The sequence below is a fragment of the Ruditapes philippinarum genome, unplaced genomic scaffold, assembly GCF_026571515.1.
Source record: "Ruditapes philippinarum isolate M1 unplaced genomic scaffold, ASM2657151v2 ctg98_1_1_1_1, whole genome shotgun sequence".
Taxonomy (NCBI): domain Eukaryota; kingdom Metazoa; phylum Mollusca; class Bivalvia; order Venerida; family Veneridae; genus Ruditapes; species Ruditapes philippinarum.
In genome coordinates this window covers 75,305-147,393 of record NW_026857110.1, presented here as the reverse complement: position 1 = coordinate 147,393, position 72,089 = coordinate 75,305, and the positions used below count along the sequence as shown (strand labels likewise).

General features: G+C 32.0%; 3 protein-coding genes across 6 annotated transcripts; all 3 read right to left on the bottom strand.

Annotated features, from left to right (window-relative positions):
- Positions 1–15,370: 15,370 nt before the first annotated feature.
- On the bottom strand, positions 15,371–17,407 carry LOC132748796 (uncharacterized). The gene is made up of 3 exons (XM_060738431.1): positions 16,989–17,407; positions 16,609–16,723; positions 15,371–16,386 (listed from the first exon to the last, which is right to left on the bottom strand). Exons 1-3 carry the CDS (start codon positions 17,271–17,273, stop codon positions 15,371–15,373), a joined length of 1,416 nt encoding a protein of 471 aa, XP_060594414.1. The 5' UTR covers positions 17,274–17,407.
- Positions 17,408–26,790: 9,383 nt separating this feature from the next.
- Positions 26,791–31,523, bottom strand: LOC132748801 (uncharacterized). Of its 2 annotated transcripts, none has more exons than XM_060738439.1 (2): positions 31,413–31,523; positions 26,791–29,890 (listed from the first exon to the last, which is right to left on the bottom strand). In XM_060738439.1, the coding sequence occupies exon 2, from the start codon at positions 29,836–29,838 to the stop codon at positions 27,607–27,609; it is 2,232 nt and encodes a 743-aa protein (XP_060594422.1). In that variant the 5' UTR covers positions 29,839–29,890; positions 31,413–31,523; the 3' UTR covers positions 26,791–27,606. The 2 variants fall into 2 exon arrangements, with proteins under 2 accessions (XP_060594422.1, XP_060594420.1); XM_060738437.1 differs by lacking the exon at positions 31,413–31,523 and adding an exon at positions 31,276–31,406.
- Positions 31,524–32,598: 1,075 nt separating this feature from the next.
- Positions 32,599–69,490, bottom strand: LOC132748800 (metal cation symporter ZIP14-like). 3 transcript variants are annotated; one of them, XM_060738435.1, is made up of 8 exons: positions 69,075–69,490; positions 39,336–39,510; positions 38,645–38,814; positions 37,661–37,789; positions 35,902–36,090; positions 34,548–34,740; positions 34,032–34,219; positions 32,599–33,591 (listed from the first exon to the last, which is right to left on the bottom strand). In XM_060738435.1, the coding sequence occupies exons 1-8, from the start codon at positions 69,342–69,344 to the stop codon at positions 33,424–33,426; spliced, it is 1,482 nt and encodes a 493-aa protein (XP_060594418.1). In that variant the 5' UTR covers positions 69,345–69,490; the 3' UTR covers positions 32,599–33,423. The 3 variants fall into 3 exon arrangements, with proteins under 3 accessions (XP_060594418.1, XP_060594419.1, XP_060594417.1); XM_060738436.1 differs by lacking the exon at positions 69,075–69,490 and adding an exon at positions 58,133–58,502; XM_060738434.1 differs by lacking the exon at positions 69,075–69,490 and adding an exon at positions 48,981–49,429 and having other exon boundaries at positions 32,603–33,591.
- Between the last annotated feature and the right edge of the window lie 2,599 nt (positions 69,491–72,089).

The window sequence follows — 72,089 nt, the reverse complement described above, 5'->3', positions numbered from 1 at the left end:
CACCCCCTATCCCTCCATAAAAAAATAAATATAAAAATAAAATAAAAATACAATATAAAAAAGAAAAACATTACAACAACAAATCAAAAACAAAACAAAACAAAAAAACATATTCAAAATAACATTAAAGTCTATAGTTTATCGCAATATTGTCCTGTACAATCACGTGGTACATGTATTAGAAGGAAACAAAACACGGATGAAAGAATTCCGTAGAATAATTAAAGATAGTATTTTCCTTTGGCTTTTATTTTCAGCGCAATAATGTTAAAATATAAACATTGTTAACTATTATTTCGATTTCTTCCATCTATATATAATGTTTTTAAAAAGGGATTTTGAAATACTTGTAATACTTGTAAGACGGTAGTTCTTCTGTTATCTTCTGGAGGCCAGCTGCATTAAAGTCCTTTCCAAAAGCCTACTCACAGTCACTATAGGTAAGTTCCAAGCTGTAAAGACTTATTTTCCTCTTAGATAAAACTGAAATACAATGCAGACGACGCTTTAATAGCGCACGACATTTTTTTCTCTTAGCATACCGAGGATAAGTGTTTTTATTTACACGGGGAGATCACTGGACTTTGTATAGTAATAAATACAAGAAATGGCGACTTCTGAGCCTCTGCAATACACTTCGTATTTATAATTCGAGAAAATTACCGTACATATGATAGGCCAGGTCTAGTTTGGTTCTCACCAAATTTATATAAAAAAGGTCTTACCGAGCCTCAGAAGTCGCCATTACTCGCTTGTATTACTATACAAAGTCATGTGATCCCCCTTGGTTTAGAGATTTCAAAATGAGTTATGATATCTGATAACAGTAACTTTTTGGCAACAAAGTTAAATGAACATCATATAATTGATTAACGGACATATGTAATATAAATATAAATTTTCTTTTCATTAGTAATACATGTCGATTTTCGTCCTGCTACTTTTCGACATGGTATCGCACCTTATGGGTAATGGATACATATAGCTTTACAGTGAAATTAAGTGCTTGTAAGTTATAGATATATATTATGAATCTTTTAAACCTATTTATTTATTTATAAAACTTGAAGCGTCTGTAATCGAAATTTTAAATCAGTTGCAATAAAGTAATAAAAATAATATACATATTGTATTCAAACCGAATGTTTGTTATCAATGATTTATAAATGAAATGTAAGTTTTGCAAAACAATATATATGAGACAGTTCGAGTTAAAATGGAAATTTGAATTTTATACATGTATCAATGAAAACCTTCAAAAAATGTACAAATAACGTTGATGGATGTTCAACCAGGGATTGGCTTACTGCAGCTCCGTGTCAACCCCCCTTCCTTTTACGACAATTTCTCAGACTACGCAGTAAATGAAGGTATTGTTTGCGAAATAGCCAAGAGGTGCTTGAAAAGATTTCCAACGGATGCATCATCAAGCATAACACAGAGAACTTGTTCAGCTTTGCCATCCTCAACGACGTCTATATCAACATCTGAACGTGTTTCGACGCAGCTTATTGCTACTACGCCATATTCCGCAAGTAACCCCTATTTTCTGGTCGTGCTGTTTATCGTCGTCGTCGTTGTTGTTGTTGTTGTTGCACTGATCGCCGCCTGGTGAGTAACATTTCCATGCTCGACAATGTTTTTAAATTAAAGATATTGTCCAACAATATTGACCTGGCACTTCATTAATATTCGGAAAGGTCATATGAATAAACATTGACCATTACCTATCGAAAATATCGATATATTTGCGAGATCGCTTGTCAGTGAGGCGTGGTGTATTGGTATAGATGTCGGACTACTGATCTGAAGGTCTCTGGTTCGATATGTAACCAACACCACGTTATGATTTTTTTTCTTAATTTACTTCATGTACTTGCAAGAATTAATTTGAAATCGTATAACTACACCTGGTTTTAGAATACCTTTTAAGTTGCGTTTTTATGCACAATTATATCTTTTATTTAATTATAGTATCTTTTAACGGTTCTTTTTGTGTTATTATTATGCAATCGTGTATGCTTAAGCGCATACACGCTAGAAAGGCAGTTATTAAAATTACTACATAAATACTACACACAATAAAAAGGTTTTCAATAGTTTAAAGAGAATTGCAATTTCGAAATTAAAATAAAAAAATAAATCGCTGAAGTAGGATTTGAACCAATCAGTCTACGTCTACATTCTTCAAGTGAGAACTCTTTACCAACTGCGCTAAGAGGGACTTATAATTTACACCATTTTAACAATTAGATATTTACATTCATGTCGACTTACAAGTAGATCGTATCGTTTACGGAATATACCGACTACAGGGTCAAATGCAAGAGTGCCAGGTCAATGTTGTTGGACAATATCAAGTCATTAGTATTATCGTCATTATTATTATTATTATTATTATGATTATTACTATTTTATTATAATAATTATTATTTTTTTATTTTTATTATTTTTATTATTATTATTATTATTATTATTATTAAGGTTTCATTTTTCCAAAAAATAAAGAAATGGTGAATTCAAATTCCGACCGGAATTATTGGCAAACACACTTCATCATGTGATGTGATCATTTATATAGAACTTTCCAATGCATGGGTCCAGTCGAAGGGATGGGGACAAGTTCTCTGTGATTTCCGTATTATATATAAAATATAATATGATACCATCGAAGGTTTGGTTATCAACTTACGATTTTCTCCCTATTATGCATAAGAAATAATATTATATAAAGTGTTGTTGATTTTTTGTTGGTTTTGTTTTTGTAAAAATCATGTAAAACATTTACTGATGACTCCTTGAAAAATGGCCGTTTTCATTGAAAAGCCTCCTGTTACAAGTTCAAACTGCTATGAAACTATGAAAAATGCTTCGATACTAATCAAACTTGGCACAAATGTTAACTGGACCATTGCTTTTGTAACGACATGCTCAGTCTTAAATTTCCTGTTACCATGGCAACGAGGGGACCTCTCAAAATGGCCAAAAATCACTATTTTGCCTTGATTTTTTCCATCAAAATTTATTTCCAAGTGCTGCAACTTCTCAAGGGATTGAGATAGAGTCAAAGACTTTTCAGCGTTGGTTACACGTTACGTTATGATCGACCTGGGGTCATGTTTAGCCACTCACACGTCCAAAATTTTCTTGGCGATGGGGGGACTCCCGCCCCCTTTCAAACCGCCCAAACAGAATGGGGCACATCCCCCTTCTGGCAACCCCCTGATGTATCTTTTGCATGGGGGGCAGCAACGAAAAGTGCTCACTCTTTTAGCAACATTTCTCAAACGAAAACATGTGCTTGAGGCCCAAATAGGACATTTTTCACTATTTGAGGCCTAAAAGAGGGGAGGGGGTCGACAGTGCGTTGTTTCGCGTATATATGGGGTAAGGGGTTAAATGAGAGCCATCGACACCTCCGTTTTAGAGCCTCGACTAAAACAAAACTTTAAAAGGTAAAACAGCTTCTAAAAATTATTCGTATTTAAAGGATTTACATTTTCTTTTTTAATCTTGATATTTTGTAAAAGTGATAGCAACGACATTTTAGTTCATTTCATATCGGAACTGCATCCAAACTGATGAGAAAAATGTTCTCTGTGGCACACCATTCTTCTATTTTTGAAAACAAGCAAGTTCTTTAAAAACAAATATTATTAGGAACTGCGTTTACCTTTTTTCAGCTCTATTTTGTTCGAGGGACTTACAATGGAAGTGCCGAGGGCTTTTATTTAAATGGATAACCAAAATATGAAATAGCCACTATTTAGTATAGGTGAATATGGATAACCTGTTGACAAACTTTTGTGATGTGACCCTTTTGGTAAATACACTTTAGCCGCGCCTATTTCCTATAGCCAACCCTTTTGATGCTATGAATATCGTGTTGGTTTCAATATTTTTCTATTTTACTTCAGTGTATATGTCAGTGTCAGATGTAGCAATAAAAAACAAAAAGTAATATATGTTTAGAAACGACTTACTTAAATGAACGTTTACCTTCTCGTATCCATTTTTATTCAACAAATTTACATGTTGAATATACGGTCTATAAAATTCTAAAATGTATATTTAAATGTGAACGACAACTAGAATTTCATGGTGAAATTATGATATTAAAATATAATATATATTTCATGGTCGAAAGACGCTACCAACTGTGTTAGCAAACGACAATTTAAAGCTTAGTTGACGTTAAAGGGTGTTCTTTTTTATCTATTTATAAGAAACCTTTTTCCCCATAACGAGCTTTCTTCCACCCATACAGTCCGGAATGAATGCGGACATTCATCCTATAATGTCACATGTGCCAATCAAATCGGCGGTAAGGGAGCATTTATATCACCGTAGTACGTCAGCATTTCCTTTAAAGACATTGCCCTATGTAAACGTATGCTATCTCGACTGAAGGTTTTGTTTATTTTTGGTTCATTTAAGATTGGAGTATTGAAGCAGCAAAACGAGACAAGTGAAGGCTATGAACGCATAAATTCCATTGGCGGAGTTAATGATGGTGAAGTCTAAAAAGTTAGTAGACATAGTGAATATGCTCAAGACTATGATGATGAAGATTAATTTTATCAAATGATATGAAAGTTATAATATTTTACTCGTGGCTACCGCCACTCATGAACTATTCATATTCATAGAACTTGAGAAAATCAATCCTGTTGTGAAAGAAAAAACTTGAATATCTTCTCTATGTTTATACTGTGATATTGTTTTCTTTTATCTGATTTTTGTCCATTTAGACAGAATATTACTCGTGGATTCGACTACCTAATACAAAATATCAAGCAGTCTGGAACTCATGCATTGTATTGCAATTTTAGAATAATACTATACCGTAGTTTCCATTTCATATGCTTTGCTTAATTGGTTTCTGTAAACATCAATTAACACTGCGGTATACGTACCCCGGATATTGCTCGATGTTATGAGGACTTTCATCCCTTTTGATTTGAACGGGGAACAAAGGTAAGTTCAGCGACGTTATTTTCCAAACTAATGGCTATTTCATTTACTTCAACGGGTTTTATATATCTAGAGGTATTTTTGTAGCTCTAAAAGACATCAAACTATTACAGATATTTGTAAAATTGATTACACTACCCGTAAATGATCGGCTGCTCACTAGAAAATACTGACCGCGATACTGTAGAATCGTTAGAAATTATTATATTACCAAGATATAAAAAATTTGAATCGAGCATTTATTGCATTCATAATTCAAGTATGCATAGTCCGAATTTCATGCCAAAGTGTGAAAGAACAAAAAGATACAGGCCAAAAGAGATACAAGAAAGTGTACCGAGTATTGATGTTGAGTGTACAGAGTATTGAAAAATAGCCCAACTTTAGTGTACAGTATATTGCAAAACGGAATGAGCAAATTAGAATGGAAAATCGTTATTTTTTATCTATTTTTACGTCTGTTTATTGATGCTATTTAATTTTGCTGAAAATGTACTGTTTATGATATTTATTCAAATATTTCAGATTCAACAATGCATATTCAGTGCTATTTCTGTTCTTTTTCTACGAACGAATACAGAGATTTAATTTCCCATTTGATAGAAAATCATACTATGGATGAAATAAAGTTTAAGCGTGTTAATGAATATGGCGTTCAAGTGTGTGCTTATAGTCGGGAACAGGGTCGTGAGCAGGGTAGAACTATCAAAATTGACGATAAAATCTTTAAATACATGTCTCAAGTAACTGTGATCAGGGAGACCCATACCTCTAAAAAGAAGAAAAAAAACATATTTAGATGACATTGATTTTAGGTTGTGCCTTAAGAAACATGTCGACACACTAAGTAAAATAATTGCCCGACGGCTTATGCCGTCCAAGTATGCCGGTATCGTCTTAACCTTTTTCTGCATGAGCATATTGCGAAAAATGGTTGTTTTCAATGAAAAATCTCCTGTTACAAGTTCAAACTGTTATAAAACTGTAAAAAAGGCTTCAATACTGATCAAACTTTGCACAAATGTTGACTGGACCATAGCCTGTGGAACAGCATTTTCCATTTACCATGACAACAGAAGGACGTCTCAAAATTTCCAAAAATCACTATTTTGCGTTGTATTTTTACATGAAAACTGTTTTAAGGTGCTGCAACTTTTTAATGGATTGTGATCGAGTTAAAGACTTTTCAGTGTTGGTTTCACATTACCGTAAGAACGACCTGAGGCCATTTTAGCCCCTCACAAGTCAAAAGTTATCTTGGCGATGAGGCGGACTACCGCCCGAATTCAAACCCCCAAACAGAAGGGGGTACATCCCCTTCTGGCACCCCCTTGAAGTATCTTTTTGATTGGGGTGGGGCCCAAAAAGTGCTCACTTTTTTAACAATATTTCTCAAACGAAAAAATAGTGTTTGGGGCCTAAATGGCTCATTTTCTCCAACAGGCGGGGTGTAAAGCCGTCAAAATACCCCTGTATGAGATAAAAGGTTAAGGAACATAACCTTTTTATTGCATTTGCTGCCTTTTATCATAATGTTATCAAAATCCATTAACTGGATTTTTGAGATGTACCCGCTGTGCAGTCATATCTCATTGCTAATGACGTAACAAATTTCATGTGCAGACGGTTTGCCTTGCTAGAATGCAGGTGAAACATGACCGAAAGTAACCTTTGCATGGATTTTTGTCATAGTAGGAAGTGGGTTGATATCAGATATTTGTACACATGCTCAATACCTCTAATATTGACAATCTTGAGGCAGTATTAAAGCACTTTTAATGCAATTTTTGTTACTATTTATAGTAAGATATGCAATTATTATTAATAAATTCTGAAAAAGTTGATCCGTCGATAGCAACGAGAACTTTGTAAACACGGAAAATTGCTGCCTTCGTTCGACTGAGTTTTTTCATGAGCAGGAATATAAATCTCACTGCCTATGGATTATTCGCAGATGTTTCCAGTAAAGTACCTCCGAACTATGCGTATTCTGCACATATATTGTACAAAAGTATACATAATGAGCACTGTTTAAGATGAATGTGATAAATACCCTGTGTCTACTTCTCGCATTTACTCGATATTAATAACCAGTACTCGTTACAAGCAATACTCGCGAAACAGACGAGCAACTCCAACGCAGTACTCGGTACATTGCCATGTGCATTTATTCTCAAAATACGCTATCATATGAGATTCTATTGTTGATTGACCATTTACAATATAAACATTATCATCATTATCACATTTCACTCGATTCAAGTTTTTTTTTAAAGGAAGTATATGCACAAAACATCCAATTTGACTGATCCGAGCTCATTTATCACGTGAGCAAAGAGACAAATTTTACCTCCTAATTACATTTCAAAGCTATTTCTCAACATTTATTGGTTTCCAGTAACTAGTTAAATTATCGAAGTATTTGTTTTTTCTGTAAAATTTGTATCAAAGCAATTCAAAATGACTAAATATCGTTACTGAACTAACCTTTGTTCCCCGTTCAAAGTCGCGAATGGGGATGAAAGTCCTCATAATATCGAGCAATATCCGGGGCACGGTATACAGCAGTGATTAAACATTCATACAATTAACTTACTTGTATGGAACAGGTAATTATCCACTGGTTTAAATTAATCAAATTTTGATGATTTTATTGTGTTTCATTATCTGATTGTTAACACCATACTCAATTCACATTGCATAATCTAACTTAGAATAAAACTAAAGGGAAACAACTTTGTTCAAATGAATAAAGAAAACGTTGAAGTTTAAAGTTTAAAATTTAATGTATTTCCCTTTGAGCTTTGTTAACAGTATGCTGTTTACTGAGATCGATTCAACACTTCTTTGACATGTCCTCACGTTAAACTACTTTTACTTCATGTGTTTCTAAGTTAAAAACAATGAATTAATAAATTCAATTGACTGAAAATGAATTTTATTATTTGGTTTATACAGAATTTTTTTTAGTTCGATTGTGTAGGAAGCTATAAGCTTATAGACACACTTTCGAATCCGTTCCTGGAACCAACCAGTACTGAGCAATGAGTGTAAAGTTTCTTGCTCAAGGAAACAACGACTTGCCCCTGACGGGGTTTGAACCCATGCGTCTATTACACGGGGGAGGAAGTGTTACACGAAGGATGGAGTTCTTATGATAACTTGTTTGGAGTTCTTATGATAACTGTTACGGAGTTCCTGGAAAACGTTACGGATTTCTGTGGAAAACTTTTCTATATACTTGTAGAACTCACGTAAAAAATGCTCATTTTTACCTTTAAATGGGGAGTTTGGGGTGCTAAATTAAACTTTGATAATTAAGCTTGCCCTACATATTGTATAATGTTTCAGAAAAACCTTTTATTCCATTTTTCATCGCCTTTTTAAAAAAAATCTGGTAGTTTTGAGTAAAATTTCCAAATTACTTGCTCATTCGTACATATTGACCTTTTCATTTGTGATCTTCTTCGTTGCTATACATAAATACATAATTGTAATGCATAGTTGCAAACATAAAGCCCAGGCTAATAAATTTATACCCGATTTTTCAAATGTCACGGAGTTCTTGTGATAACTCAAAATATGTCCTGGAGTTCTTATGATAACTTTTGTTACTGCCAGTGTGTTTCTTGTGCTTAATTACGGCACGTTTAAGCGTATTTTATTAGTCAATAAGTGTGTAAATCATTATGAAGCTTAGTACGCGCATCATTTGCACACACATTTGGTTATATAACGTTGGTTTTGAGCGTATTTCAGTTCAAGAGATATTTTTCTTACCCCCGTTTCTTGTGGGTTTTTTTGTTTGTTAGGTTTTTTTGTGTTTTTTTTTTTTCATTTTATTGGAATGACTGAAAACATACTTGATGTAGAGCATTTACTTACAGGATAAAAATATGCTTTGAATTTAATATTTAAGCATGATTCCTTCATGTATACATTATTCCTGGCAGTTTTAGAAAACATTAAGTCTGCCGAAACAAATTGCATGTTAATGGTTTGCAGCAAAATAGGAAGTAGTATGCACTACCTTTAACTAAATTCAAAGAGGTTGGTTTCATCTTTAGGTATTCAATGGATATCTTAATTTCTAAAAGGTATCAATTTTGTCATAGAAACGTATAAAGTTCTATGAAAATGATATGACAATAGAAAGTAAGTCTTTAAAAAAAAAATATGTGAGTCACCATAAGGTTCATGCCGTTTCTTTCTCTATTAAATCCAATGTAGCATCACGTGACGTACAGAAATCTCCATATGGCGGAAATTATTGCATACATTTTTCTTATCAAAGTCCTTCGGGCATTCCCCCTATAATTTATAATCCTAGTTGTGGAAACTTTTGCTGTAATTGATAACCAAAATAAATTGTCGAACTTCTTTCGCTAGAACCCGTAGGGCACGTGTAAATCTGTTGAAGAGATCGATAGTGATCGCTTGATTTTTTATGTATAAAAAGATCATACATTTCGGGTGCATGGGTGTGAAGGGTATACCAGATATACACTTGTTGTTTATGGTATAAAATGATACAAATTACTTAGCCGCTTCTTGAGGAAAGCCCAACTATATATTGTCTGCTTAAGAAAGGCGGTTGCTTAAAACATGTAACTGAGAAAAAAGTGTAAGTTTTTATCAATTTTTGCTCGGAGGTTTAAGCCATGTTACTGCTGAATACAGGTGACCGCTGGTTCAGGTTTTCCTGAAGATAGCCTATAATTCACCTGTTTATCCTTTGTAGACTGCACACCAAAGCAGTTTCATGTTCAATCTATTCTTAAAAGATTTGGGGTTTTCTGACAGCCAAATCCTGAAAAAAATGACAGTTACCTAAAATTTACGTGACAAAATTATTTACACACCAAGCTATATACATGTACCGCATATTAACTTTACTATGTCATCATAATAACGATATGCATGTCTATTATGCGACTTATATATTTCTCCGTAGTTGATGTAAATTCAGCGTGAAACTTATGACATAAAACTATAGTTGACGAACAATATACACAGAAACATTTAGTGCATTCGTTCGGTTTTATAATGTAAATATGAATTCGCACAAATTTGATTAGAAAAATATCTTTTGAACTAAAACACGCTCAAAACCACCATTATCTTACCTATTTTTGTGTTAAGGCTGAGAGTATAAAGTTTCATGATGATTTAAACACTTAATAAATAATAAAATACGCGTAAACGTACCGTAATTAAGCTCAAGAAACACACTGGCAGTAACAAAAGTTATCATAAGAACTCCAGGACATATTTTGAGTTATCACAAGAACTCCGTGACTTTTGAAAAGTCGGGTATAAATTTATTAGCCTGGGCTTTATGTTTGCAACTCTCCATTTTCATTAGGTAATTAAGTAAAGAAATGAAATAGATCACAAATGAAAGGTCAATGGTACGAATGAGCAAGTAATTTGGAAATTTTACTCAAAACAACCAGACTTTTTTTAAAAAAGGCGATGAAAAATGGACTAAAATGTTTTTCTGAAACATAATATAATATGTAGGGCAAGCTTAATTATCATAGTTTAATTTAGCACCTCAAACTCCCTATCTAAAGATAAAAATGACCATTTTTCACGTCAGTTCTCCAAGTATATAGAAAAGTTTTCCACAGAAATCCGTAACGTTTTCCAGGAACTCCGTGACAGTTATCATAAGAACTCCAAACAAGTTATCATAAGAACTCCATCCTTCGTGTAACACTTCCTCCCCCGTGTATTATTTAATGGAATTTTACCGACTTAACTGGATGATTGAATAAATAGTATCTTGATAATGTTCCTTTTAGGAGATCTTTATTATATAAATAGCTCTGTGATGTTAACAGGTATATAAACTATTTGTTTATTTATTTATATATTTATTAATTATTTTGTTATTTAATTGGAAAAAAAAATTGACCAAAAAATCAAAAAAAAATCAGGTCGAAATGTTATTAATAAGAAGGTCAAGTCATATCACGGAGATGTTGCCCAGACAGCAAACTATCAAGCCATTTCTTGCGATAACAAATTAGTCTCTAGTGTTCCATGTTCGTAAAAAAATTTCTACTGATGATCAGAGAATCTGGCTCCGTTTGCACCTCAACAGATTCGAATCATAAATGTCAAATGCAAATTTAGATGCAGATTTTTCTTTGTCTCACTAAAATGGATTGTACGAAATCAAATTAGCAAAATTGTTGCGCGTATATCCGTGTATCGATTACTGAACAAAAATTCTCAAATTTAAATTCCCTACCATAAACATAAGTAAACACTTAACTCTTGTTTCAAAATAAAATTTTATAGGACGGGATTTTTTTCAATCAGATTTAATATTACTTATTTTATTTATATCTTATTCTTTATACAAATGGTTATCTTTTCTTCTCTATTTTCTTTCTTATTCGGGATAAAAAATATTCCAACAGGTGTGGCTGACAGGCATCATTGAAAGTTTAAGCAACTGTTTTCTGTACTTTAAAAGATATGTGTCATTTGCTTACATGAACCTTTCCTATCACTTGATATGAATTCATTTACCCATTATTAAGCCAACATAACGATTTTGACAACAGTACACGGCCGTAGCTCAATGCTTATCCGCAAGAATATGTCTCCATGTCGCAACAGTTTGCTTTGTATGTTTAAATAGGCAAATAAACGTTTCTTTGGTACCCCTCCGTGTATAATTCTACGCACGAATGGGCATCTTAGTAGAACCATCGACATTCCGTTATTTTTAATGAGAAGGCATAACTATATATTACCTCCTCTTTATATGAACTACTACAATTGATTTAGAAAAAGCTATTAAAATGTGAAAAAAGTTTTTTTTAAAGATCCTGTAACACATTTTTTCTCATGGTTTTATTTCAAAAATATGATGCTCAAATTAAGATTTGTCAGTATTGTAAGTTCCAATACGCATTTTTTATAAAGATGTTATCGAAGTTAACATTTCATGCAAATAAAGGGAGGTAATTAGAAATTTATTATCTATAAATTCTAAGTCAAATTTTCCAATAAGAAATGAATGCATATAATTTATTGATTAAATATAATGTGCACACATATTTGCAGTACACATTTTACATATTGTTCGATGTTTGAAAATTGTTTTATTTGCATAATTATATAGTAAAACATATATTTTTTTGCAAGTGTGGTATACACACAGTAACAATATCAATCAAACAAGAGCCACCGCCGGGCGGGGGCAACGCTCGACTTTTTACTTTTTCTAAACGCAAACATAGAAAGGTTTGAACATATATTGACGTTTCCTTTTTATAAATTTAGTTGGTCTGTCTTGTCACATTAGTTTTGTTTATATATTTTGTATATATATATGAATAGAAACATTAAGCATATTTCAAAAAATAGCAACAGTACGCAATTTCTTAAAATAGCAACATGACGCAATTTCTAAAAATAGAAAAAATGTCGCAATTTCTAAAAATAAAAAGAAATGACATAATTTCTAAAAATAAAAAAATGACGCAATTTCTAAAAATAGCAACAATGATGCAATTTCTAAAAATAGAAAAAAATGATGCAATTTCTAAAAATAGAAAAAAAATGACGCAATTTTTAAAAATAGAAAAAATGACGCAATTTTTAAAAATAGAAAAAAAATGACGCAATTTCTAAAAAAAGAAAAAATGACGCAATTTCTAAAAATAGCAAAAAAAAATGACGCAATTTCTAAAAATAGCAAAAAAAAATGACGCAATTTCTAAAAATAGAAAAAAACTGACACAATTTCTAAAATAGAAAAAAAAGACACAATTTCTAAAAATAGAAAAAAATGACGCAATTGCTAAAAATAGAAACAATGACGCAATTTCTAAAAATAGAAAAAAATGACGCAATTTCTAAAATTAGAAAAAAAATGACGCAATTTCTAAAAATAGCAACAATGACGCAATTTCTTAGAATAGAACAAAAATGACGCAATTTCTAAAAATAGACAAAAATGACGCAATTTCTAAAAAATAGAAATAATGACGCAATTTCTTAAAATAGAACAAAAATGACGCAATTTCTAAAAAATAGCAAAAAATGACGCAATTTCTAAAAATAGCAACAATGACGCAATTTCTAAAAATAAAAAAAATGACGCAATTTCTAAAAAAATAGCAAAAAAATGACGCAATTTCTAAAAATAGAAAAACATGACGCTATTTCTAAAAATAGAAAAAAGGACGCAATTTATATATATATATATATATATATATATATATATATATATATATATATGTATATATGTATGTGTGTGTATATATATTTGATATATATATATTTGATATATATACATGTATACATATACATGTATATATATATATATATATATATATATATATATATTTGATATATATATATATATATATATATATATTTTATATATCTATATATGTATATATATATATACATGCATATATATATATTTATATATATATATATATACCTGCATATATGTATATATATACACACACACATTTATATATATATATATATATATATATATATATATATATATATATATATATATATATATATATATATATATATATATATATATATATAGATATATAAAATATATATATATATATAAAATACATATACTATACATACACACACCACCAATAAATGCACAATCTGAGAAAATTCAGTAATATAACCTTCAAGGTCAAGGTCATTAAAGAGCCCAAGCAAATTTGGGTTTGATAAACAACAAGGTCTGGTCCTTAAGAATGTTCTGTTATAATATGAAGTTTATCCCTTCAAAAATAGCAAAGTTACAGTCAGTTACTGCCAAAACAATGAAAATTTCAATAATTTGACCTTCAAAGGCAATGTCATTAATGAGTGAAGGTCAAGGTCTTTCGGAATATTTTTAACAGTTATCTTTGAAGATTATTATGTTCAAGTTTGAAGACAATCCATTCAAAAATAACAAAGTTACAGCCAATAATAACCAAAAAAATGAAAATTTCAATAATTTGACCTTCAAAGTCAAGGTCATTGATGAGTGAATGTCAAGGTCTGACTGGTTATTTTTAAGGGATATCCTTGAAGATTATTATGTTCAAGTTTGAAGACAATCCATTCAAAAATAACAAAGTAACAGCCAATAACAGCATGAACAAGCAAAAATTGGACTTTTAACCTGGAAGGTCAAGGTCATTTATGGATGAAGGTCAAGGTTAGTGTGGTCTTCTGAAAGGTCTTGTCCCAAGGGTTGTTGTGGCCAAGTATGAAGACAATACACCAAGAAATAAAAAAGTTATGATCCAGGTACAAGTTTTCGGACGGCAACGGCAACGGCAACGGGTACGGCAACGGCAACGCCGACCTGACTATAACAATACCTCTACTTTTTTTTCAAAAAAAAAAAGTCGAGCTAAAAACATACAGGATCTTTAATGTCTCCCCTACGTGTTTTATTTTAAGATTTTATTTAACTGAGTACATCAAAGATTGTTAAAAAAAGTTCTAATGCAGTTTGCATGTAGAAGTTAGTTACTTACACCTCAAAAACCTTTTTATGAGTTATTTATGTTTTAAAAGCTTTAAATAGTCATTCATTGTAACCCTGTATGGATAATATCAAGATTCAGATACTATTCTACTATTTAATATGTCTATTTAATACATGTTGTTAAGACACAGGAGCTCAAGTGAGAAGAGAATGCGCAGGTATCAGAGAGGCATGATCATACATGTATATATGACATAGAATAAATGAAATTAAAAAAAGAGAAGTTATACAATTAATTTTACGAATAAATATGTAACGAATAAGCTGATCTTGATATCATAACATTCATCAAGTCTATTATCTTTTTCATCTTTGTAGTTGTTTATTTGTTTATTACCTACATAGAAAGAGGTATTGTATGTTTCTTTCTTTCTATTTTGAGACATTTGTTTTATGCTGGTTCAAAATAAATTTTGCTGTCGTATCGATGAACGAAATGAGCCAATGTAACTCCTATTTAATTCTTTAAAATTATCAGTTGTCAAGTCACATTGTTGTTATATACATAGAAAAGGAAAATAATGGATATATTTAGAGATATCGGTAAAATTTTGAATCTTGATCAAAAGAACTTCATCCTGATACACCAATCTTTGTGGACTCTAGGCGCTGAATTTTGATTTTCAACTAAAATTTATGCGCACAAATGACCACCAAGTGTAAACATGCTGAAAATGTTAAGAATATCAACAATCACAATATATACAGTAAAACTAAAATCAGACAATGATAACTTAGATGTGGCATATATCAACATGCAATTTTAAAATACCATGTAAATTGTTACAAATAAATCATTATTCTATATAGAATCTACTCATGCTGTTCCTCTGACGTAGTTAAATTTCTCGATTATTGTGTAGAAAATGTTTTAATTGGGGGATAAAGCATCTCTAGCAAATGTTGATGCTGAGCCTCTTTTAAAATTTCTTTCATCAGAGATTTTTCGACTTTTTTGGTTGCCATGGCTTTCAAAAGTTCCCTGTTTGCTTGAATTTTCCCTCTATTATAAAATGTTGCATGGATGGCATCCATTTGTTCATCGGTCACAACGCCTTTTGCGAACAGATGGTCACAAAAAGACAATGTATCAATGTTTCTAACCAATTCTGGAAACCGATCTTGTATGTTCAATTCATCTACTAAGTCATTGGTCATTATAGAGTTAATAGTTTCTATGTCACGAGCAAGGTCCATTTTGCCTGGCTGTATGTTAAACTTTTCACCGTTTTCGTTTTTACAATGTTCTTTAGTTGCTTCTTTTCGTTCAGATTGAGAACGGAAAACACGACGTCTGTGTCCATCGTTATTTCCATTATTTTTGTCCGGTGATTGTTTGGAAAGGTCCTTGTCTTTTTTTCTTAGATCATTACATACACTGTCTACCTGATCATTTCCGCAGACATCATCAATATTTTCAGCAGTTGTTTTCTGTACTTCACCAACCTCAACGCCATACAACTCCAATGTAACCCAAAGCCCGTTTGTAATATCAAAGCGTAAAGTTTGTGCAGTTCGTTCCCCTGATGGAGTTGTGTACTCGAGAGTTCTGCGATCTGATGAGTAAACGATCAGCGTACCATCGCAATCTTGTTTTCCCAGTGTTGCAATTAAAATTGGAGAACAATTTTGGGTACGTAGTGGATTCTTGTTACTTACGAGTAACTTTAATTCGCGTTTGCAAATTTTGCGTCCACCTTCTGTTACCGGCGAACATTTGAGCAAAACTTTGTCGATTGGTCTTATCTGTTCAGATAGGAAACACTTTGACGCCGGATTTTTGCATATTGAGACACATCTTGATTTGTCTTTACTTATTCTTACATTTTCCCCTTTGTCCGTGGAACAGAACTTAGATAAGGATCCATCTACAAATAAATAAACACATTTATGATCTAAATGAAAAAAATATTGAAGAGTGTGTCTCTGAGCTTATAGCTTCCTAAATAGTCTTTTTTTAAATATTTTCAACGATTTAAAAATCTTTTATAAAATTTGGAAATTCAAGTACATATATGTAAAACAAATTGTCAACGTTTTAAATATATATTTTTATAAATTTTACTTTCAACATTTTTAGAGTACCTTACTTTGTGACATAAGTTCAACACACAGGTCACCATATTGGATGCAAGCGACAATCCAAATTTTCTTCTGCTTTTTCGTTGCTATCTGTTCTTTTCTCTGGTCATAATCAAAATAAACCTGAAAATAAATTAAATCTCTATGTGTATCCTAAATTGTTTACAAAGATTTATGAAAATATCTTAAGAGTTATGGGTTGTTAACAATAACTTTACCAGTAACTTGATATCGTAAATTTATACTCGTTAATAATTAAGACTAGTTAGATTTTGTGTTATAAGCGTCCTAAACATAAGTTGGATAGCTTAATTATGTATCTTAAATTCAACATCTATTAAATCACGAGTCCTTTAGATCGAAACGATATGAAAACAGTTTCTCTTACCTGATTGCCGGCTTGATGAATGTTTACAACGCATGTTTTTCGATGAACCCGTATTTCGTGTGAGTAGCTGAAGTCTTTATCTTTATCTTTACTACCCATTATTAAACCAACATCACAGCGGCCGCTACCTTCTACTTTTAATTTCATAACATCACCAGGTCGCAGTTTAGATTCAGTCAATGCAAATCCATTGGAAATAACGGGTTTCCATGTGGCAACAGTTTGGTCATTTGATAATTCAATATTATCCTCACAGATGCCACTGAATTTTATTGTTTTAGACATTTTAATCTGTTTACCAAATCTTCAAACTCTTGTAGCTCGTATAATAAATGCTTTGTCTAGTCTAGTGAGTAAATAATTGTTCCTGTATCAGATAGAGGGTATTTATGAAACCGAAAGTCCTTAATTTACTTGTTAGCAATTGTAATCATGGAATAAACAAAAGGCATGATTTGTTCTTATTGTATTCAAATGTTATATCTAGTTTAAAACTTCCCTTTTCGGAGTTTGTGTAACAGGTCACTTTGTTCATTGTGTACAATTTCGAGCTTGAAATAAATGAATACAAACGATAATTACCCATTCCGATTCAATGAACAATTGAAGTATGAAAAGTTATCTGATCAAATTAAGAAAGAAGGGTACACAAAGTCTTTATTAATGGTTAGCGTACATATACTGTTAATTTTAATTTGAAATAACTATAAAAATTGCGTCAGAATAACTCTCTTTTTTAATATCATTTATTTTGATTTGAATATGATAGGGAAAAAATGACATCTAATGTTTCGCAAATAATAAGAGGATATTTTTTCGTTTGCGTGAAATATGGAATATATTTTCACGAAACATGATAAAATGCCACATATTTTCACGAGCCGGTACGGCGAGTGAAAATATGTGGCATTTTATCATGTTGAGTGAAAATATATACCATATTTCACAAAAAACGAAAAAATAACCTTTTTATTTAATTTCATTATCAAAGAAAATGGTAACGAATCCCCTTGCTGGCTACCAACCGCAATTGTACAGCGCGCAGTAATTTATGCGTAAGCACGCGCTGTTTGGCGCTACATTGTGACGTCATGTAAACAACTCTTTAAACATCTGTACAGCGTTAATTACGGAATTAAAGATATTGGTGTTCGGATTAATTTTCTTAGTTAGACCATTTTCTATCATTCTAGATAGTTTTCATAACAATATTCAAGAAAAAGATGTTTTGTATTTATCAGATTTTTCAAACAAAACGGCGAAAGAAGTCCCTTAAAATAAATATGAGTTTTGACTCCGCCCACTTTCATATTTATATTTCATATTTATTTTTAAAAAATATGAAATATATTTGACTGATATAGCACCATATTTCATGGGTAAAATTAAATAAAGTCCAATATACAACGATCTTGAAAATAGTATTTTATTTTTTCATGTGTAAAAAAATGATAAACAAGATCAACAAGGAAAGGCGGCGTTCAATGAACGCAACCTCCATACGACCCAATAAAAAGCCCTTTTTAGTTCAGATTTCAACTTTATTTATAATTACAATGTATTTTACAATTTTCAAAGCATGCTGTACAATTTTGTATTTTGAATATTAAGTGTTATCAACAATAAATTTTGATCGATTTGATATGCAATCTTCGTTCAATTATATAATCTATAATCATTCTGCACTGTTTTCATTTTAGATTTCCCTTTATGATAAGGGTAGAAATATCGCATCGAACGTATTATATGTGTTTGCATCGATTATATAGCTAAGTACTTGTATACTGAAAACATTTAAACAGCTTAAGGGAAGGAGGCACGGCCGGCTGTAAATATTTTAAAGATAAAATCCTAATTAGCGTCTTATTGACTTTGTTGCTGAACTACATGTACTTACTCAAGCAGGAAGTATATCAAGAAACGCTTATAAATGATTGAAAAAACGCCGCTCTGAAAAAAAAATCAAATTTACTTCATTTGTTTTCATCGGTCTCTACAATTAAGACTATAAGTAATTTTTGTAGATTGCAATTGTTTAAATGTATGTTAAATGAAATAATCTATACATTTGACAACAATTTACTAATTAGAAAAATTTTCTTTAAGATAAACAATTCTATGGACGCGTTGCTTTTAACATATGAATGACTGTTTAAGTTATCAAATGTAACAGAAACATTTATCAAACCGATTGGTATATTGTTTTTCTGTGGGTTCTCGTTGCGGATATCAAATTTGATAAAAAAAATACCGCTTTTCAAACAGTTTACGAAGCAGTTTGCTATAAATATCTATTACGTTTTTAACCTAATTAGAGACAATGAAATTCTATTGTGTCATGAAATTTAATATGTCTCTGAAAATTATGAATAAGATCATAAGATAAACTTAACGATTTTCTTTTTTGGAGGGGGAGTAGTTAAATGTCCCACGAACACAGTATATATTACTGTATTTTAGGCGATTTTTTAGTTAAACTGGTGTAGGAATAAATCAAGAGTCCTTCCATGTTTAATTCCAGGCACAATCGGGCATCTGAGAAGCTAGCTAGTTAACCGACTTAAGATGTTTGTCGTCCTTAATCACTAGATTATTTCCTTTAATGAGATGACTAATAACTATAATTAGCTATAATGACCAAACAGTGTCTTAATGTTCTCTTTTGCGTTTTCCGATGTTTTGTTTTAAATCATTACATTTAAGTTTGCGACCTCAAAATTTGACATGTAGAACTAGGTTTATTTACACTACACAACATGCCTTTTCATGCGTGGAATTTATTTATATATTTATGCACCTATTCATGTAATAGTATGAGACGTAACCAAAGCACACTCACATGTTAACATTTTATGAGTTATTGTTCTTGACTGTAAAACTAATTACTAGCTCTTTTGAAGTCATTTTCACTTTATTTTGTTATATTTTTATTGATCTGTTTCGTGTCTAGAAGTTTAGACTATAATGCAAATGTATTTTTTGTTCAAATAAAGTAGATAAAGTATGTTTTACATAGCATGAATGTAGGCAATATAGGAAGAAATCCTTTGCACAGCATTTTGATGGACTATACATATTTTATATATAATCACATCTTTAACTATGTAGTTTCAATAATCTTAATTCTTATTTTTGAAGCAAATATAAATATTTTCGGTTTAACTGTGAAAACATAATTAAATGGTTCCTATTAGATACAGTGTTTTATAAATGACAAATTTCAGTGGATCAATGTGTTTAAATCTTAACAAAAGTGTGACGGAAACGTACCTTAATACGTAACTTGATTGCCTCCTCATTTTATAAGTTTGCATTCAAAAAATATAACAATCTATTCATATATATAAAAAAATATAAGGAGTAGGTATTTAATTCATTTTACTATCAAACCTATAATTTTAGGGTATCCTAAATGTGTTTATATTTCTTATTGTATATTTATTACGCCCAATAGTCTTCAGACAGCAGACGTTTATAAGATTTTGCTAGAATCAGTATCAAAAAACATTTTAATTTTTATTACATTGGAAAGATAATAATGATATTTCAACGTGAGTGTGCGCAGTGCTAAAAATTCCTATGAAAGGATGCTTTATTTAATATTCTTAAAGAAGAAATTGATAAGAAACCTTTAAGGAATTATTAAAGGATTGTATTTTTGGAAAAAAATATACGATAAGAGATTGTTGAAATATCTAGGTAGGGGAATAACAGATAAGTTTAAGTTTAGACTGATATGAGGTTGAGAACATATTTAAGAAAATAAATTGTTTCTTAGATTATACATATATTTGAATGATTTTGACAATAGACTTAATTGTCGTTTTGCATTGAATTAGCTTTTATAAGTAAGTATCAACTCACAAGGTCAAGGAACCCATGAAAATTATATCCTATGTAAATGAAGAGTTTAAATCAATACGGATTAGTATCCCCAGAAAAAAAATCATATATTTACAGTTAAGAATACTAAGATTTTTTTGTAGCACACAGGTAAATAACTATTCGCTCGGTACACAATTCAAATTGATCAGGGTGTTTCATTGCAAGTTATAGTGGATGTTTTATTATAAGAAAAAATGGATCAAAGAGGAGTTTTGTGACAAGTAAAAACGAATCAGTGTTTATCAAAAGCAGCATGGATCAAAGTTTTTTATCAAAAGCAAAATGAAATGGTTAAAATCTACATTGATTTTAAGTGTTGATTAAAAGCCACATTGATCAAAGTGTTTATTAAAAGAATCGTCGATCTAAGTGTTCTATGACAAATTATAATGTATAAAAGTGCTTCATTAAAAGCAAAGTGGATCTACGTGTATCATTTTAAGTAACTAGTAAGTAATGTTGGTCATAGCCTTCATACATTTTGGTCACTTCTCGGTGGTCGGTCCACTTAACGGTTGTCCTGAATGCAAATTACAGACTAATAATCTCACATGATTTCTGAATCATCCGAGGATCGGACGAGCGGCAACCTAGATTACAGACCTTATGCATTCTTCAGCTTATTGTCGGACTCCTTAAAAATGATAATAAAAGTTACATTGGAGTAAAGTGTTCTATGAGACAATGAATCACAGTGTTCGGTTTAAAATCAGTTGAAAGGTGTTTTATTAAAAACAGTCATGGATTAAAGTGTTTTTATAACAGACTTTATTTTTTCGTGATATAAGAAATCATTAATTTATATATGACAATTTACGTTAAACAACATTGTTTTAAATATATATTTGTTTTGGCATTGATTTCAAAAGTATAACACTGTTATCATTTAAATAACCTCAAGATAAGAAACTCTAGGGAGACTTCAAGGTATTCGGTATTCTTTTAATAAGATGATTGTTTTGCCGTATGATAAAAATTGTAACTACCTCTAATGTGTACATAAAACATCTTGTGAAAAATATAATAATGAATTCGTGATCACAGTGTTGTTGTTTTTAATATTTTGGGATCAGATTTTGTATTGAAGACTGGATACCGCTTACATCAGGGTATAACGGGCTCGAGAGATGTTACATTTATTCAGTATCTGTCATTAACAAACTCGAACAAATAAACTATGCAGTTTCAGTGTATTTTGTTGCTTACATAGCGTTTGTCGGATCTTCACTATGTAGCATCGCATTTTTCTGATAAAAGATAAACAAGTGCTTCATGTAATTGCATACAGATCATCCTTAGTTTTTGATATAATATATGACTTTTTTGTTTATTATTTAATATTTATTTTGTTACTTTTTGTTATATTTGGATATCTTCCTGATTTTGGCACAAGAATAAGATACGGAGGGTTATTTTAAGTTACGGTTTAACAAAATAGTTTGATCCCGTTTAAAAACGACTCAAAAAATGTCGTCGAAAACTGACCAGTCGTTATTTTTTATCACAATATGATTAGAACATATCTTAAGAATCAGTAACTCTAACATGTTTCATAAAACAATTTTAAAAGGTTGTGTCCGGGTTCTTAAGGACAACTTTGCAATACTCTACATATTGAAGAGGAAACTGTTGACCGAAGTTTAGTACAATGATTTTTGATCCGACGTACCAATCCAAATGTGAGACTGTAAGCTTAATTTTTCATTTCGAATGATTAAAGTGACAATATCCTCATTTTTGGAATATCGAGTTGAGCTTAATTGACTATTTGTATATTTTAAAAAGACAGTAATAATGATAATTGATCAGCAATTGATATTGAAAAATGTTTAGGATTGTTATGTTTTACAAGTTCAGTGATAGGTTTTTGAATTGGTATGAAAGTTATTTTAGCTGATTTTGATATGTATATAGGCTTTATTATAAATGTTGTTCGCATCTTGTTCCTGAAAAGCTCAGTAGGTAGAGCGCAGGATTGATAACCTCGAAGTTGTTTATATATGATGAATGTTTGTACTTCGAGGTGTGTGCTAATGTGTGCTAATTTTTGTGCTATTGTGTTATGTTGTTATACTGATTGTGTGCTATTATACTTATGATATCGTGAAGTTTACTCAGAGTGTTCGACAATTGAATTTCGAACTGTGAGTTAAACTTTAGGACATTGATTTAATTTCAGTGGTGGACAATTGAATTTCGGACTGTGAGTTAAAATTTAATTTCATAAATTTTGTATTAATTGAAATAATTGTATTTCCTTAATTAAAAATTGTAAAATTTGTTGCTGCGTTATCTGCTCTATTCTGTTTCGAAACAGAATTGGGGGCTCTTCCGGGGAATGAATTTTGTTTTAAGCCATGAATTTTGTATTTCATTTAAGAAATAATATCGGCCTGAGAGGTGTATATCGGCTATTTAACACCGGTTTGGAGTTTTGATGCGTAGGAATTGACCACGAAGGCCGTAGGCCTGAGTGGTTAATTTTGTCGCATCAAAACGACAAAACCGGTGTAAAATAGCCGATATACACCTCTCAGGCCGATATTATTTCGATTCTAACACGATGAAATAAGGAAAATCACTAATGTTATTTTGCAAGCGGAAATAACTTCCGGTGCCGATTTTCGTATAACGCTGTTCGATTTTCGCACCCTACTGTTGCGAAGATATGGAAATTATTAAACAAAAGAAATAATAAGAAGAAAAAAAGTTATTTTATCAATTTTCAACACTAAAAACTTACGTCGTACTGTGTTTACATCAGTGCCTCATTTATCATTTTTGTCTGTATGAAATAACGTCAGCTTGTTTATGAATGAGTTGTTTACTTAGGATGACGTCATTACGCTGCTTATGGATTGGCGCCGTTTTGTCAAAATATTTATTAACTGATATGGATCTAATATGTGGCGTAAGTGTATGTGAGATATTATTTCGGTATTGTATGAAAAGAAAACATTATACGAACTGAAAATATAAATAAAAATGCTTTTTATTGTTGCTTTAAAATGCTTTGTAAACTATACAATCGAGGGTGAAAACATAACAGCGCATAAGAAATAGTCCCTAACCGGTGTTTATTGGCAGTTTAACACCAGTTTTTTTCCTTCTTTGTCTATAGTGACAAAATCACGTGAGTGTTAGAATATTGATTAAAAGTTAAGTGTAGGCGACGTTAAGCTGTCAACCAAATATTGCTTAAAATTTTTTTTGGCAAACAAAACAACAAATTTAGATGTCTTTTGATAAAGAACAGTTTGTTAAAGAACCCTCCCAGGCTAAGAAGTCTGATTTGCTCAATCTTGCAAAACATTTTAATGTTGAAGAAATTAAGTCTTCTATGAGAAAACAAGAAGTTTCAAATAGATTGATTAAATTGTTGGTAAAAGAAGAGATTGTTTCAGAAGATTTTCTTTCTTTAATAAGTTAAAAAAAATCAGAGTGTGAGTTACAATTACAGATAGAAAAATTCAATTTGAGCAAGTAATTAAATTAAGAGAATGTGAATGTGAATTGAGGTTAAAATTAGAATATGATGAAAAAGAACAAGAAAGATAATTGAATGAAAAAGAACAAGAAAGATTATTAAAAGGAAAAGAACAAGAAAGATTATTAAAAAGAAAAGAACAAGAAAGATTATTAAGAGTATGAGAAAAAGAACTAAAGCTTGAGGAAAAAGGACGTGAAAGGCAATTTCATTTACAAATGAAAAAAATAGAGGCTAATAAAAATGTAAATCAAGCTTATATAATAGCTAGCAATATCTAGATATATCAAGCTTTTACCATTTTTCGATGAGAATAATATTGATAATTTTTTTTTATATTTTGAAAAAGTTACAGATAAATTAAAATGGCTAAACAGGCACTTGCCTTTATTATTACAGAGGAAAGCCCGTAAAATTTACACTCAGTTAAACATTGAGCAGTGTGCAGATTATTATAATGTCAAAGAGGTTATTCTGAAAGGCTATGAATTTGTCTCTGAGGCATACAGACAAAAGTCTAGGAACTGTAAAAGAGTGAGTGGCCAAACACATGTTGTGTTCACGAGAATTAAAGAACAATTGTTTGATCGCTGTTGTTTGTCAAGACAAGTTGAAAAGCATAATGATAATTAACAGAAGTTGATTCTTGTTGAAGACTTCAAGTGTTGCATAAACTCTGATGTCAAGGCCTTTTTAGATGAGAAACAAGTCGAAACTTTTGAGGAAGCAGCTCGTTTGGCTGATGACTATTCTTTAACTCATAAGCATGCCTTTGTCCTTAAATCTACATCTGGAAATTCAAAAGAAATTGGTAATCAGAACCAAATTAGTAAGCCCACACAAGTTATACAAACCAGTCAAAGAATTTCAAAGAGCAAAATGAGAGCACCAGTCACTTTTCTCCTTTGACTTGCTAGTATTGCAAACAAAAAGGCCACATTTGCTAGCAACTGTGGGAAATTGAAAAACAAAAAGCAAATGATGAGTCTAAGCCAACAGGTCTCACCACTTAAAAATCAGGTTCACAGTCTTGTGTTTATAAAGATAGAATGTTTACAAAGGTAAACGAACCTAGAGTAAATGTCACTTAGTGATCCCTCGGATGCATCAATCACAACAAAATTACAAGAGATTTGGTTTGATCTGATTTGGTTATGGTGATTTATGAGCCATTCATGTCGGATGGTTTTGGTGCACTCTTAGGTGATTTTAGCCAATCCTGCCATGTTTAGATTTTAAGAGACACAGGAGTTTCTCAGTTTTTTTATTTTGACATTGAGTTTTTGTGAGAATTGCTCTTCTGGTGATAGTGTCCTTATTCAGGGTGTTGAGTGTGATTTTGTAAGTGTTCCACTCCATAATATCTATTTAACATCAGATTTAATTACTTGACCGGTGTTAAGTTGTCGATACTCTTTAAAGATTATCATTTGTTGCTAGGTAATGATTTAGCTGATTATAAGGTCGTGGTTAACCCACTTCTAACTGACACACCAAACCTAAATAATACTCCTAGTTTTGTTGAGCAGGAAATTCCCAATCATTACACTTATTGTGCAGTCACTAGAGCTATGGCAAAGACATCCATTGATGAAGCGGTTAGTAAAGCCTTTGATGGTGACAAAAGGACATTCATGACATTGACCTATCTGATACATTTTTAGGTCAAATATTTGATAATGAGATACACAACTTATTTTGTGATAGTGTAAATAAAACGCACTTTTGTACAAAACCAAATAATCTTTGTCATGAGACTACATGAAAATCACAAATTGTTGTAGCACAACAAAGTGATCCTCAAATCGTAAATGAAAACGGCAATTTTTCACAATATGCTCATGGGGTAAAATGTTAAAATAAATATGAGAACAGATCTTGACGTGTTTACTAATCTTAAAGGAAATGAAAAGGAAATGCTCATAAAAAGTAAGAAATGTTAATGTCGAAACTGTAATGTCAGCTTGATAGGACGTGGGCATTATTTATCTTCAAGAAACTTAAGTATACATTTGAATTGATATTATCGACGTAAATTTAAAAAAAAAACAACATTAAACGCCTATTATGACTCAGAAATGCTTTTATTTGTCAAGAGCTTTTTAATTTTCCCGGGGGGGGGGGGGGAATCAGGTGACTTTGGAAAGTAATCTTCTGAGCCACGTTAAGTTCATATTTTATAAAGTTAGGTGAGAAATGTTTTCTTAATCCAAATTAAACTAGACCTGGCCTATCATATACACGGTAACTTTCTTCAAATACCAATACCAAGTGCACTGTTTTACGTTTTATGGTTTTCGAGAACATTGGTTGAACTGTGTGAAAATTAACAAATGTAGCTTTAGTAATAATCTACACGAGACATTATAATTTTGTACCAAAGTGAATATAAATAAGCTTTCTTCCTTCATCAAAACACAAAATCAACGATAATATTGACATCTTTTATCGTAGAAGGCCATAGAATATGTTGCTAGATGATACGTATAGTAAAAAGGTTCTTTGCAGACGTTTGTATTACTATCCAAAGTCATGTGATCCCCCTCTGCTTTTATTTGTATTTTAGTATCCAAAACGTTACTCATTGGCCAATTGATTGATTAACTTTTGTCATCTGTTGTTTTTTTTTCTTTTTGGCTTTTTACATAGATATAGTGCATTAATATGTTGTATGAAAGTCAAAACACTTCTTTGTTTACATTTCCCTAATTTTACAACATATTTTTCACATTTATAGCTACTTTCTCAACTTACATTTTCTAAAACCATTATTATAATGTTAATAAAAAAATTTTTAATTGCCTTGTTATTGGACTGAAGACTGTCATATTAGCCTGAGGCGTCCCCAACCAATAAAAAGCGTGTGCCCTAAACGAGAAAACAATGGGCGGAACTAATTAAAATGGAATTTTGAAAGGGGATCAGAGTTTATGAAGCCTGCATATCTAAGATAAGACGTCAAAAGACAAATTTAAAAAGCAGGCAACATATCCTAAGGGTGATTCAACATTATTCAAGTAGGAATATTGGAACCACCAAACTAGAAAAGTTGAAACTAAAAATACCACAAGCACAACAATAATGTCGTGCTGAACGATCTTCAAGGATCGAAAATATAATATCATTGATTAAACTTAAGTATACATATTATGCATAATATATTGACATGTATACTAGTTATGGATTTAACATTTTGTGCAAAGTTTTTTAAGCAATAAACTATCAATGTTTTCAAGTCTGCTCCTGTCAAGCACTATTGCTTTTATTAGTACACTTTTCCCACTCATTCCAAATTAAGAGCGCTAGGTGCCAGTTTGCAGCGTTATAAGACCGTTGTAAAAGAAGTGATCCAAGAAAAACATCAACACTCCAATCAATATCACCCACTAGTTGAAGACAATAGCCAGCTATATTCAGTGCCATGATTTTGCACACAAATTGAGGACTCCCTATAGCTACGTATGCTCTAATGGCAGATAAGGTTCTGTCTCTGACAATAATTTCATTTTGTTCGTGTGCGACTAAAAATTTCAACAAAAGAGCATAGAACTTTGCATCTATAGATACCCATCTCAATGGATTATCCATGTCAAGATCCTTTTCTGCGTCTATAGCCCTACTTATTTCAAATTGTATTGGTCTAGGAGCAAGTTCTATTTCAGATGCCAGAAACACGACATCCAAAGCACAACGTTCTCGTATTTCTAAGGTAAAGTCTGGCTGCATGTGTAACACTCGTAATGCATATACCATTGGAATATCTTCAGGATTGGCAGGCTCAAAACCAGATACTGAAATGGTGTTTTCATTTGACAAAACCTCATGTGCAATATGACGACAAGCATTCAAGTCTCCTCTAGCAAGGTATATCGTTGCCAACTTCAGTTTTCCCGACGATGTGTCAAAATCGCTCCCCTTCCTTATATAATCTTCAGCCAATTGTACCATTCTCTGTTTCTCTTCAAGGCACTGGGTATTTAACGACTTTGCAAACCACTGAGAGCCAAGACTTATATATACTGTAAAACATAATGCTTGTACAATGCTTTTAGTTTTTTCATCAGACATTTCTGTGCGTGAAATTAAATTCAGGTACTCTTCGTGTTTACTTATTGATATATTAGGTGCACGATCAGATATCAGCTGGTATGCTGGTTTTATTGCTGATGTTGCAAAGCTTATGAGCACACTAAAATGTAGATGGATAACTTCAGTCAACAAAGTTGTGTTTTGTAAACAAGACGTTTGTAAGTCAGCAAAACAATCAAAATCTGCATCTTTTACAGCGGGAATTACGTTTTCTATTGTTGAAAGCAGAAACACGTCTGTCCAAAAGTTCTTTATAAACTTATGAAGAATGGTGATTATATGATTCTGTGTACTAATAGAAAGTTTGCCTTTGAAAAGGTTATTCTTTCTAATGAAGTAGTTCGGACAGTATCCGTTTTCTATAAATTCCCTGAGTTTGTTGAGACATTGCACAATGCAAACATGAAAGTTTTCTTTTTTCCAAAAATCTAACGGCCGTTCCTCTGACATCCAAAACATTAAAGTTTTCAAATGGTAAGATGAGATAACCTCAGGAACGTTTCTTTCAATTACTTCCCTTTTAATAATTTTCATCAGCATAAAACATTGGTACTGAATATTTGTCCATGTCCATATCAACTCTCTTTCTAAGAGTGTGAAGGAAAGCCTCCATTCAGTACTCCGTCTTTCTGGCAATGGCCCAACTGGTACAAGAAAACATCCTTTTTTTGTGAGTTCAATTGTTGTTTGTGGCGGCCAATGACATGCTCGTTCCCTAGTTATCCATTCGTCGGCAGATTTTGGCCAAAACGACGATTTTAGTCCATAAACAAAGTCAGACGATCTAAACTCTTTTGTAGAGTCCTCTGAAAGTGCAGGTCCATGTTTGTACCGTGATGGTGTAACTAAAGCTATTCTCTCTTTCCACTTTTCGTGCGAAAACAAGTAGGTTCCGTCTGCATTCTCTTCAAAGAGATGTGATAACGAACATTCTTTACCATTTGAAACTGGTAAACAGGTATTCTTGTCCAAAGCTATAACTTTTGCATAACCTGGAGTTACATCAGTGTCATGAATAAGACCAATTGGAGGATCTTTTAGACTTTTCCTTGGTAAAATATATTTATGGCCTTCAGGACTTTTATGATTGAAATTGCAGAGCCTATACTGCTCAACGTCAGTGATTATGATGATCTCTTTATCAATAAACATCATATCTGCGTCAGAATCTAAACCAAGCAAAGCTCCACCTTCTATTTGGCTTCCAATATAAAATCCATCTAAGCAACCGCTATTAACATTTGCTATTGCATTCATTGTTTCCATTGACTTGAAGGATGATACCCTGTATCGAATAAAATCTTGCGACATACCAGTAAGATTAAGACAATTTCTCAATCTTCTTGAAAGCTTCTTAACATCTCTATTTTCACATGTAAACACATTCATCGTTTTTTGATTTCTCTTGATGTTTTGTTGAACGATTCTCTAGTTTGTCCCACTGTATAAAAAACAAAATTTTTGCGTGTACATTTGACGTTGTATCGAAGGCAACATTTTTAGGAATACAGTTATATTTGTATTAAAACAAGAGCCCGGTTTGAACCGTGATGCTCCCCGAATATGTTTTTGAAACCGTAAAGTACAACTCTTGTAGTTTCAGTGTTATGTCCCTTGACGAAGTTCAAAGCGCAATAATTCCAAAGTAAGGTAAGGCAGAGTAACTGTTCTTTGCACTGGACTTCTACATAATGTGATCTTTGTACCTATAAAGTTTCTTGTTGATACCTGTTATGGTTTCCGAGTGATGTCCCGGACAAAGTTCAAAGCGTTAAAATGAACAAAGGGTAATAACTCCAATATTAGGCAATGCAGAGTTACGGTTCTTATGCACTGCACATAAATCAATTGAGATCTAGCTACCTATAAAATTTCATGTTGATTTCTTTTATAGTTTTAAAGTTATGTCCCGGATAAGATTTTTCTAAAAGGGGAGATAATTCAAAAACAGGACAAAATAATGTAATGGTTCTTTTGCAGTGCATATTTCTATCTACCTACAAAGTTTTATGTTGATATCTCTTATAATGTAAGAGTTCAAAGTGAAAAAATTAACAAAGGCAATAACTCCAAAAAAAGGCAAGGCAGAGTTGTGGTTCTTGTGCACTGCACATCAACCCATTGAGATATATCTACCTGCAAAGTTTCATATTGATATCTCTTATAATTTTAGAGTTATGTTGCAGAAAATGTTCAAAGTGTAGAAATGAAAAAAGGCAATAACTCCAAAATTAAACAAGGCAGAGTTTGGGTTCATCTGTATTGCACATCTACCTATTGAGATCTATCTACCTACTTAGTTTCATGTTGATTTCCCTTACAGTTTAAGAGTTATGTCCCGGATTAGATTTTTCTAAAAGAAGAGATTATTCAAAAACTGGGTAAAATAGAGATATGGTTCTTTCGCATTTAACTTCTACCAATTGAGATTTATCTACCTACAAATATTTCTTATAATTTTAGAGTTATGTTGCAGATCTATCTACCTATAAAGTTTCATGTTGATAACTCTTACAAAATTAGGCAAGGCAGAGTTTGGGTTCTTGTTATGGTTCTTATGGTGAGTTATGGTAATTTTGCATTTTTCTTCTACCAATTAATATCTATCTACTTTCTTTGACACTGCACTCTGCTTCAACGCCCTCTACCACTGTGTGAAGTTTAAATACATCATCTATAAGTGTTGTCAAGTTATGCTCCGGACAAGATAACGGACGAACAGACGGACAAATCGGCTACTATATGATTAATTCTAAAAAGATAAAATGCAGCTGAAAACAAAACCTTTAAAAGTTCAAATTAAAATGTAATTGTAACCTACATTACCTTTTGAAATTCCAAAATCATCCAAACCACAAACTTGAAAATGCTATTTCAAATAGACGTATGTGTAATCAGTTTCCTTTTTTAGCAAATACGTTTTTTTTAAATATCTTAATATGTGAAAGAATATATAAACCAACCTGTTGATTACATCATTCATGGTCCACGTAAACTTGAATCATTCGTTTCGGAGGTAAAACTTTAAAAATGTATCGCTTATCTTTCATCATAAATATTGGACTTTATTTACATAAACCGTATGAAATTTGCAATATGAAAATCAATACACATGATATCAAATTCTAAAAATAGTACGCGCGTTTATGTATAGATATCGTTGTATAGATTAACAAAGTACGGAAGCTTTCGTGTGCCAACTCTACTGTAATAGTTCTATAAAAAGTACTTGTTATGAAAAATACATTTTCCCGATATTATACATATTTTTTATTCTTTACTAATACATGTATTACTATTTCATTTTTATTATTTATTGTTTTATACAAATAATTGCCATTTTTTCAGAATGTAATGATTTTAATGGTATTTGGATTGCAAAAAAATCACAGTATTTTAAGAGTTCTTTTAATTGATTAAAACTTTTAATTTTAAATTTGTAACATGTTTTTATATAGCGATTTAAGATAATAGCATATGTGACTATGGTCATTTATCAAGTAACGAACATGAACTTTACAAATGTCTCAATAGGTTTAATTAATAAGTCAGTAGGGGCGTCCGTGACCGAGTGGTTAAGGTCGTTGACTTCAAACCACTTGCCCCATTACCGCTGTGGGTTCAAATCCCGACAGGGACTTTGGATTCTTTCATGAGAGGAAGCTATCCAGCTTCCTTACGGAACTTCGGTGGTTCAAATCAGGTGCCCGTTCGTGCCTGAAAAAAGCACGGAGGGGCACCTTAGGTTTTCTTCTACCAGTAAAGCTGGAACGTCGTCAAATGACCTATACTGTGTCCGTGTGACGTAAAGACCAAATCAAAGTCAGTATTATTCTGTTAACTTCTATCAGTCGTTTCATTTTAAAGTATAGGAGTAGAAATGGTTATTATTTGTAAATATTGATATTTCTGCGGAGGAAATGTTTTATGTTTCTTTGAATAGCAATGAAATATATGATAAACAAGATCAACAAGGAAAGGCGGCGTTCAATGAAGATTTTTTTTGTAGTCCGGAATATGTTTTCTTATGAACGGTGTAACAATAGCAAAGAATAAAGAAACATGCAAATATTTTTTAATATCCTTAAGATATACTAAGCTACTTAATTTTACAATATTTATTACAATATTTTATATTTTGACAATTGCAGTCAGTTTATTTGAAATACAAAAAATATGAATAACTACCATCAAGTTTGCACACCTCATCAATGAGTGTTTACTTTGTGAACTTACAAACGGCGGTTTTGAGCCGAAATGTATAATTAAATTATATCTAATACAAAACTTAAGTCTTTTAACCTTTACACTGTAATTTATTAAATATAACATCCGAGTAGCATGCAAACATTATTTATTGAAATGAATAAATAAAACAACTAATTAATTTATTATTTTGACTATTTTATTTTTATTTTTAAATTTTACTTTTTAAAACTTAGAATCAATTACAAAACAAGCAGAGAGAAACCTTTGTACGTGTACAATATGTCTTGAAGGTTTCACTAAAATGTGCACATATTGTTGGTTAACTGAGACATATTGTAAATTAAATAAGACCATATAATTGTTGACAAAAAAACACGAATTAAATAATAAACTTGAAAAGTGAAATTTTTGGACCCTTTTCTTCATACATCAATGATCACATTATTACTATAGATCTACATATTGAAATGAGTTTAATTGATCAGATTTCGTTTGATCATCCTACAAACAAAAAGAGTTTTTTGATTTACAAAAAGAAATGTGGAAACAATAGAAGCATAGTTTATCACAATTTACATCACTGATTTTGTTATAATTGTCTACACATATATAAGATAATATGATAATATAAGACAAGCTCTATATTGCTTATCGTGTTTCCCCTTCATTGCAAACTAGAGCTCAGCCGCACCCTGTTCGACAACAGAAAAAACACATATTTATGATATGTAAGCATGCTTGACAAAGGCATGCCTTTTTCATTCTTTACTTTTCTCCTTTTATTGCCGACTCCAAGTTTCCACCATATATAGCTAGAAGAAGAATAACTCCAAAACCGACAAGTATACCGAGATTCTGAAGGATGAATATCACCCATGTTCCTACTAGCCTTTGATTTTCTTCCAACTCTCCCGCGGCACACATCTCAGGCATCTGAAAACATAGTAATACTTAATTTTACTAGGATGATGATGCTTCTTTCATACTGATACCCTTTGCAAATATATCACGGTGGTCATTTCCGTTTGTAACTTGAGATAAGATTTTCGTTTGATTTCAAATGACTTCAGTGCAACTGAACTAACTATTTGTTATTAAACATAAAGAAAATAATTTTCTTATGTCAAGTTGACTGCATGATAACTAGCATTTCGTGTTTTCTATACATTTTGTCTTTGGTAATTTTTTTTTCTTTTCAGTATTTTACTTTTTCTGTACAAAAATTAAATTTATTGCATTGATGTTTTTGTATGTTTATATTTAAAAGAAATGAGTTTAATTTGGCATTTCGATATAAAGAAGGGTGATAAGTCAATGAATCAAATTTAACAATATTGATCTATCAGAACGAATAAAAATATATATGATGTTACCATGTCAGCCAGTGATATATAGAGAAACATGCCGCCAGCGAAGGCAAATACCCATGTATGAGCCTCCACATTTTCTCCCAGAAATATTCCAATGATCATACCAATGTAGATTGTACAGGCAGAGAGAAAATTGAACAGTACAGCGCGTTTTCTTGACATTCCAGCGTGCAAGAGCACCGCAAAGTCTCCTGCAGAAAAAAAGTATGGAAATATAAGAGCACATTCATTCATTATCAATACAAAATATATTTTAAAGTTTGATACCCTTAGTAGTCATAAACACGCTTCGAGTTGTATTTGTTTCATTTAATCCAACATGAAACTCTTAATTAGAAACGTATCAAAGAGATTTCTTCATTTCAATAAGATCAGAAGTGAATTATATGATTAATCTGAGATTTTAGCATGGTGTCGGCATTTTTTATCAAGAATGTTTCAGTATTTAAACTATATCAAAGGACGTTTATAACTTTCATCATACTTGGCAACAGCTGTAAATTGTACATAAAATGCAACCTAGCTCATGTGGAAGTTCTTCACAGAAGATTGCAACAGATACGGACACTCCGCCAAGAATGCTTTCTGTGAATGCTGCCCCTATTGATACACCATCCACAAAATTATGCACGGCATCTCCAAATATAATCATCCATGCCACAGGTGCTACGTGCTTCAGATCCTTAGCCTCTCCATCCTTGGTTAAATCATTCTAAAAGGTAAAAATGTGATTTTCTATAACACACATTTTTCGCACTTTGTCATATTAATATTAATATCTTTATAGTCAAAAATATGTTGTTATGCTACGTAATTTAGATCCCTTAGTTTTCGTTCGTTTGTGTATAAGACAGTCATAAATGTGGTATTATGCTACGTAATTTAGATCCCTTAGTTTTCGTTCGTTTGTGTATAAGACATCTGGCGCCGAAACAGCAAAGACGAGTTTGGCTAACCTCGGGTTTTTACAAATTTCAAAGCATTATCAGGAGTCAAAACCACCTCACATGCTGCAAAGACTCCAGTTGTTCGAACCTATTTAGTCCCCTTTTACGATCACGCAGGGATAAACGTTGACTGCAATTCTTATGGTTCAACCATTAAAGAAAACCCCTTGGTCTTCGTGCTTTGACGGAAGTGTACGATTCTTATAGTTCCGCGCGTTCAGGTCAATTTCTATATATAAACTATGTATAATGTTTCACTAATCTTTTGTCCTTTTCTGTTAATCACGTATATCAAATAATAATTTCGTGATGCTCATAATTAATCGAAATTGTTATGCATGTAAGAACTTGCTGTGTCACGTTAACCGGAAAGAAAAGAAAGATCAGCAATATTTATAGACTACTTTAGAAACTCGAGTAAGAACTTTATTTAAATTGCATCTCGGCTCTTCATCAAAATGGAAATATTGAAACAATGTGTATATTTTAATAGAATTTTCATGCGCACATATCAAATCAAGCACATTGTATAGTAAACTTATACATTTTACTTAACCAGGAGGTTTATTGCAGAAATATAGAACCAAACTTTTAACAAGTTATAACATTTGTTTAAAGTATACTGAAGTCACCAGAAAATATGTTACCTTTATTTACAAACCCTTGCATTGGCGTTAAATGCAAAATGCTTAAAGTCGTTGACTTCAAAACTATTTGGCTTTTAAAGTTGTGTGTTTGAATCCCGACAGGGACTGCGGTTTCTTTTATGTGAGGAAGCTACGGAACGTCAGTGCTTCTATTTAAGTGCGCGTTCGTGCCTAAAATAACATGTGGTCTCCCTCCACCAGTAGCCGGATAGTCGCCATATGACCTACAATGTGATGGTTCGACGTAAAACAAAACAAAAACATTATATATTATATTACCTCTGACACAGAGCCAGATATGGTGGAAACATCTTGAAAATCAGTTAGGTTATTTAACGAAGATGTTGACGACTCAGATATCTTCTGCAATGAGGTCAGTTTGGGCTCTCTAAACTTTGTATCTGAGGGAGTTGTTCCGAAACGACCGCTGTGAATTTCCTTGTGGAGTTCTTTTTCTTTTCTGCTCTTCTGTAAAAAAACTTTCTTTAAAAAAACAGCATTTACACATTATAGGTTTGTAAGTTGTCGTTAAGGATATGTTTTGTTATTTCAAATTCACGCAAAAGGCAAACGAGCTGAGCTATATATACGAGTACATGTCCCACTTTTTTACGAAAATCACTCGATTAAAGTGAAGATCAGATAATTCAGAGAAATAATGTGAATACTTTGTGATACGTATGTAACACTGAATGATATTAAAAATATAATATTTTGAAACCAAAAATCAGTAGTCACAACAAAGAATAAATCTGAAAAGTCAAGTTGAATACTAAGTTAATTAAAGTGTAAAATTTAATATCAAGACCGGTTGAATTGATTTTTTGATGAAATACCAAGGAGAATGGGACATTTCTTACGACCACTAATTAAGGAGTATTAAATATTTAGAAACAAACAAAATCGTTGAATTTATATCCCCCGCCGAGTACTGGTTATTACTAACACAACAACTGAAGACATAAGGCTTTATTTATATAATTATCATGGCATAAACAGTAAAAGTATTTGTTCATGATAAATGTTCAGGGCAATAACAGAGACATAACTCCGTGTTAAATAGTAAAATCTGGACATGTCAATGATATGAAAATTGCCTTTTGCATCGATGGTTGCCAAAACGTTTTGTTGAAATCAATACAGCAGTTGCAAAGAAATAGCAATATTGCTCTATATGCATACTGCATAACTAATCAAGTGCCATAACTCTGAGTTAAAGTGTCTGACCGGAACAAGGTAATGATATGCGCATCTCCTCTTGGTATTGAAGGTTCCCATAAAGTTTGCTCTATATGCATACTGCATAACTAATCAAGGGCCATAACTGTTAAAATGTCTGACCGAAACAAGGCGACAATACGCGCATCTCCTTTTGGTATTGAAGGTTCCCGTAATGTTTAATTGAATTCAAGCCAGTATCTCTAGAGAAGTAGCGCGGAAACGAATATCGTTCTATATGCATACTGCATAACAAATCAAGGGCCATAACTCTGAGTTAAAGTGTCTGACCGGAACAAGGCGACGATATATCTCCTCTTGGTATTGTAGGTTCCCGTAAAGTGTTGTTGAATTCTAGCCAGTAATTGCAGAGAAGTAGCGCGGAAACAATTTTTTGCTTAATATGCATACTGCATAACTAATCAAGGACCATAACTGTGATATAAAGGAGTTCTGACCGAAAAAAGACGACGATATGCGCATCTTATTTTGATATGGATGATTCTCATAAAGTTCCGTTGTATTCCAGCCAGAAGCTGCAGAGAACTGATGCGGAAACGAAATTCGGATAGACGGATGGATTGAAGGACGAAAGGACTGACGACGGACAACACCAAAACCATATCCCCTCCCGATTCAATCGGCGGGGGATAATAAATATCGGAAATAACCGTTCCTAAGCATACAGATCAAAAATAAGTAAGGACAGCCAAAATACGAGAAAATAGTTCTAGACCTATAATGCCGCCAAAAATGCAGCCCATCTTCTGTTGTTTTACCATAGTCAAGAAAACAAAAGAAGATAAAAGAGGCTACTTACCTCTTTCTTGTGTGAAAATATTTTCAAAAGTCTTTCAATTATAAAGAATATGTAGATAGCCCCTATTACAACCAGACACTTCCATAGGTAGCTATCTCTGTCTAACTCCTGCTCTGTAAGTTCAAGCGCCTGAAAGGTTTTAGAAGATCCACTTTAATAATTTTTGATCGATGTATTTAATTATTTATTTCAAAAAATCTATTTAAAAACCAGCGTATTGATTTTACCTCAGAAATTGAATTATAAAAAGGGATTGGATTGTAACTTTGACGAAATGAGGCTCAATTAAAGAACATGTATAACATTATACTTGTATTCGTTTATTTAAAGAAATACCTTATAATCTGGACTGCAAATGACAGGGCACGCATGATTTTCACACCAGAAATGTACGCCTTAAAGTACCAGTTAAATCAAATAGATATTGCCAACAAAAGAAAAAAAAAATTTTAATGTTTTATCGAAATAACTTTACATGTATATAGTTTTTTATGAGGTGTCATTACACGAACAGTTATATAAAACTCGTATTAGACAGTGTTGGGTGAGTTTTAAAAATGACTCTATGATCTGAGAACGGCTTTAAGATTCATTTTATCAAATGTTGTAATAAAATAGAGAAAAACGGACTCCTTACAGAACACACAAGAAAGAAAAGTAGATAATGTTACAGGCTCGATTTGATTGAGCTTGTTCATGGGCAGTACTTTGAATGTACAAGCCACCATCCACGCCCCCTAGCAACGGGTTAATCAGAGTTCAGCATTCAAACTTAAAAAACAATCATATATGATGTAACAGGCCATAAAACATCGTAAAATGAGAGAATCGCCAAATTTGGAGGATTTGGTATATTAAACGTTAGTTATATAAAGAAATAAGAATGATTATGTCGCTTTAATACACAGTATGCGTGGTTATATAAAGAAATAAGCTTTTATGTTATGTTATATCTATTGTCATGGTATCTTATAGGATCTGTACCTCTGGAATCAGAAATAATAAGCTGCTTCCTGCAAGTGTCCCCACAGCAAGACCCACCATAAATATCAACGTCCTTTTATAGTTGACTCCGTGAATAAATGGAAGGGCCAGGAATCCACCAAGTGCCGCTAGAACAATTATGGAAGAACAAAGGATTCCATACCCCCATGCTGAAAATATTTGTTTTTCATTTTTTTATATTATGGTGAGCAAATAGCTTACAACTCGGCCACCGGCGGCTGTAGTAAAGTAATAAAACATAAAATATAACGTTATCCGTTGGTTGCCAACTGTTAAATAATAAAAAATAAAAATACTAACCTGATAAATGTTAGCTATATAATGTAAAAAGTGTTGTTGTTTGGTTACATATATAGTTTAATGAGCATTTAATTTGCAAGTATTGTACCTACGGAGCATCCGTGTTCAAGACTGAAATAAAATCGTAACTAATCTTTAAAACAAACCTTTTCTATAAATATGTCATTTCATTGGAAGTTTATAGCTAAAATCTTTATATGCTTACAGCATCTTACAGTTTTTCTACTTTAGATAAAATGAATCTCGGTTTAAAATTTATATTTATATAATTATGATGTTAATATGAAAAACAAGATCAACAAGTAACGACAGTATTCAACGAACGCATCCCCCAAAACTGCAGCAATCTTTAATTCGATGTAAATCCTACTTTCACTTCTTGAAACCGGATCGGAATCATGCTGATCGTTATCATCTGCAAAGTTTTCCGCACATGTCTTTTTCTGCCAGTTATGCAGTAATATCATGGACAGGGTCGAGACCTCTGTGGCAGTGGAAGCATTTTGTAAGCCGGAAAAGGAGTAAAGATCTGCTGGTGATAAACACTGAAAAGAACATGATGTATATCAATTAAATACATAACAAATGAGAAAAATAGGTAATATACTGACTGGTACGTGTTGTTCTGTTAATTTGTAGGTAAGTTGTAGCTTTAAGGCAGGGTATACTTCTTCACTCTAATCCTAGATTTTCGGCGAGTATTTTCCGATGTCGAACTAAATTAACGTTCACCGTGAGCAGGCGTATGATGGCTGTATGTTTAAATTCTTCATGTTTATGTATTTTTTGTTATTTTGTTTTCTACGAAAACACAAATATTAATCGTGGATAAACTATCAATTCTAACAGTGTTGCATTTTAGTAATGACATAAAAACGGCAGAGTTATTTAAAAAGTCTGCGTTTTTTTTAGAACATCCCGTATACAGTTTGGAAAAGAACTCCGGGACTATTCTGAGATTTTTTAATTATTCTAATATCTCACACTCAAATGATTTAGAATGCCCCGCTAGTCTTAATGAATTGTAAGACACTTTCATAGATAGCATCCTTCTAAGCAATGTATGATAGCTATTCGGAAAAAAAAATGTAAAATTGTGATATTTTGTGCTTTTATTATTTTTATAAGTACTAAGATTCATTTGAAATATTCGAAATTAGGTGTATAAAAACTCCAACGAAGTCTTTCTTTAAAATATCAAATAAACAGTTAAAACCGGATAAAAAGGATTCCATAGTAGCGCAGTAATGGGTATTCTAAGCGCTCCATATTTGATATCGAGTTTGGATGCGTTTATACTAAAGCTGTCAACAAAACACGCTTACTGCTGACCCGTCCGGTTAGCCCAGTAGGTAGAGCGTGGGACTGTGAATAGTGTAGTTTAAACATATTTTATTCGTTTCATTTTTTTACAAGATGTACAATACAAATATATAGAAAAAATATAAAAATACATCTTAAAAGAAAAAGGTTGGACCACAAGTTCAAATAATATTTGTAATTCGCTCCGTCCCAGGGCAACCTGGGTCCGATTGCCGGACGGTACAGGTCAATTTCGTTGTGATTGATCATGAAATTCTTTCTACGGACATTCGCACTGTACCTCTGCTCTGGCATGTACATATGTACAGTTCCTTGCGCGATTGAAGGCAAGGCAACTTGTACTGGCAAATTTCTTGACAGCCTGTCCAAGCGGTGGCTGAACGGTGCTCTGGTAAATTCAATGTGGCTAACTGCCGTGATCCAGAGTTAAAACTACTAATAATTATTGTTTTTTTTTGCAGATTTATTTTCGAGGAATCAAACTACAAGGAGAATCATACATCACCATCATACAAATAACATGTTTTAGATGGAACAGATACTGAAATTTTAATGTTATTTTAGCAAATGCAAACATGTCGTACACCAATTTTATATGTGTAACATCTGTAATAAAATTACATTAATAAACCCATAATATGAGTCTATACAGTAGGTTGAACTACATCTTATAAGTAGAACATAAAACGACGCTGCGAATACCGCTTTACTTACAAGAATGATATACTTTGTTGAATAAGATATTTTATATTAAGTGCAGTCAGAAATATTACTTCAATTTAAGCACTTTTTGTCAATGTATCGGCCTAATCTTTCAAAGATGTGCAACATTGCTTTTTTGAAAATAGTTCGAATCAAGTATAGACAGAAGAAAAACTTTTTTATCGGAACGCGTCAGTTTTATTAATATTATCAATTTACGTATACTTTACATTTTGTGTTATATAAGTAACACCCCTTTTCATTGCTTAAATTCCTTTTATTGCTTTGACTTTTTACTTTTATCACTAAGATGAATATCTGTCGAATTACACTACTAAAAAGGGCATACAAATTTAACTGCTTCTAGATTTACAAAAAAAGCAGTATTTTAAATTATGAGTAATATATTTATACGATATATTTAATTAATTTCCAAAGGGAAAATAAAATTCTACTAACGATAATAGTGCACGATAAAATTAGTATGTTAAATGTTGCTTTGTATATTCAATACTTCAGTTTATACTGATATTTTTTGTTTTGTCTCAGTTTAGTACATAGATATAAATGTTCGTCCTCTCGGAAGATCTCTAATTTCCAAAATTTATGTTCTTTCGTTTATTGTATGTGCTAACCTAGTATCAATATATTTACCCATTCAATCAAATTCTATATGTTCTGTTCATGTTTTTCATAAGATTTGACTATATTCCTTTCAAAATAAAGTTTCCGTATTTACCGTATATATCTTTTCCTTTTCTTCAAAAATTAAATAGAAAATGAATGATACATGTTTATAAAATTATTATATTGATTCACGAATTAATGTAGCGGTCGATACATTAGCACGTTTGTTTGCTCCTGATAATGGGAGAGTTTAATCTGAAGTCATGTCAAGGATAGTGTTGTCAAAATTAATATGTTTCCTAGTTCTTAATTTTAAATAAGCACATTATGTCTGCCTTCTCAATACCAATGTAATGTCCAATTTCTATGTTTAACTATTCAACATTTAACAAAGGTTAAGATGTATGTGTTTCAATAAATATAATTATTGGATTCAATCTTATCAATTTCTCTTGATTCCAATTTTAGAGTTCAAAAATATATATATAGACTCGTTTTCATTTTTAGAGTCCAAAATACCTATATCAAATCCATATCGTATTCCATCTAGCTTCATTTTCTTTTTTCAGACACTGAACACTGATTCTCGTGCAAAACAGCTGCACAATTTATATCATACTCGGCTAGTGTTACGTTCAATAATGGTTTGACAGCTGTGTACTCGCCCAATAGATTCAGTATTGGGCTCAACAATGTACAATAATCTTATAAAAATAGTCTTTCGTATCGGAATTAATCTAAACAACACAATAACTATATCTTTATAGCAAACATTTACGTTATACATGTATATGCATTTAATGCATTTATTAACAGTACAATTGATTCATTGTAAAATACATCCTCGGTAAGACTGACTATTTACCGTGCACCAGTAGTAAATACGGAATGTGTACCGTTGGTTCAGACGATGCGTTACAAAAAAGTTTTAAAAATCATTTTGCTTCCTAGTACTAAATTTAAAATAAAGTGAAATGACAAAAAATGCCTTATTCGTAATAATTTTACGGAGATTAGAATTAAAGTGCGATATTTACAAATTGCCAAAGTGGTGATTGTTGTAGCTATGACGACGTTATACAGATTACACTATTAAACATTCATTCATAATGTTACTATTAAATAAATGATATATGAATTGCTCGGTTTCAAAAGGTTTAAAGAATCTAATTAAACTAGACAGATGATGCATGTGTAATGGTTAAGTTAATGTCCAAAATAAATTAAAACAAATTCAATTTAACATTTCGTAACATAACTTAAACAGTTCTTTTCCTTCATACGAGTTGGAAATAGTTAATGAACAAACATATTATAAAGCATAATTATTATATTTTTTTTCTAATTCATAAAGTGCCTTAAAGAGATTTACGGTAAACGTACGCATTTCAAGTTTTACTCAAAGTTTGAGAGAATTAAATTTTATCACATTTTTTTTCTAACCGTTAACATAAATTTGAAGGCGTGACATACGCTTTGAACAGGTATTAACAACTATTGACAAAATTAATTTTGGATGAGATTTCTACTGGATGGAGTAACTACAAAACATGACTCTTGCCAAACAGGATAGTGCGTGTCTTCTTCTATCGATATCATCTTTGAAACTGTAAATATCTAAACCCTCTTACCAACTGCAAAGTAAACTAATCATAATATTTACAAAAAAATGGGTTCAGAGAAATATGAGATGCTTGTTACCTGCAAAAGAAGCAATAAATGTGAAATTATTTGTCTTAAAAGTAGCAAAATCAAAACAAAGTATAATTTTTAGATCCATACTAAATATTAATTTACTACAGCTGGACTTATTGTCAAAAAAAAACAACAACATATGAACAGTTTTTTCCAGTTATTGACCAAAAAGTAACTTTTTGAATACCATTTAATTAAACAAAAATTAAAAATATTTTGAGAAATAAAAAAATGCCTTTTTTAGGCGTTATGGGCCTTTAACTTTTACGTGAGCACTAACTTATTTAAAAGGCCTCTAATCAGGCTGTTTGGTCTTGATGAAACTGGAATATTTTTATTCAAGATGTATGTACCATTCCATGTAGGTCTGGACTAATAACTTGCGTGCAACATTTCAGATTATTCCCTCCGTATTTGATATACATGCTTACTGCTGAGCCGTCCGGTAAGCTCAGTAGGTTGAGTGTTGGACTGTAAATCGGGCAACCTGGGTTCGATTCCCGGACGATGGAGGTCACTTTCGTTGTGCTTGATCATGAAATTCTTTCTACGGACATTCGCACTGTACCTCTGCTCTGGCATGTACATATGTACAGTTCTTTGCGAGATTGAAGGCAAGGCAACTTGTACTGGCCAATTTCTTGATAGCCTGCTCCAGCGGTGGCTGAACTCTGCTCTGGTAAATACAATGTGGCTTACTGCCGTGATCCGGAGATAAAACTACCAAATATTATTGATTTTTTGGAGAAATATTTTCGAGTAATCAAACTACAAGGGGAATCATACATCATCATCATACAAATAACCTGTTTTAGATGGGACGGATACAGAAATTTTAATGTAATTTCGGCAAATGCTAAACATGTCGTACACCGATTTGAAATATATATTAACATAAGTTATAAAATAACATTAATAAACACATGATATAAATCTATAAAGTAGGTTGAACTACATCTACTTACTAGAACATAACGCGACGATGCGAATTCCGCTTAACTTTGAAGAATGATATAATTTGCTGCATAAAATTTTTTATAATAAGAATATTACTTCATTTAAAATTTCACATTTCACTTTTTGTCAATGTATCGACCTAATCTTTCAAAGATCTGCAACATTGCATTTTTGAAAATATGTCTAAACAAGTTTAGACAGAAGAAAAACTCTTCTTATCAGAACGCGTCAGTTCTATTAATATTAATATCAATTTACGTATTCTTTACATTGTGTGTTATTTAAGTAACACCCCTTTTCATTGCTAAAAATTCTTTCATTGCTTTGACTTTTTACTTTTATCACTTAGATGAATATCTGTCGAATTAGAAGATTTATATACTTACTGAAATGTGGGTTACACTACTAAAAAGGGCATACAACTGCAACTGCTTCTAGATATACAAAAGTGAGCAGTACTTTAAATTGTGAGTAATACATTTATACGATATATTTTAATTAATTTCGAAAGGGAAAATGTAGACCTACTAACGACAATAGTACACGATAAAATTCGTATGTTAAATATTGTTTTAAATATACAAACTTCAGTTTATACATTTTGTCTCTATTGAGTACATAGGTATAAATGTTTGTCCTCTCAAAATTTCAAAATTTATGTTGGTTCGTTTATTATATGTGATAACCAAGTAACAATATAACCAAGTAACAATATATGAACCTTAAATCACCACTTGCCCCTCACCGCTGTGGGTTCGAATCCCGACAGGGAATTTGGATTTTTTCATGTGAGGAAGCTATCCCGCTAGCTTACGGAACGTCGGTGGTTCTACTCAGTTGCCCGTTCAGGGCACCTGAGGTCTTCCTCCACCAGTAAAGCTGGAATGTCGCCAAATGACCTATACTGTGCCGGTAGGACGTAAAACCCAATAAAACAAACAAACAAAACCTATTCAAACAAATTCTATATTTTCTGTTTATGTTTTTATTGTATCAGATTTGACTATATCCTCTTCAAAACATAGTTTTCCGTATAAAACGTATTAATTATCCTTTCTTTCATGGACTAAATTTAATCAGCTATGCAAACTGTCTATTTTGATATTTGTACCTGTTTAATTTAAAAGTATGGGTAAAGCAAAAAAGAAAACAACACTATATTATGATAAACACCTGTTATTTTATGTGTGACCGTACTTTAATCTGAACTCTGTTTTATATACATACGAATCAGAAACATTAATTTCATAAAGTATATAAACTATCCTTTTTTTTCTTTTAAAATTCAATCTTATCAATTTTCTCTTGATTCCAAGTTCAGAGTTCAAAAATATAGATATAGACTCGTTTTAAACATTGTATAAATAAAAAAAATGAATGATACAGATTTATAAAATTATTACATTGATTCACGAATTAATGTAGCGGTCGATACATTAGCATGTTTGTTTGCTCCTGTTGATGGAAGAGGTTAATCTTAAGTCATGTCAAGGATAATATTGTCAAAATTAATATGTTTCCTTGTTTTTAATTTTAAATAAGCACAATGTGTCTGACTTTCCAATACCAATTTAATGTTCAATTATGTTTAACATATGGTTGGAGCACTCGAAACGTGCCAGGTATTTCTTACATAAAAAGGGTATATCACTAGATAAATAATAATTACTATTCAACATTAAACAAGGGTTAAGATGTATGTGTTTCAATAAAAATAATTATTGGATTCAATCTTATCAATTTTCTCTTGATTCCAATTTCAAAGTTCAAAAATATAGATATAGACTCGTTTTAATTTTTAGAGTCCAAAATACCTATATCAAATCCATATCGTATTCCATCTAAATGTAGCTTCATTTTCTTTTTTCAGGAAAACTAATATAAATTCCTTATTGTACTTGAAAACAATGATCAACTATGAAATAACGAGGCTATTATCCACTAATAAAAACTGAACACTGATTCTTGTGCAAAGCAGCTGCAAAATAGATATCATACTCGGCTAGTGTCACGTCCAATAATGGTTTGACAGCTGCGTACCCGCCCAATAGATTCAGTATTGGACTCAACAATGTACAATAACCTTATAATAATAGTATTTTGTACCGGAATTAATCTAAACATAACAATAACTATATCTTTATATACTACAGTTAGCAAACATTTGCAACCCAGTGCGTTTTTTTCCGAATCTTATCTTGCTGCAACTGTACATACTGGTACTACTTCTTGGGAACCTTGTTACCCTGATAATTTGCGCTAAGGCAGTTGGTCAAAATACTTTTGTAAACGTGTAGTTGAATTCCGCTGAGAAAATTTGAAAGTGTTACGCGAAGAAAAAGTATTTGCGCCCATCCGAAGACAATAACTATTCTTTTCTATCAAAAAAAAACCTGGTAAACTAACTTTTAGCCAGTTGGCAGCAACTGCCTTAACCCATGCGACCAGTGCAGACCAGTTTGCACTTTTCGCTATTGAATCAGAACTTTAAAAACATCCAAACATGGTGAATGGTTTTGTCCAGATTGAAAGATGAACAATATGAGACACTTAAAAGGTTTAAAAGGCGGCTATATACACAACCGAAGGCCTTGGATACCTACGTTATACATGAATATGCAGTTAATGCATTTATTAACAATACAATTGATTCATTGGTAAATACATCCTCGGTAAGACTGACTATTTACCGTGCACCACTAGTAAATATGGAATGTGTACCGTTGGTTCAGACGATGCGTTACAAAAAAGTTTTCAAAATCATTTTGCTTCCTAGTACTTAATTTAAAATAAAGTGAAATGACAAAAAATGCCTTATTCGTATTAATGTAACGGAGATTAGAATTAAAGTGCGATATTTACAAATTGCCAATGTGCTGATTGTTGTAGCTATGACGACTTTATACAGATTACACTATTAAACATTCATTCATAATGTTACTATTAAATAAATGATATATGAATTGCTTTCAAAAGGTTTAAAGAATCTAATTAAACTATACAGAAGATGCATGTGTAATAGTTAAGTTAATTTCCAAAATAAATTAAAGCAAGTTTAATTTAACATTTCGAAAGATAACCTAAACAGTTCTTTTCCTTCATACGAGTTGGAAATAGTTAAAGAAGAAACATATTATAAAGCATAGTTATTATATTTGATATATTTTTTTTCTGATTCATAAAGTGCCTTTAAGAAATTTACGGTAAACGTACGCATTTCAAGTTTAATTCAAAGTTTGAGAGAATTAAATTTTATCACATTTTTTTCTAACCGTTAACATAAATTTGAAGGCGTGACATACGCTTTGAACAGGTATTATCAACTATTGACAAAGTTAATTCTGGATGAGATTTCTACTGGATGGAGTTAATACAAAACATGACTCTTGCCAAACAAGATTAGTGCTTGTCTTCTTCTATCGATATCATCTTTGAAACTGTAAAATTCTAAACCCTCTAACAAACAGCTAAGTAAACTAATCGAGGTGAAAGACTATTGTACATATTTTGTCTTTACTTCCGATTGTCGTATCCAAAGAAGATATAAAATTATAGAATCCATTCAATTAGATTCGTCATCAGCGTTCTTTGCGCGTGTAAAGGCCGTAAAAAGTCGCCCTTTACATCCGATCAGGTATCGTTCAGCGCGACATTATGGTTGCGTTTGCGTTTTTTTTGTTCTTCCTTTTTGACCGTTTTCTATATTTTCCGATCCTTGAAGATCGTTCAACTCGAGTATTTCCCACTTGAATACTGTTTGATCACACTGCCTGCATTTTAATTTGTCTTTTGACAGCCTATCTATGATATGCAGGCTTCATAACCTAAGATCCCCTTTCAAAATTCCATTTTATTTGGTTCCGTCTATTGTTTTTTTCGTTTAGGTAGGGCACACGCATTCTTTTAATTGGGGGACCATAAGTCGCTTTTCATGTAATGGCAATTAGTGTCAAATTAAAGGATCCATGACAGTTTTAAATTTGGTCTTGTAATTCTAAGTTTTGTCTAACAAATTTAAATTAAGTCTTTCAATTTTAAGCTTTGCCTTACAGAAAATACTATTTCAAACGTGAATTCATGACATCGCATATATATTTTTGGATTTTCTTTTGACAATATCCTACTTGACAAGGTGTTTAAGTTAACTGTGTTCCTTTAAGTTAAATTGAAAAAAAATATATTGTACAAAATGATAATTACTAATTGATTTAAAGATTTGAAAACGGAATTTTACTAAGGAAAAAAATATTCGACTAGCTACATGTATTAATTATACCTTTCTACTTGGAAACACCAATTTGTTTGGTGACCATACACCACTTGTCAGGGTAATGTCATGAAAATGATGTTGCATTGAACGTATGAATACATTTGCAGATGTTCAATAACTTTTTCAAGTTTAAATGCTTGTTATAGGGGCTTATAGGGTAGATTTTTCATTTTCACCGTGCTGGGTCCCCGTTTTAATTATTATATTAACGCTGTTTTTTTAAATATACTTTTAATGATAACATGATTTGCCCTTCATCAATTTAATGCGATATAACTTTTAGACATTCAATACCGCAATTATTTATCTCAACCATTAGCCAGACATGCATTTCAGCAATTGAGATATTTTTTTTTCTTTCACCAAATTATTCTAAATGATACATACAAGTACGTTTGAAGATTTTGTAACTAAGTAACAAAGAAAGTTTTGTATAAGTACCTGATGCAGTAAACAGTTTTCAACAGAATTACTTGATTGACCGGTAAAGTCTGTGCCACGACAATCCGACAAGTTATTCCCAGTGTGATCAGTCCATAATTGCTGTTTAAAGTAAAGTTTTATATCATCAACAGATATGGCTGACCCATTTCCTATTGTCTGAAGCCAATTCTTGACAAACGTTTGCCGGACTATTGACGTATCTATTCCAACAACTGTATAGCACATACATAAAACTAAAAACAGTTTAATGTAGTTTTTCGTCTGCATTTTCAAACAATGTGTTACGCCAGTCTTAGCGATAATAAATTCGATTACGAAAGGATTACGTAATTAAATCCTGTATACTTACAGCGAGCGAGTTCACAATTTAATGTTTCTTTACCTTTATATATCATAACATCTTATTTACAACCGTTATATGCAACATTTAACGTTGTATATATCCGCATGTCGTTTGTGGTTTAAGAAGAAAACAAAGTGTTGATTTATACAAACTAACGTAATTTCTTCCAGGAAATGAATGATCAGCTTTTTAATTTTTTTTTGTATGTCTTTGCTTGTATAGACATCAAGGTCCATCTATTGGTGACAGAAGATAGCTGTAAGATTATGCATTAAGGGGATGATGATGATAGCTCTGTTTTGAAAAGATATCAAACACGAGTAGTTAACTGTTTCTAAAAATAAATTAAATTTTGAAAAACTTAATGAAACTTAGTTTGTACACTCCGTTTTATCAAACAAATCTTATGTTACCACAATCTTGCAAAATCTATATTTTATATATACAAGGAAATGTTGTAAGGTTAACTAAAAACATATATGTCAGTTAAACCATTTAAAGATGGGGAATAAGGAATTTATCATCAAAGTTGTATAAAATACTTTAAAGGCACATTATGCCAACATGTATACTTTTTATAAAAAGATTTTAGAGAAATATTAGATGCTTGTTACCTGCAAAAGTAGCAATAAATGTAAAATTATTTGTCATAAAATTAGAAAAATCAAAACAAAGTAGTATTTTGACATCCATACAAAATATTTATTGACTACAACTGTACTTATTGTCAAAAAACAACATATGAAAAGATTTTTCCAGTTATTGATCAAAGAGTAACTTTTTGAATACTATTTAATTAAACCAAAATTAAAAAAAAATTGAGAAAGAAAAATAATGCCTTTTTTGAGACGAAATGGGCCTTTAACTTTTACGTCAGCACTAACTTATTTAAAAGGCCTCTAATCAGGATTTTTGGTCCTGATGAAACTGGAATATTTTTATTCAAGATGTAAGTACCATTTGATGTAGGTCTGGACTCATAACTTGCGTGCAACGATCAGATCATTCCCTCCGTATTTGATATACATTGTACCTGCTTACTGCTGAGTCGTCCGGTCAGCTCAGTAGGTAGAGTGTTGGACTGTGAATCGGGCAACCTGGGTTCGATTCCCGGACGATGGAGGTCACTTTCATTGTGCTTGATCATGAAATTCTTTCTACGGACATGCGCATTGTACCTCTGCTCTGGCATGTACAGCCTGCCCAAGCGGTGGCTGAACGGTGCTCTGGTAAATTCATTGTGGCATACTGTCGTGATCCGGAGTTAAAACTACTAATAATTATTGATTTTTTGCAGATTTATTTCCGAGTAATCAAACTACAAGGAGAATCATACAAATTTAAAGCACCGCCATTTTAGATCATCGCCGTTATTCTTTAAAAGGTAGACAACTCATGGTAAAATAGCTTTGGTTTGTCCGAGTAATCTCCCTTGATTATTTGTAATAAAAATAAACATTACAAGTAAGCTGAAAAGAATTTGTTTATTTTTAAGTCTTGGTACGAAACTCATTTAATTATATATCTATATACTGTATTTATTACGAAGATGATCACACGACGAGAAACAAATCTAAATGTCATTTATTATCGAATTTAAGTAAACTAGTATTTGTTTTGTTTTCACTGTTATGTTTCATAATTTGAAATAAAACTAATGATAACTGTTATTATATAGCAATCAGTTGTGGTGACCGTGAACAATTTTTCACGCTTTAAAGACTGCAGGATAATAGGGCATACCTTTCTCTTCCATGGTCCAGTTACCACACGGTACCATATTTACACCTGTCTGATCCCAGTTAATTATAAGTTAATTATAAGAATTAGCACGATGTAAAGATAAAGGTGACCAAGCATAGGTATACCGTATGCCGTAAAATAAACGAGGACAGTCAACTACTGCGTGACCGGTGTTATTTTTATTTATTTTTTTATTCTTTATTTGTAATCGCCAATTCATGACCCCATATTTATGCCAACAAGTGTTTTAATTTGGCGGTCTAAAAGCGTTTGCGCCAATTTATGACCCCGCCAATTCAAAACACTTTAAAAAACGCCAACATTTGACACCGCAGATATAATGCGCTATACAGTACTTACTGAAATGTAGGTTACACTACTAGAAAGGGCATTAAACTTCAACTGTTTCTAGATATACAAAATTAAACAGTACTTTAAATTATGATTAATATATTTATACGATTTATTTTAATTAATATCGAAAGGGAAAATGTAGACCTAGTAACGACAAAAGTGCACGATAAAATCCGTATGTTAAATATTGTTTTAAATATACAAACTTCATTTTATACATTTTGTCTCTATTGAGTACATAGGTATAAATGTTTGTTCTCTCAAATTTTCAAAATTGTTGTTGGTTCGTTTATTATATGTGATAACCAAGTAACAATATATTCAAACAAATTCAAACATCACTTGCCCCTCACCACTGTGTGTTCGAATCCCGACAGGGACTTGTGAGGAAGCTATCCCGCTAGCTTACGGGACGTCGGTGGTTCTACTCAGTTGCTCGTTCGTGCCTGAAATAATGCACGGAAGGGCACCTGAGGTCTTCCTGTACCAGTAAAGCTGGAACGTCGCCAAATGACCTATACTGTGTCCATGTGACGTAAAACCCAATCAAACAAACAAACAAAACCTATTCAAACAAATTCTATATTTTCTGTTCATGGTTTTATGTTGTTTTTTTCTTTTGTATCAGATTTGACTATATTCTCTTCAAAACATAGTTTTCCGTAAAAAACGTATTAGTTATCATTTCTTTTATGAACTAAAATTTTAATATGCTATGCAAACTGTGTATTTTGATATTTTGTACCTGTTTAATGTAAAGGTACGGGTAAAGCAAAAAAACTATTTGAGCCGCGTCACGACAAAACCAACATAGTGCGTTTGCGACCAGCATGGATCCAGACCAGCCTACGCATCCGCGCAGTCTGATCAGGATTTTTATATACATACGAATCAAAAACATAAATTTCATAAAGTATATAAACTATCTTTTTTTTCTTTTAAAACTATAAAAAATAAAATGGATGATATATATTTATAAAATTATTGGTTGACGAATTAATGTAGCGGTCGATAAATTAGCATGTTTGTTTGCTCCTGGTGATGGAAGAGGTTAATCTTAAGTTATGTCAAGGATAGCATTGTCAAAATTAATATATTTCCTAGTTCTTAATTTTAAATAAGTACATTGCGTCTGACTTCTCAATACCAATGTTATGTCCCATTTCTATGTTTAACATATGGTTAGAGCACTCAAAACGTGCCAGGTATTTCTTACATATAAATGGTATATCAATAGATAAATAATAATTACAATTCAACTTTAAACAAGGGTTAAGATGTCATTGTTTCAATAAAAATGATTATTGGATTCAATCTTATCAATTTTCTCTTTTCAGGATAAAACTTATATCAATTCCTTATTGTACTTGAAAAACAATGATCAACTATAATAACGAGGTTATTATCCACTAATGAAAACTGAACACTGATTCTCGTGCAAAACAGCTGCAAAATCTATATCATACTCGGCTAATGTCGCGTCCAATAATGGTTTGACAGCTGCGTACTCGCCCAATAGATCAGTATTGGACTCAACAATGTACAATAACCTTATAATAATAGTCTTTCGTATCGGAATTAATCTAAAAATAACAATTACTGATCTATATATACTACAGTTAGCAAACATTTGCAACCCAGTGGGGTTTTTTACGAATCTTATCTTGCAACTTGTATATATATACTGGTACTACTTCTTGGGAACCTTGTAAACCCTGATAATTTGCGCTAAGGCAATTGGTCAAAATACTTTTGTAAACGTGTAGTTGAAGTCCATTGAGAAAATTTTGAAGTGTTACGCAAAGAATAAAGTATTTTCGCCCAACCGAAGACAATAACTATTTTTTTCTTTCAAAAAACCTGGTAAACTAACTCTTAGCCAGTTGGCAGCAACTGCCTTAACCCATGCGACCAGTACAGACCAGTTTGCACTTTTCGCTATTGAATCAGAACTTTAAAAACAGCCAAACATGATGAATTGTTTTGTCCAGATTGAAAGATGGACAATATGAGACACTTAAAAGGTTTAAAAGGCGGCTATATACACGAACGAAGGCCTTGGATACATACGTTATACATGTATATGCAGTTAATGCATTTATTAACAGTACAATTGATTCATTGTTAAATACATCCTCGGTAAGACTGACTATTTACCGTGCACCGGTAGTAAATACGGAATGTGTACCGATGGTTCAGACGATGGGTTACAAAAACGTTTTTTTCAAAATCATTTTGCTTCCTAGTACTTAATTTTAAATAAAGTGAAACGACAAAAAATGCCTTATTCGTAATAATTTTTACGGAGATTAGAATTAAAGTGCGATATTAGGAAATTGCCAATGTGTTGATAGTTGTAGCTATGACGACTAAATACAAATTACACTATTAAACATTCATTCATAATGATACTATTATATAAATGATATATGAATTGCTCGGTTTCAAAAGGTTTAAAGAATCCAATTAAACTAGACAGATGATGCATGTGTAATGGTTAAGTTAATGGCAAAAATAAATTTAAGCAAGTTTAATTTAACATTTCGAAATATAACCTAAACACTTCTTTTCCTTCATACGAGTTGGAAATAGTTAAAGAACAAATATATCATAAAGCATAATTTATTTAATTATATATATGAATTATTTTTTTTTTTTATAAATTTAAACACGACCCACATTTTTCACTATTGAACATAGAAGAACCTAAAGTGTGCAATAAAATCACTGTTTGACGTTATATATTTAGATATGTGACGTAATCATTATACAAATGACGTAACCACTCAAACTGTGATGCGATGAAAAATAAGTACGGAATCAAATTAATTTTAATTATATAGCATATTATAAAACATATAAAATATTCTAACACGACCCGCATTTTCCCCTATTGAACATAGAAGAATCGGAAGTGTGTGTTATTTTGCAATAACATCTGTGTCTGACGTTTTATATTTAGACATGTGACGGTATCATTATACACGTGACGTAACCACTCAAAATGTGACGCGCTGAAAATAAGTACGGAAACAAATCAGGCGCAATTCAGCTTTCTAACAGGGACGACATAATTTATTTGTTGATGTCGTGTTAGGACCGAAATAATATGTCCTAATCGGTGATCAAATAACTGTTTATCGTTCGGCTGCGCATCATTATATCACTCGGGCTACGTCTTCTTGATATAATTACTCGAATCCAAACTCCAAACTGTGATTTTATTGAGCGATAAAATCACTGTTCGGGTTATATTGTTTCTTAATTATATATTATATATATTAAAACATATTTAGAGGCCCATTATATCCCACAAATGCTTTTTTTATTTCTCAAAATTTTATCTATGGTGTTTTGTTATAGTTTTCTAAAAGTTACTCATTGGCCCAATTACCTGAACCATCTTTTGCTTCTGTTTGACTTTAAGTACAGTTACAGTGATTTATAATTGTGTATGGAAGTAAAAATACTACTTTGTTTATATTTTGCTACTTTTATCTCAAATAATTTCAGACTCATCGCTCATTTTTCAGCTGATCAGCATATAACATACTACAAAACCATTATTTAATCAATAAAACGAATGGCTGTCCCGTCTTGAAAAGAAAAAAAATCGAAATCATAAAGTATTAACAACTATTGTCAAAGTTAATTTTGGATCAGTTTTCTACTGGAAGGAGTAAATACAAAACATGACTCTTGCCAATCAAGATCAGTTAGTGTCTTCTTGTATCGATATCATCTTTGAAACTGAAAATATCTAAACCCTCTAACCAACTGCAATGTTTACTAACCGAGGTGAAAGACAATTGTACATATTTTGTCTTGACTTCCGATTGACGTATCCAAAGAAGAAATGAATTATACAATCCATTCAATTAGACTCGTCATCAGCGTTCTTTGCGCGTGTAAAGGCCGTAAAATATTGCCCCTTACATTCAATCAGGTATCGTTCAGCGCGACATTATTGTTGTGTTTGCGGTATTGTTAGTTCTTCCATTCTATATTTTCCGATCCTTAAAGATCGTTCAGAAATTTGTCTTTTGACAGCCTATCTGTGATATGCAGTCTTCATAACCTAAGATCCCCTTTCAAAATTTCATTTTATTTAGTTCCGCCTATTGTACTATACTATTTTAAATGTGAATTCATGACATCGCCAATATTTTCTTACCTTTCTTTTGACAATATCCTACTTGACAATGTGTTTAAGTTTAATGTGTTCCTAAAGTAAAATTGAAAAAAATATATTGTACAAAATTGTAAATACTAATTGACTTAATGGTTTGAAAACGGAATTTTACTTAGGAATTCATAAAAATGAAAAAATATTCGACTAGCTACATGTATTAATTATTCCTTTCTTACTTAGAAACACCCATTTGTTTGGTGACCATACACCATTTGTCAGGGTAATTTCATGTAAAACTAGAACTATCGCTGAATGCGATTCATACCCCCACCAATGTCCTTGACAGAAGACGACATGGAAAGGTGGTTAAGGGAATAACTTTAGTGGCACAAATACATAAAAAGAAATTATCTCTGGTGAAGAAAAGACTAATTGTACAGGTAATAGTATAAATATCTATTATCAAATCATGTTCGAAACAGTTACAAATAACCTTTCATTTTCCCAATATACTAACTTTTTTATAAGTCAATTTTTGACCTTCAAGTGTGGCCTTGACCTAAAGCTGGCACAATGATAAGATGGGTTCTGCACATCGCCCAATTGGGGTGAACATTTGAGTAAAGTTTGAAGAAAATCCTTCCATTAGTATAGAATTTATAGAGCGGACACAACATATTGTCTAGTATTGATTGTATGTAAATTTAAAGACTTAAAAAGGGGCATAACGTTGTCAAAATGCAATACAGAGTTATGAAACTTGACCTTCATATCGTAATTGTGACACCTCATATATTTTTTAAGTTTCAAGCAAATACCTGTGCTAGTTTTCAGAAATATTGAAGAACATGTTAAAATGTAAGTCAATTTTTGACATTCAAGTGTGACCTTGACCTTTAGCCTGCACAAAGGTGACATGGATTCTGCACATAACCTTGTTTAGGTGAATATTTGAGTAAAGTTTGAAGAAAATTCTTACATTAGTATAGGGTTTATAGAGCGGACACGACATATTGTCTAATATGTGATTGTATGTAAATTTGAAGAATTAAAAGGGGCATAACTTTGTTAAAATGTAATACAGAGTAATGAAACTTGACCAGCATATCTTAATTGTGACACTTCATATATATTTTAAGTTTCAAGCAAATACCTTTCCTAGATTCAGAAATATTCAGATATATGTTAAAATTTAAGAACATTTTCTAAGTCAATTTTTGACCTTCAAGTGTGACCTTGACCTTAAGCCGGCAAAAGGGTGACATGGGTTCTGCACATTACCTTGTTGAGGTGAACATTTGAGCCAAGTTTGAAGAAAATCTTTCAATAAGTGTAGGACTAACAGAGCGGACACGTAATACTGTGTAATATTTGACTGTTTGATATTTGACCTTCAATTGTGACCTTGACCTTGAGCTGACACATGGGCAACATGAGTTCTGCACATCCCCTTGTTGAGGTGAACATTTGAGCCCAGTTTGAAGAAAATCTTTCAATTACTGTAGGACTTACAGAGCGGACACGACATACTGTCTAATATATGATTGTGTTCGATATTTGACCTTCAATTGTGACCTTGACCTTGAGCTGACACATGGGCAACATGGGTTCTGCACATCCCCTTGCTGAGGTGAACATTTGAGCCAAGTTTGAAGAAAATCCTTCAAATGGTATAGGAGTTATAGAGCGGACACGAAAATGGAGACGGACCGACTGACTGACCGACCGACCGACGCGACAAAGCGAATCCATTATAGCCCCCCCCCCACACATTTTGTGGTGGGGGTATAATGAACGTATGAATACATCTGTAGATGTTCAATAACTTTTTCATGTTTAAATGCTTGTTATTGGGGGCTTATAGGATAGATTGTATGTAACAAGTTTCATTTTAATCGTCCCGGGTCCCTGTTTTAATCATTATATTAACGCTGTTTTTTAAGTAATAGAAAGAGCACCGAAACACGAGGCTATCTGATTAGTACGAGGGGGCGTAGCCCCCGAGTATAAATCAGACTGCCGAGTGTTTTGGTGTTCTTTCTCTTTTGTATCATAGTCAAACATAAACACACGTTCCCTGTTGTCATAATTTTAAACCCCGGGAAAAAGTAACCAATGATCGAGCATCTGAATATGATATTTCTGCCGCTTTCCCTTTCTCTGCCGTCACAATATGTAAACCCCAGCAAAAATGAGCCAATCAACGGGCATGATCTGGAGTGCGGGTAACTGATACCTGCACTCCAGTTACCGCACTGTGCATGTATATGTATACGATTTAACTCTGACACTTTCTCAACAGAAAGGTCCCCAAACTATGATACAAATATACTTTTAATGATTACACAATTTACCCATCAATGTGATGCGATTTAACTTTTATCCATTCAACACCACAATTATTTATCTCAGCCATTAGTCAGACATGCATTTTGGCAATTGTGATATTTTTTTCTTTCGCCAAATTATTCTAAATGATGCATATAAGTACGTTTGAAGATTTGGTGTTAAAAGAATGTACTCTAGTACAACGAACACAAGTGTAACTAAGTAACAAAGTAAGTTTTACATAAGTACCTGATGCAGTAAACAGTTTTCAACAGAATTACTTGATTGACTGCCACGACAATCCGATAAGTTATCCCCAGTGTGATCAGTCCATAACTGCTGTTTGAAGTAAAGTTTTATATCATCAACAGATATGGCTGACCCATTCCCTATTGTCTGAAGCCAATTCTTGACAAACGTCTGTCGGACTATTGACGTATCTATTCCAACAACTTTATCGCACATATATAAAACTAAAAACAGTTGAATGTAGTTTTTCGTCTGCATTTTCAAACAATGTGTTACGCCAGTCTTAGCAATAATAAATTCGATTACGAAAGGATTACGTAATAAAACCCTGTATACTCACAGTGAGCGAGTTCACAATTTAATGTTTCTATACCTTTATATATCATATAATCCTATTTACAACCGTTATATGCAACGTTTAACGTTGTATACGTCCACATGTCGTTTTGTGGTTTAAGAAGAAAACAAAGTGTTGATTTATACAAACCAACGCAATTTCTTCCAGGAAATGAATAATCACCTTTTATTTTTTGTGTGTCTTTGCTTGTATAGACATCAAAGAAATGTTGTAAGGTTAACTAAAAAACACATCTCTAAGTTAAACCAGTTAAAGATGGGGAATGAGGAGCTTATCATCAAAGTTTTATAAAATACCTTTAAGGCACATTTTGCCTAAGAAACATCTTAAGAAAGGGAAAACATTATATTCATAATGTTTAAATAATCATTTATTATGGTATTAGAGAAATTTTAGATGCTTGTTATAATAAATGTGAAATTATTTATCATAAAAGTAGCACAATGTAAAAAGTAGTATTTTTACTCCCATACAAAATATTAATTGACTATAACTGTACTTCTTGTCAAAAAAAAAACAACAGTAGATGAAAAAGATGGTTCAAGTTATTGACCAAAGAATAACTTTCTGAATACTATAAAAATACACAAAAAAAACATTCAGAGACATAATAGGCCTTTCACTTATACGTTAACACTAACTGTATTTAAAAGGCCTCTTATCAGGAATTTTCCCCTGATAAAACCGTGTTTAAGAGATGTATGTACCATTTGATGTAGGTGTGGACTCATAACTTGTGTGCACAATTTCAGATCATTCCCTTAATCTAGTTTGTAAGAACAGTTATTTTAACTGTGGAAAATAACTACAATGAAACGGTTTTTCACTCAATCTCGAACATAAATACGGTTTAAATTTACTTCTGAGTATTTATCCTTTTGTGCATATCTTCTCGTTTTATGTGCCCTATTTGATCTATGTAAGACATTCAAATATCACGTTTTAAGGTTTTGAGACTCAAATGGAGTTTCTTTAAAGTTAATTTATATGTAAAAAAACATGTGTATGGTTGTTTCAAACATTAAGCTATGCAACATAAACTATAACAAAGATTATTTGATGTTTATGTGGCTTAAGCAAAAAATGAAAATAATTAGCTGTTAACATAATCTTGTTTTGCATCAGGTGATGTGTTTCTTTGTTTGTCGATCGCTGAGTTTATTTAAGTGTATCTTAGGTTGTTTTAAGATAAAAACGAGTCAAGTAATAATGATTAATTTAAAGGGAAAAAGTCATTAATAGGATAACATAAAATATTTACAGCACAATTACACATTAGATGAAACAGTTATAAAAATAACAATGTAAACGGACATATTTTATTTCCTTTTTTAAATGAGATTTTACAATTATTCTAAAAATTATTCAAATATCACACACTCAAATGACGTAGATTATTCCGCTAGTCTGTACAAATTGACATTAACATAAAATATCACCTTTCTATGCAATGTATGATAGCTGTTCGGAACATTTTATTAAACTGTGCTATGTCTTTAATAAGATTCATTTGAATATTCTAAAGTAACTGTATTCTTTTAGAAAAAAAATCATCAAATAAACAGTTGAAACCGGATATACAGGCTTCCGTAGCAGCGCACTGATGGAGATCAGAAGCACTCCGTATTTGCTGCTGAGTCGTACGGTCAGCTCAGTAGGTAGAGTGTTGGACTGTGAGTCGGGCAACCTGGGTTCGATTCCCGGACGATGGAAGTCACTTTCGATGTGATTGATCATGAAATTCTTTCTCTGGACATATGCACTGTACCTCTGCTGTGGCATGTACATAATAATGTTACAGTTCCATGCGAAATTGAAGGCAAGACAATTAGTACTGGCAAACTTCTTGACAGCCTGCCCATACGGTGGCTGAACGGTGCTCTGGTAAATTAAATGTGGCTTACTGCCGTGATCCGGAGTTAAAACTACTAATAATTATTGATTTTTTGCAAATTTATTTTCGAGTAATCAAACTACAAGGGGAATCATACATCATCATCATACAAATAACATGTTTTAGATGGAACAGGTACTGAAATTTTAATGTAATTTTAGCAAATGCAAAACATGTCGTACACCAATTTTATATGTCTAACATCAGTATTAAAATTAACATTAATAAACCCATAATATGAGTCTATAAAGTAGGTTGAACTACATCTAGAACATAAAACGACGCTGCGAATTCCGCTTATTTTACAAGAATGATATAATTGATGAATAAGATTTTTTATATTAAGTGCAGTTAAAAATATTACTTCAATTTTAGCACTTTTTGTCAATATAACGGCCTAATCTTTCAAAGATCTGCAACATTGCTTTTTTGAAAATAGGTCGAATCAAGTATAGACAGAAGAAAAACTATTTTTATCGGAACGCGTCAGTTTTATTAATATTATCAATTTACGTATTCTTTTCATTTTGTGTTGTATAAGTAACACTCCTTTTCATTGCTTATATTCCTTTCATTGCTTTTGACTTTTTACTTTTATCACTAAGATGAATATCTGTCGAATCAGAAGGTTACACTACTAAAAAGGGCATACAAATTTAACTGCTTCTAGATTTACAAAAGTAAACAATATTTTAAATTATGAGTAATATATTTATACGATATATTTTAAATAATTTCGAAAGGGAAAATGTATTCCTACTAACGATAATAGTGCACGATAAAATTGGTATGTTAAATGTTGTTTGAATATTCAATACTTCAGTTTGTACTGATAATTTTTGTTTTGTCTGTTGAGTACATAGATATAAATGTTCGTCCTTTCGGAAGATCTCTAATTTTCAAAATTTATGTTCTTTCGTTTATTGTATGTGATAACCTAGTAACAATATATTTACCTATTCAATCACATTCTATATGTTCTGTTCATGTTTTTCATAATATTTGACTATATTCCTTTCAAAATAAAGTTTTCCGTATTTACCGTATTAATTATCATTTCTTTTAATGAACTTAAATTTTAATCAGCTAAGCAAACTGTTTATTTTGATATGTGTACCTGTTTAATGTAAAGGTAGGGGTAAAGCAAAAAACTATTTTATGATAAACATCGTTTATTTTATGTTTGACAGTACTTTAATCTGAACTCTGTTTTTATATACATACGAATCAGAAACATTAATTTCATGAAATATATCAAATATCTTTTCCTTTTCTTCAAAAATAAAATAGAAAACGAATGATACATATTTATAAAATTATAACATTGATTTACGAATTAATGTAGCGGTCGTTACATTAGCATGTTTGTTTGTTCCTGTTGATGGGAGAGGTAAATCTTAAGTCATGTCAAGGAAACTCTTGTCAAAATTATATGTTTCCTAGTTTTTAATTTTAAATTAAGCACATTGTGTCTGACTTCTCAATACCAATGTAATGTCCCATTTCTATGTTAAACATATGGTTAGAGCACTCGAAACGTGCCAGGTATTTCTTACATAAAAATGGTATATCAATAGATAAATAATAATTACTATTCAACATTTAACAAGGGTTAAGATGTATGTGTTTCAATAAAAATAATTATTGGATTCAATCTTATCTATTTACTCTTGATTCCAATTACAAGGTTCAAAAATATAGATATAGACTCGTTTTAATTTTTAGAATCCAAAATACCTATATCAAATCCATATCGTACTTCATTTCCTTTTTTTCATGGTAAAAACTTATATCAATTCCTTATTGTACTTGAAAAACAATGATCAACTATGAAATAACGAGGTTATTATCCACTAATTGATTTAATCATATTTTATTGCTTGAAACATGTACATGTAACATAAAGATTACATTAATACAAAACAGAATACAATAAATACGGATAAGGAAACATGTATGTTAACAGTTTGAGGCCACAAGTTTTACCAACATTAATGAAGGCCCTTCCCAGGCAAGTTTAAATAACAAAATGTTCATTATAAAGATACAAAACTTGTTTACGTAATTAATGTGTTAGGCGAAGAAACAAGAAAATATATGTTTTTTGCGCATCATCAGATCAATATTTACAGTTTGCTTCTATATATATCTATATTGATATTAAAGTACAGTCGAAACTGTCTTAAGCAGCCAGCCAAGGGATGCAGTCATTTTGGCTGCTTAAGACAGGTGGCTGCTGAATGGAGGATCCAGTTTTTATCCAAATAAATTATTCATTTCTTTGTAAAATAAATCTGATTAAAGTATAAATAAACCAGTCTGATTCATCATCATCATCATCATCATCATCATCATCATCATCATCATCAGTTTTTGACCATTTACAAACGTATGCTTTTAATGGTTTAACATGTACACAATCCTTCCAACATATAAAGCTTTACATGAATGTAACACAGATAAACAAATGCACTCACGTTTTATTGTGTCAATAATTGAAACTAGGGGAGACTGGGGCACTCTGGGACAAAAATCATAATTTTCAATCTCCAACTTAACATATTTTAAGGATTGATGCTTTCTTTTGTGGATGAAAAGGACAATATGTACTGGATGTAGCAGATAACTAACTGAACCTAAAATGATTAAGTTGACTTGGAGATATACATTAGAATACGGTCATTAAAATGTCCCAGAGTACCCCGAGCTAGGGGCACTCTGGGACACCATATATGGTACACTGGGACATACTTGGGTACGTAGGACAACATGTATAATTTCATTGAAACAAAAATATTACTGGAATTGAAAATCTGCGGTTGTTTAAAAAATCTAGATGTTCCAGTGCACGTAAAATGTGGAATTCTGCTTAAGCCGATGGGGGCGGTTCATTGCACTTTCCATTACTGTTAATGAACAGGCTTGAAATCAAACTGAGCCTGCAACATTTTCAATTTTGCTGTTTTGGGGCTTTCTGTAGGAATTCTATTGAAATTTCTCTATTTTTATTTTAATTTTGATAGGTGCGTATAGTCACACTTGTTTTGTCCAAGCATGAATCATTGCCATATTAATGAATGACAAAGTTAGGAAAATATAATCTAAATTCATTCATTTGTCGTTCATTGTCATTTAAAGGTCAAGAACATATCTAAATTTTTCCATATGTTTCTTTGATCACAAGTGTTGTTTTGTCCACATATGAATCAAATTCTTCCATAATGACAAAATATGACAATCAAAATTCAATAATATGGCCATGACGGTCGAGGTCATTCAAAGGTCAAGGTCAGTTGATCTTTTCAGAAGTTCTTGTCCAAAATTTTGTTTCGCCAAAACATTAAGATAATTCATTTATTAATTACCAAGTTACATTCAATTATGGCAAAAATCAGTGAAAATGCAATAATCTAACGGTCAAGGTCATAAAAGATCAAAGGTCAATTTGAGTTTGATACACATGAAAGTCTAATCCAAAAGAGTGTTGTCCCAGAGTACCCCGACCACCCCCACAATTTTTATGTGACAATAATTTAAAAAGACAACCAAACCAAGATTTATTTCAAATCAGAAAATAAAGGCAATGTTTAGCACATTATCATTTACTAATATGATACAAATAAGTATTCAATGTAGAAGAATTTGAAAGCTATATAGGAATTTTCTAGAATTTCACTTTGGAAGGTAAAAAGTGCATTGTACTCGCCAGACTGATTTTTACTCAATTTGCTGCTATGAAACTTTTGAAGGGAAAAAAGCTTGACAAGATCAATCATCTGCATAAATCAGGTTTAAATCAAAGAACAAAAGCTATCAAAAAATCCCATTGTCCCGCAGTGCCCCATGTCCCAGAGTACCCCAGTCTCCCCTATTTATCCCATAAAAATATCTTCTTGCACAATAATTTAAAATGCGTTTAATTTTTTCCACAAAAAAAGTATGACAGTTTCTTTTTCTAACTTTTGATGGATAGAATATTGTGTACATGTCATCTAAGTGTCGGCACTTCCTTTGATGTTTCGGATTGAAACAGCAGGGCTACAGGTTTGTAAACATCAAAGATTCCTTTGAAGAGACCGCTAGTTACCTCTTAGAGGTCATCTAGTGTGTACTTAATGGGTGTGATTTAACAGTGACCTCATTATATTTATGCAATTTTATTTTCACACATGGAGCAAGTGTTTATATGAATTTATTACTGAGGAATTTAGACAATCGGCGATGTAATTCATTTTCATTTCTTTGGTAAGTACCATGTACGCACAAAATTTATCTGAATCGGGATAAACTGAAATTTCTTTTTGCCATCGACAATGCATTTTTTTCTTCTTTCTTTTTTTCTTAAAATCGGTAAATTGAAAAATAAAAAACTAGCGTACAGTAACTCAAAAAAAACGAATTGCAAGTGCGTTTAGACGTTCCAAACGTTTGTAATTACGACACGGATGAGCAACTATGCAAACTTCTTGAAATGTTGTGGTTTGTGTTAATATCTAGCACCTGACAAGTAGCTTTTGTTAATCCGTGACACGTGTCATCTTTAAAAATAAATGGCAGAAGATTGCCTGGCCGTTTCACCTGGCTGACCGCAGAAGATTGCCTGGCCGTTTCACCTGGCTGACCGCTTAAGATGACCGACTTTAAGATTCGGGAAGCATTTTAGGTGACCATTGACCGCGGACAGCAGGTGACCGTTGAACAGATGTATAAAATAGAGTGGTTTTCGTCGGGAGCGTCCCAAAATGACCGTTAAGGTCAGGTGACCGCCGATAAGAGGTGACCGTTAGTACAGTTTCGACTGTATTTAGATGACAATATTATGAGAGAGAGAGAGAAAAAAACAGCAACAACAAAAAAAATTGATGTGACGTTTTCCATGAAATAGAAAAAAAACACACATTCTAAAAACATCCAAACTTCTGTTCACCTTTCCTTTGAAAAAAAACATTATCATTATCCACTAATGAAAACGGATCACTGATTCTAGTGCAAAACAGCTGCAAAATCTATATCATACTCGGCTAGTGTCACGTCCAATAATGGTTTGACAGCTGCGTACTCGCCCAATAGATTCAGTATTAGGCTCAACAATGTACAATAACCTTATAATAATAGTCTTTCGTATCGGAATTAATCTAAACAATTATTGTATCTATATATACTACAGTCAGCAAACATTTGCAACCCAGTGGGTTTTTTCCGAATCTTATCTTGCAACTTGTACATACTGGTACCTCTTCTTTGGAACCTTGTTACCCTGATAATTTGAGCTAAAGCAGTTAGTCAAAATACTTTTGTAAACGTGTAGTGGAAGAAAGTTGAGAACATTTGAAAGTGTTACGCAAAGAAAAAAATATTTGCGCCCATCCGAAGACAATAACAATTTTTTTCTTTCAAAAAAAACCTGGTAAACTAACTCTTAGCCAGTTGGCAGCAACTGCCATAACCCATGCGACCAGTGCAGACCATTTTGCACTTTTCGCTTTTGAATCAGAACTTTGAAACATCAAAACATGATGAATGGTTTTGTCCAGATTGAAAGATGAACAATATGAGACGGCTATATACACGACCGAAGGCCTTGGATACATACGTTATACATGTATATGCAGTAAATGCATTTATTATCAATATTAAATGCATCCTCGGTAAGACTGGCTATTTACCGTGCACCAGTAGTAAATACGAAATGTGTACTGTTGGTTCAGACGATACGTTACAAAAAAGTTTTACAAAATCATTTTGCTTCCTAGTTCTTAATTTAAAATGAAGTGAAATGACAAGAATGCCTTATTCGTATTAATGTAACGGAGATTAGAATTAAATTGCGACATTTACAAATTGCCAATGTGCTGATTGTTGTAGCTATGGCGACTTACTATTAAACATTCATTCATAATGTTACTATTAAATAAATGATATATGAAGAATTGCTCGGTTTCAAAAGGTTTAAAGAATCTAATTAAACTAGACAGATGATGCATGTGTAATGGTTAAGTTAATGTCCAAAATAAGTTAAAGCAAGTTTAATTAAACATTTCGAAACATAACCTTTTTTTCTTCATAGTTAAAGAAAAAACATACTATAAAGCATAATTATTATATTACATATATGAAATTATATTTTATGAATTATTATTAATTTATTTTTATGAATTTCAACACGACCTGCATTTTTCACTATTGAACATAGAAGAACCGAAAGTGTGCAATAAAATCACTGTTTGACGTTCTATTTTAGGGCATGTGACGTAATCATTATACACGTGACGTAACCACTCAAACTGTGACGCGATGAAAATAAGTACGAAAACAAATTAATTTAAATTATATAGCATACCGGTATTATAAAACATATCATAAAATATTCTAACACGACCCGCATTTCCCCTTTTGAACATAGAAGAATAGAAAGTTTGTGTTATTATGCAATAAAATCTGTGTCTGACGTTTTATATTTAGACATGTGACGGTATCATTATACACGTGATTTAACCACTCAAAATGTGACGCGCTGAAAAAAGTACGGAAACAAATCAGGCGCAATTCAGCTTTTTAACAGGCACGGCAACATTTATTTGTTGATGTCGTGTTAGGACCGAAATAATATGTCCAAATCGGTGATTTTATTGCTTGATCAAATAACTGTTGTCGTTCGGCTGCGTATCATTATATCACCCGGGCTACGCCCTCTTGATATAATTCCTCGCATCCAAACTCCAAACTGTGATTTTTTTTAGCGATAAAATCACTGTTCGGGATATATTGTTTCTTACTACAATATTTCATATATTAAAACATATTGAGAGGCCCATGATATCCCACAAATGCTTTTTTATTTCTCAAAATTTTATCTATGGTGTTTTGTTATACTAGTTTTCTTAAAGTTACTCATTGGCCCAATTACCTGAACCATCTTTTGCTTCTGTTTGGAAATTAGTACAGTTACAGTGATTTATAATTTTGTATAGAAGTCAAAATACTACTCTGTTTATATTTTGCTACCTTTATCTCAAATAATTTCAGACTCATCGCTCATTTTTCAGCTGACCAGCATATAACATACTACAAAACCATTATTTAACCAATAAAACGAATGGCTGTCCCGTCTTGAAAAGAAAAGAAAAATTAATTCATAAAGTGCCTTTAAGAAATGTATGGTAAACGTACGCATTTCAAGTTTTACACAAAATTTGAGAGAATTAACTTTTATCACACATTTTTTTTTATAACCGTTAACATGAATCTGAAGGCGTGACATACGCTTTGAACAGGTATTAACAACTATTGTCAAAGTTAATTCTGGATGAGTTTTCTACTGGATGGAGTAACTACAAAACATGACTTTTGCCAATCAAGATTAGTGAGTGCCTTCTTGTATCGATATCATCTTTGACCTTCTTGTATCGATATCATCTTTGAAACTGAGAATATCTAAACCATCTTACCAACTGCAAAGTTTACTATCCGAGGTGAAAGACTATTGTACATATTTTGTCTTGACTTCAGAGACTATCCAAAGAAGAAATAAAATTATACAATCCATTCAATTAGACTCGTCATTAGCGTTCTTTTGCGCGTGTAAGGGTCGTAAAAAGTCGCCCCTTACATTCAATCAGGTATCGTTCAGCGCGACATTATTGTTGTGTTTGCGGAATTTTTATTCTTTAGTTCTTACTTTTTGACCGTTTTTTATATTTTCCGATCCTTAAAAATCGTTCAGAAATTTGTCTTTTGACAGCCTATCTGTGATATGCAGGCTTCATAACCTAAGATCTCCTTTTAAAATTTCATTTTATTTAGTTCCGCCTATTGTTTTTTTCGCCCGTTTAGGTAGGACACACGCATTCTTTTAAGTCGCTTTTCATGGAATGGCACTAACGTGTCAAATTGAAGGATCCATGATAGTTTTAATTTTGGTCTGGTTATTATAAGTTTTCTCTATAAATTTTAAATTTAGTCTTACAATTTGAAGCTTGGCCTTACAGAAAATACTGTTTCAAACGTGAATTCATGACATCGCAAATATATTTTTGGATTTTCTTTTGACAATATCCTACATGACAATGTGTTAAAGTTTAATGTGTTCCTTTAAGTAAAATTAAAAAATATATTGTACAAAATTGTAATTACTAATCGACTTTATCGTTTGAAAACGAAACTTTACTTAGGAATTTATAATTTGAAAAAATATTTGACTAGCTACATGTATTGATTATTCCTTTCTTACTTGGAAACACACATTTGTTTGGTGACCATACACCACTTGTCAGGGTAACGTCATGTAAATTGAACGTATGAATACATCTGTAGATGTTCAATAACTTTTTCATGTTTAAATGCTTGTTATTGGGGGCTTATAGGGTAGATTGTATGTAACAATTTTCATTTAAATCGTGCTGGGTTCCGTTTTAATTATAATATTAACGCTGTTTTTTTTAAATATACTTTAAATGATTACACGATTTACCCTTCATCAATGTCATGCGATTTAACTTTTATCCATTCAATACCACAATTATTTATCTCAACCATTAGTCAGACATGCATTTTAGCAATTGAGATTTCGCCAAATTATTCTAAATGATACATATAAGAACGTTTGAAGATTTAGCGTAAAAAGAATGCACATGTAATAGTACAACGATAACAAGTGTAACTAAATAACAAAGAAAGTTTTACATAAGTACCTGATGCAGTAAACAGTTTTCAACAGAATTACTTGATTGACCGGTAAAGTCTGTGTCACGACAGTCTAACAAGTTATCCCCTGTGTGATCAGTCCATAATTGCTGTTTAAAGTAAAGTTTTATATCATCAACAGATATGGATGACCCATTCCCTATTGTCTGAAGCCAATTCTTGACAAACGTCTGCCGGACTAGTAACGTATCTATTCCAACAACTATATAACACATACATAAAACTAAAAACAGTTGAATGTAGTTTTTCTTCTGCATTTTCAAACAATGTGTTACGCCAGTCCTAGCAATAATAAATTCGATAACGAAAGGATTACGTAATAAAATCCGGTATACTCACAGCGAGCGAGTTCACAATTTAATGTGTCTGTACCTTTATATATCATATAATCCTATTTACAACCGTTATATGCAACATTTAACGTTGTATATATTCGCATGTCGTTTGTGGTTTAAGAAGAAAACAGTGTTGATTCATACAAACCAACGCAATTTCTTCCAAGAAATGAAAAATCCGCTTTTAATATTTTTTTTTGTGTGTGTCTTTGCTTTTGTAGACATCAAGGTCCATCTTTTTGTGACAGAAGATCGTTGTAAGATTATGCATTAAGGGGACGATGAGGATAGCTCTGTTTTAAAAAGATATCAAACACGTGAAGTTTATTGTTTCTAAAAATAAATTAAATTTTGAAATACTTAAATAATCTAAGTTTTTACACACAAATCTTATGTTACCACAATCTTGCAAAATCTATATTTTATATATACAAGGAAATGTTGTAAGGTTAACTAAAACATATCTGTAAGTTAAACCAGTTTAAGATCGGGAATGAGGAGTTTATCATCAAAGTTGGATAAAATACTTTAATTGCACATTATGCCTACATGTATACTTCTTTAGAAAGGGAAAACATTTTTGTCATAATGTTTACATAAAATGAATTTAGAGAAATATTAGATGCTTGTTACCTGTAAAAGTTAAAAAGTAGCTATAAATGTGAAATTATTTGTCACCAAAACAAAGTAGTATTTTGAAATCCATACTAAATATTAATTGACTACAACTGTACTTATTGTCAAAAAACAACAGATGAAAAGATTGTTCAAGTTATTGACCAAAGAGTAACTTCTTGAATACTTTTTAAATAAACCAAAATTGAAAATATTTTGAGAAAAAAATATAAAAATCTGGAAACAAAGTGATCCCTCGGAAGCATTAATCACAACAAAATTACGTAAGAATAGCAAACTCGGTTTGATTGAGTCTGTACATGAGGGGTAATGAATAAGTGCAATATTCCTCATGCCCCCCTAGCACCGGCTTGAGCGGTACTCAATTCTCAACACTTAATAGTGCTGGCATCAATAATCCCGACGGACCAGAAAAATATAACAACACTGAAGTGAAGTACGGGGTAACTTTTTACAGCTGCCACACAGCACTTGACACCTGCTGTTGTGAAGTATAAAAATCTGGAAACAAAGTGATCCCTCGGAAGCAATAATCACAACAAAATTACTTAAGAATAGCAGACTCGGTTTGATTGAGTCTGTACATGAGGGATAATGAATAAGTGCAACATCCCTCACGCCCCCTAGCACCGGCTTGAGCGGTACTCAATTGAGTACCGCTCAAGCCTTTTGAGGCTTTTGATTAAAGCCTTTTGAGGCGTAATGGGCCTTTAACTTTTACGTGAGCACATACTTATTTTAAAGGCTTCTTATCAGGATTTTTGGTCCTGATGAAACTGGAATATTTTTTATATTCAAGATGTATGTACCATTTGATGTAGGTCTGGACTAATAACTTGTGTGCAAAATTTCAAATCATTCTCTCAATCTTTCTGTAAGAACAGTTATTTTAACTGTCAATAAAAAGCGTTGTACCGCTTTTTACTCAATCTCGAAACATAAATAATGCGTTCCAGAATAAAAAAGGAAATTCCAGATGTCCTTTTTCCGGGGGTCGACCAACAGACACTTTTTCAGCAACAAATTTACATGCAGAGAGAGATAGAGAGAGTGTTCGCTGACATAGGGGAATAATTCCCCTATCTTTTAAACCTCCGACGAAACGCATTGCACTTGTTCGTTCTGCGGATAATATTCCACTATTTTCTATATGGGTTTATTTTCTAAGGATACTGTTGGAATCGTTGCTCGGAGTTATTTGATGAATAGTCATAGAACAAAATATTTCTCTTACTTTTAAACGAGTCAATATTAATGCCTTATTAATAAATTGAAGACGAACAATACTTTTTTAAAATATGGAATAGGAGGGTTAAAAAACTAATGCAAAAATATCCCATAATTTTTCAGTACATGCTTACATACTTTTATTTGAGAATATATAGTAGAGAAAAAAAAATCATACAATATTAATTCACATAAAATAGATAAAATATTAATGGGCTATATAAAATATGATGACATTTATCTGTTAAATATGTCATCAAATTGTTAAGGACATAAAAATGTTAATCAAATAACCGTACACGTCTGATTCTTTACTTAAAACTATAAGCATGTTGATCTTGATTCTTTTGTTTATACTATATTAAACATGTAATGTAAAACATATTTTTATTTATTTTACACGTATGAAATGTTATGCGTTTTTATCATTTTCCGTATTTTGTCTGTATAAGCTTTCTTTTACTGCAGTATAGCCTATTTTTCGTCAATATGCATTACAAACAAATAAAAAAGAGGGCTGTAATAGCTGCACTCATTTTAATACAGAGGGAAGAATATTTTTGACTGCAAATTTATTATTTTCTATAATTATGGTATTTGAGCCGCGTCACGACAAAACAAACATAATGGGTATGCGACCAGCATGGATCCAGGCTAGCCTGCGCAGTCTGATCAGGATCCATGCTGTTCGCTTACAAACTCTATAACAAGTACAGAAACTGATAGCAAACAGCATGGATCCTGATCAGACTGCGCGAATGCGCAGGCTGGTCTGGATCCATGCTTGTCGCAAATTCATTATGT

Excerpts from the sequence above, each read along its gene's own strand:
- LOC132748796 (XM_060738431.1), bottom strand. The coding sequence starts at position 17,273 with ATGTCTAAAACAATAAAATTCAGTGGCATCTGTGAGGATAATATTGAA. Across the intron at positions 16,724-16,988 it reads TTCATCAAGCCGGCAATCAG|GTTTATTTTGATTATGACCA; the intron begins GTAAGAGAAACT and ends ATTTATTTTCAG. Across the intron at positions 16,387-16,608 it reads TGTTGAACTTATGTCACAAA|ATGGATCCTTATCTAAGTTC; the intron begins GTAAGGTACTCT and ends ATTTATTTGTAG.
- LOC132748801 (XM_060738439.1), bottom strand. The coding sequence starts at position 29,838 with ATGAATGTGTTTACATGTGAAAATAGAGATGTTAAGAAGCTTTCAAGA.
- LOC132748800 (XM_060738435.1), bottom strand. The coding sequence starts at position 69,344 with ATGCAGAAGAAAAACTACATTCAACTGTTTTTAGTTTTATGTATGTGT. Across the intron at positions 36,091-37,660 it reads TATTTTCACACAAGAAAGAG|AAGAGCAGAAAAGAAAAAGA; the intron begins GTAAGTAGCCTC and ends GTTTTTTTACAG. Across the intron at positions 34,220-34,547 it reads AGAACTTCCACATGAGCTAG|GAGACTTTGCGGTGCTCTTG; the intron begins GTTGCATTTTAT and ends TTTTTTCTGCAG.